Here is a 72,089-nt window from a genome sequence, read left to right on the forward strand (position 1 = left end):
GGTGTATATATATAAAGCATACATTGAGGTGGGCCACGATCAGGTCCCACCAACATCACCAAAATCGAATTGCTTACTGAGTTACTAGGTATGCTCTTATCTCATTGAGTAAACTCTGTTGAGCCTACCTTGAAAGTATATGAACTATCCACGCTGTCCATCTGTTTTTCCCTTTATTTTAAGAGGTTGATTCCAAAATTGAAGCATATCCAACGAACAAGTGGATCATATAACAGGAAACAGTGGGTATAATGATTTCCACTGTTGAAACCTTGCTAAGCCCTACAGTGATGTTTATTTGTCATCCAACCTGTTCATGAGATCATAAAGACATGGATGAACGGTAAACACAAATATAAGCTTGATCCAAAACCTCTATGGCTCCTAAGAAATTTTCAATGGTAGGACGTTCAAATCAACTGTTTCCCGCGGCATGGTCCATTTGAACATTTTATATGGTTTATTTTTGAGCTCAAGCACTAAAATTATCTAGGAAAATGGATGTACGGAGTGGATAAAATAAATAAATCAAGGTGGACACCACTGAGTCTACTCAGTAAACTCACTGTGCAATCCGCTTCCCAACGTCACCGATCCTGGGTCTGGCAGGGAACCGGAATTCCTGCGAAAGCATTTAGCAGGAAGTTCCTGCGCAAGGATGCTGGGTGGGATCCGCCGATATATTTGTCAGAAATCCACTCCGTCCATCTGTTTTGCCAGACCATTTGACATGCGACCAAAACATCAGGAGGATTCAAAATTCAAGTGGGTTGCATGAGAGAAAAAATTGGGGAAAGAAATTCCTACCGTTGAAACCTTTTTGGGCTCCACCTTGATGTTCATATGTCATCCAAACCGCTTATAAGGTTACTCCCGCTTGGATGAAGTTAAAACACAACAAATTTAGGCTGATACAAAACTTTTATGGCCAGTATAATATTCCAACGGTGCTCGCTGAAAATCCACTATTTTCTCTCGTGCGACCCACTTGAGTTTGGAATTCTACTGATTTTTGGTTTCTTGTCATGAAATGAGCTCGCAAAACGGATGGACGGAGTGGATTTTTGTAAATCATAGCGGTGGGTCCCAACCAGCATCCTTGCGCAGGAACTTCTTGCGGAGGATTTCTCAGGAAATCTGCGTCCGTGTGGCGGCTAGGCGTTCCTGAATCAGCTGTGGGAAATGTAACCTTTCTTCTCGATGGAGCAGTATTTTGTAAACTGATCATTATTTTATTAAAGTGCTGTGCTGATGTCAGCACAAATGACCTGTATACGGGGAGGCGGGGTGCGCTGGAAACAGAGGATCCGCACTCCTCACGTCTTCGTATGGATCACGTCCTCCTTACTATCGAATTTTTAAGGAGACAGGAAGGATGAGTAATATGGTACGTGATCCTCGTATGTTGACACGGTACGGCGCTTTTTTATTCTAATAAGATGGACATCTTTTAGGTAATCCAGACCATTGATCTCTTAATAGAACATGTATGGACTATATTTCAATAATTTTGTAAGGTGAAAATATTTAACATCTTTTTTACTATTGGAATAAAATTAGACGGCCAAGATAGATATTAAACAATAGCCACGTACAGCTGAGAAAATCTCAAGGATCTGCTGCTGATCTCAGTCTGGTGGATTTGAAGTAAAGTCCAACAGCTCAATGGTTTAGATTACCGAACCATGGCCCTCATTTGCCAGAATTGAAAACCTGCGTATATTGTGCAAGCACATGGTCTCAGTGTGTCGCAACCAACTGGGTCCCACATGATGAGATTATCCGATTTGAACTGTCCGTATTCTTTCGCTAGCATCCAAAATCTTCTTTTTTTTCATTGTTCTAAATTCATCCACAGATGCTGATGGTCAAAATCAGCATTGAGTTCACAACGTGCGGTTACGATCATCCAATGACTAGGTATGTTAGGCCCAGTGGCGGCGATACGCGCTGTGTACTGAAGATCTTCTATTTATGTAGCCGGATGTGTAGCTTGCATTTTCACACATTTTTCACAGGCTTACTCTTCTGGCTGATGGGGTCCACGGTACAGTAATCAAGACCGTTGGTATGTTGAGTTCGAAGATCGATGGAAACTGCCCAAAAGAACTCCCCAACCGATTGGAAGGTATCATAAAACAGCATCAGAACCTTTTTCAGTAGAATGTGGCCCGTTGTTGTATTTCTCTCCTTAATCGTTTATCTATTGGTTACAAATTGAAAGGTTCAGATTGTCCTATCAAAAGAATAATCCTGAGGCATATCATCTACGGTGGAAAACAACGGACCAATGGTCTGGATTACCGTTCACCCCAAAGCCTGTGTGTACGTAACTCTTGTTTAGAGTGTCCTTGCCTGACGCTCGTGACAACGTACTTAGGATGATGGTATGATTTTAAAATAAATTTCAAAAGTCATGAATACCTCAAATAAGACGAGCCCAATTAGCTACCTTAATGTGACGTATTACCCTCGTATGGCAAAGCTGGCTACTCATCATGATGATCTCATGGCTGATAACTATCGGTAAACTAAAATATAGTAAAGGCTCATTATGCATTGGACCAACGCATTATAATATTATATAAAAGAGACCATTATAGCCAAAATTGCTCAAAGAGTTATGAAGTAACGTAACAACAATAGTAAGTTTGGCCAATTTATATGATTGTTTATACTGACAATTTTCAGAGAATTCTCACCCATGTAGTCGACTAAAGATTCGCAGATGACCCATGGCTAACCGACAACAAATAGCAGGTGCATAGGACGCTGTGAAATATGCGACAATTGTTTTCAGCCCCCAAGCAACTATGAACATGTTAGCAAACGTGAGAAGTGACTACAAAGATCTCTCCCCAACAACTGTTCAAGAAAATTATAAATAAGAGAAAAATAAAAAAACCTTGGGGCCGTTGCTAACCCAACACAACACAACTCTACAAACCAACTATGCTTATCTTAGTTTAATTAATATAATTCGTCTATGCTTCTACAATGGACTGACTTTAACTTAGGCGTAGTGTAACCTAGTCTGTCTACACTCTTATGCTAGATTGACTTTAATTTAAGTGTAATGTAATCTAGTCCTTCCACACTCCTACATTGGACCGCTTTAGCTTACTTGTAATATAATTCTCTTCATCTATGCCTAAGTCGTTGGATCAAGGATGACCTTAGCTTTAAAATCTTAGTATCTATGCCACAGGCACTGGACCAAGGACGACCTTAGCTTTAGAATCTTACTATCTATGCCACAGTCACTGGATCTTTGAGGATTTCTCTTTAATATGTTAAGTGTTTATCTTTGATAATATTCATAAATGCAATTTCTCTTTATTTTGGTTATTCTCATATTGTATTGTTAATTGATCAATCGTTCCTATCATAGTGAGAAAAAGTTCTTCCAACTGAAAGGGGGAAAAAAAAAATTTCATTAAAAGGACGAACACTCTCCTTCGCAAATCGTATGATCTTTTATTATAGGTGGCTGAATAGATGGTTGTAGGTTCTTGGTCTCTCAGTCTATCTTGACACTTGGGGTCAAAGGTGTAGCTTTGGCATGCCCCAACATTGCAAACATGCATCACATGATGAAATTCGAGCCAAACAGACCGATTGTCATACATGAAGTAATATGAGCTTACACATGCCTTATAGGCCCTAAGACGGAAAAGAGGACGCTCCATACACGTGCCATATAATAGCAAATGCATGTAAGAGTCGACCATTCATCCCTCCAACAACAAATATGATCGTGGTTGTTTTTTACTTGACGACTTGGACTGATTCATTGGATCTTGAGTAAGTCACGTCTCACATGAACTAGGCCTATTTGCACCAATGACTTGTAATGGGTCAGATTAAGTTAGAGCGACCTAGTCTTATTTGACTAGGAAAGTGTTGAAAATGTCATTACACTTATAGAATGTCAACAATGGCTTAAAGGTGAATACCATTGTACACTTCTTAAAGATAGTCAAAGCCTCCCGAATGTAAGAAGGACTCTATTATACTACTAATTTAATTAATTCAGGCTCAATCTAGTCTTCCGGTGAACTTGCATTACTAGGAAAAGAAGTAGTACTTTACCTTCACACTCTATGCTCGAAATAAATTGAAAAGAAGGAAAATGGAGATAGGGCTCGTTTGAGAGCTTGTAAATGGAAATAGATTTAGAGGTAAATGAATTGAGAGTAAATGGCTTACACAGTTGTATTTGGATGGGAGTAAATGAAATGCATTTGAAATCAAAATATTCTGTTTGGATGCGAGTAAATAGGAGGAATCGGAATGCATTTGAATTTTTCAATATATTCACATATATGATATCCCAATTGTCTTTAATATCCAAACTTAGTGCACATACGTAATAGTTTAATAGATTGATTGTGATAAGCCTATTGAAATATATATACTTTTAACAAAAAATGAAGAAATTTCGAGCCTTAGCTAGGAGGATCACAAACAAGCAACTTGCCATCATTTTTTAATCGTCCATTTAGATGGCCATCCTTTGGATGGTTTGGATTTTCTTTTAATGTGATTTTAGTGATGTGGCTGGTGTTTGGACTATTTCAAAGAATTATTAACGTGACACTTGTATGGTGTTAGTGCACTCGTTTTTGCACCCGGTTTGTCAATCACGTGAGTCGTTGTGTCATATAGTCAGTTGAGCCTTTAGAAAGTGAAAACCGAAGGCATAAACAAAGCCGGAACATCAAGGAAGTAAGAACAGGTAAATCAAGGTGCCTTGGTGATCCTAAACATTGTCCCAAAACAATCCTCTAACCTCTAGATGATTTAGACTTAATAGGAAAACTCTTTTTTATCATCCCTTAAGCCATAGGAGTCTATACCTTAACATCTTTAGATTGGCTTTAGAGGTTTTCATTGCTGATATTAGGAGTCCAACCTAGATTCAGTAGCATTCGGTCCCACCTAAGATTGTTTCAGTCCAATCGAAACTGACCATTATAGGACTAACAAAACAGGTATATCTGGCCTCATGTTCGGTTGGACTTGGTCCGACCGAAAGTGGCTAAAACAATCCAGCAAGTTTCAGCCTTAATTCGGTCTGACCGAACTTAAATTCAGTGCGACCGAATGGCAGTTTTGGTCTGACTGAATCTGGCTAAAATTGTCCAACAGCTTTTGGTCCTAATTCGATCCGACCGAACTGAATTTTAGTGTGATTGAAGGCCTTCTCAGTGCAATCGAAAAGTAAACGTTAAAGATCCGTTAGAGCACTTTTTCTATATATCTAACATCTAGATCTTTGCAAAGATTATGGATTTTGACATTCTAGAAATCTTAGTGCATCCCAAGCCTAACCAAACATTCTAGACTCTGTCATAATGAGAATCATGCTCTCTTCTTAGTCATTCTTCACTCTAATAAGAATTCAAAACTTCTATTCAAGAAGAACATGATCTCAAGCATTCTCTAGAGTATAGAGACCATGCTTATTAATAAATCTATAGCGTCTACCATACTCTAGAGTGTCCATCCAGGTGAATCTTATAGGATAAACTTCTTCTACTAGTTATGTGAGATTTAACCAACCTCCCTCCACCTTGGTCACCTTAAGGGAGCATCACAAGCAAGGTGATTGATTTGGAGTTGAAGCCTTAGTGAAAAAGCGGCAACATGATCGGGGGAGTATCAGGGAGTTGATTGAAGCACGTGAGAGTGGAGATCAAGCAACCTAAAGAGGTGCTACAAACGAGACTCATCCGACAAGTAAGTTGTTATTTTAGGAGTCCATGTTTAACTCTCTTTTCTTTCATAGGATTAAAGGTAAGAGTTTGTAAACCTAAACTCAAATCAAGTTCTTGTGTAAGATTCTGGCTCTTATGTAAGGCCTAAATTTTCAGGTTCTTGTGTAGGACCTTGGCCTTTGCATAGGGCCTAAAACATCAGGTTCTTATGTAAGACCTCGGCTTGGGAGTAAAGCCTAAATTGTTGGGTTCAGGATTAGGACCCTTGCTCTTATGTAGGGCTTAAAGTTTAAAGTCCTTGTGTAGGGCTGTAAATGTTAGAGGTGAACTTGATTTGAAACATCCGATAGTAAAATTCGATACACTCATGGGTCAAGTGTGTCCCCCGGAAGTGGAGTAGGCAAGTAGCCGAACCACTATGTATAATTGTGCTTGGGATTGTCATTTGCGCCTTTATTTAATTATACTTGTGAGTTTGAATATTTAAATTATATTTGCATGATTAGATAAATGCTTAAGTGTTGATAGGTAGCACATTCCACACACACATATACACTATCTTATTATAGACTAGTTATCTTAGTTGCATATCTCTTGTAGTCTTTGTGATTGGACCCTCTATTGGCTTGGAAGCCTTGAGTTATATTGTCTTACTTAGTTTAATTGTTAATTAGTTTAAGTTAGACAATTATTGTTTTTAATTGGCATAAATTTTAAATTGGTTCTAATCACCCTCTCTAGGATATAGCCTTCATTCTCTAACTCTGCTAAGCTTCTGCACTAAATGCATTGTGGTGAAAACTGTAATTTCATATGGTGGACATGTGCATAGCGACACATTTGTTTGCACGTGTGACTCTCCAAGGGAGCTCAAAAAGGCATTTCACCCCATTTACTTCCAAATCCTCTCCGCAGTGATGATTTCATTTACATGCACATTTACTCCCATTTAATTTCATTTACATACATTTACTTTCATCCAAACACACGTTAAATACCATTTAACTCCATTTACTCCCATGTAAATGGCCCCTAAAGCAGTTCTAGCACTTAATTCCATTGTTTTTTTTATATATAAAAGGATATTAATTGTGCAGGTAATAAAATTGTAATGCCTTGAATTTCGAGGGTCGAGCAAATGCTCGACTCCCGAGATTCCGAGCATCACTTATGCTTTGCGGAAGCTGATTTATTGGTTACTTCTACATTAGGCAATTCAACATATAAGAGATTATATTAAATAGTATATCATACTCTGGAATAAAGCACGATTAAAGCAGAAAATTAAATTGAAACGCAAGTAGTATGATTATTTAAAGTATGGGTCCAGTTGGGTCCAATATACAATTCTAAAATCAACAAAAATATGGAAAGGTGGTGTCTAGCTAAGCCTGATCAATTGACTCTCCTTATCGAGAAGTGCGCAGCTTACATTAGCCCATCAGAAAGCTGGAAGTAAGAGATCTATATCAACGTCTGATTGATATTTTAAAACATCATCCCAGAGTGGGAGTGAGTGATCAACTCAGTGGTTCCATAAAGCATGAGTTACAGATATTATCAAGTCTATCAGCACAAGAATGATAAGACAATGTAAAATAATCACTTCTTAATTATTCTTATTAATGCAAATAATGAGGTTTATGAAATGATGCACGCCATCACCATACAATACTCTCTCAACACATGACTCCAACCACCTGGTTCGCAAATGACAACACTTCCTCAACAAGCGACTCCAACGCCTGTTTTACCACATTCTAAGCTAATGCAATGCAGTGAATGATTATGTTAGCCGAGTGATTAATTATACCTATTCATTTAGCAGTTTAGGGAAGCTAAGATACCTCCCTTTTAGTCATTGGTCTCAATAGAATTACTAGATGCGGGACGACTACAACGGTCCTACGCATGTAATCCCTGATCTGTCTGGGTTCGTTACTCCTAGCTGAATACATACAAAAGACAAGTTATAAAAGTAATGCTCGCGGTCACTACGGGGAGACTCGTCACCCCAGCTTAGACAGTACGGACACGATGTCCCATACTACCATGCCCGGCTCATGAGTCTCGAGGATCGCGATGATAATGGTTAATAGTAGACATTTGCAATTGGTAAGGGAGGTGTCCCAGATTCAAACAGTTGTGACATACATAATAAACATATATAGGGTTAGCCAGTTCTTTGGACAATTTCGGTTGATACGGGCGAATACCAATGTAATCGGCATGGAGTGTGTAAGTGACTCGCATAGTTTAGCTACTGTCGATCGTCCGTGTTCGACCCGGATCAATCGAACGTATCCGGGGTGGCCAACCTAATTTGGTTAACTCATATCCGAGAATTTACCGACTAACCAGACTACTCTTGTAGTCCAACTTCTTAATCTAATTAAGTTAATGAGTACTAAAGATGATTGGATTCACATTCAATCATCAAAATCAATAATATACTCATTCAAGCATTTCATCGAACACGTAGGTGCCACTATACTAGAAATTGCAATCCATTGAACATAAATTGAATTATATGTGTAAGCCCCGTATCCTAGACCGTACCGTTCAGTAGACTTCCGCGGTCTTTCCAGTCGAATTTCGGTAACCTTCGACCCTTAACCGGTATTTGCGCGCCACCCTAATCCACACGCCGTCAACCCAAGTCGACTCAATCCGAGACTTGTACCTTAGCGACTGCGCCGTCGCTGCGATCCGATGCCGCGTCTCGTGCGCCGATCCGATACTCTGGCTAGGAGATGTGAGCTAGCGTTTGGTGCAAGAAAAACGTCGCGCGTGCGAATTACGAGAGAATCTCTATGAGATGTCACCTCAATCAATCAATCAATCCATCCATCCCATCATGTCAAGTACATGTCAAGTACACCATCACCTCTCACCCATCCCCAAGCAACTCCAAAGTCAAAAAGTTCTTACACCACCCATGCTTTTCTTACACCAAGCAACCACAAAAGTCAAAAGAAGCCTTACACACCCATCCCTCTCTCTCCCATCCATCACCCTATCACATCTCTCTCCCTTTACAACCCTCTCTCTCCTTCATTTTCAAGCTCTCTTTCCCAAGCAAGAAAACCTCCATACGTCCAAGCTCTTCCACTCCAAGAGAGCCACAAGTGTGGCCCACCTTTCCTACCCTTTCATCTCCCATCTTAACCGTCCAAACCTCATCTCCTCCGTTGGAATCAAAGATAAGGAGCTAAGAAAGCCAATAGAGTAAGAAGATCGAACGGTGGGTGCTTCTATAGGCTAGTTTTTCTTATTTTCATGATAGGCCAAGTGAGGCATACCGATCGATGGTATGGATTTCACTTTGGATCCTAAGATGTGGCCGATGGCCCACCTTGATTATTAATATCATTCCACGATGGGGCCATTCTCCATGGACCCCATCATGACGTTACTTTCTAGTTTGAAAATGGGTCATCTAGACCGTCTATTTTTAGGGAGAAGGAATCTCCACCGTTGGATTTTTTTTTAATTAATGGGCCCACATATAATGGGACCCACTTGATGTATGATTGATTGCAACGGAGGGCCCATAGTGTTGAGGTCCCTCCATCACACGCGTGTCCCACTCTCTTTTCCTCTCTCTCTCTCCCTCTTTTTTTTTTCTATTTTTTTATGTGATGATGATGTGGTTGTGTGGCCCACCTGGATGGTCCCCCACCACGAGATATGTATTTTATTCAAAACATTTAGAAGTGGGGCCCACCTTATATGTGTTGTACCCATACCCTCCATCATTGTTGAGGGTCAAATATTGCATATCAGACCCATTTATTGCATGGATTTACAAGCATGATATCGTTTAATAGCCTGATTTAATTGTATTTGTGATGCAGAGTATATTTACAAGCATGAACTGAAAAAGGGTGTTTGAACCATGGATTTAACGCTCTGATGATACCCAAGGCAAGGGACGGACTCCAGGGGACGAAGATTGATGGAATTATGCATCAAGGATCCGAGGAAATCAGGCCATTCACATTAAAGAGGCCCGAAATTGGTGAAGAATGCAAGATCACATAGTTCCCGCCATCTGATTGGCTCAAAACTTTATACATGGCCTGAGGGCCATAAATTAGCCGTACATATCAAATTTCAGCCATCGGATCACTATGGAAGTGCCCCAACTGACAAATCAGCCTATAAACCATTGATTCTGGGCCCACCTGATATCTGGAACTGTCTCAACTTTGGTCTCGGCGGTTTAAATAAGATGAGGAAACAAATGGATGGTTTGGATTTTGATAGAACATCACAATGGGCCCCACATATACAACGTGTGTATATGAGGTACACACGTACCCGAGCTGCACCAATCAAGCTAAAGCGGGTCAGCAGCGCTGACCCGCATCTTCTTCCCAAAAACGGAATTTCCGTTTCACGCGGCGAGACGAACGGACGCGGTCCGTTTTTGCGGACGCTAGTGGGCCCCACACATTGCTCTAGTAGGAAATCCAAACCATCCATCGTGTAGAGGGTCATGAGTTCTTCAAACCCATGTTAAACTTTTACACCCATGCATGCACATGTGCGCGATACAAAGGCCACAAACAGGCGGTCCTGCGACGTTCAAAACGATTTTTGGGGTGATTTCTTCTCTGGGCCGCATCAATGGACGTTCAAGACCACCCATTCTTAACCGAAATTTCGTCCTGAATCCAATGGACGGGGTGAATTTTCTAGAAAATACCTCTGTGGGGCCCACCGAACACGTCAGCGCCTCTGCGTACGCCTTACGCGCGTTCGGAAAAACCGGGATTTGCGGACGATAGTGGGCCACGGTCATCGATATTTTTAGTGATCCATACCGTCCATTGTGTTCACAGGGAGGCCAATACCCTAGCCAAGCTTTCAGAATTGTCAGGTAGGTCGATATCACGCCGCAAAGACACTCCAAACGCAAGTCGTTTTGCGTTTTTACTGCGCAGACGAACTCAGTTGCTGCGAAAGCTCTTCTATTCCGACTCCAACACAATCTCTTATGCGAAAAACTTCCCCATGGAGGACGGAAATTGGGTGCCGACGAGGGTGCTATAAAAAAAGAGAGAGAGAAAGTGTAAAAGGGGAGGAAAACGGAGGAAAACGGAGGAAGGCTGGACGTGGGAGCTGTGCTCGGTTTAGGTTGGCTGCTGCACAGTGGCAGCGTGTGGAGGTGGCTTGGGTTTGGGCTGGAATGGGAGTAGAGGCTGGACAAGTCTCGGTTTTGAGGATTGAAGGAGGGGAAGCCTTCACGGGAGAGAAAGTTTGTTTGTTCTCTTTAGTTTTTTTTTGTTTTCTTCTTCTTCTTTTCTTTTCTTTTTGAGATTTAGCCTAATCATAATTATGTTAGGCTAAACCTCTTAGCTAGGGCTAAGAGGTGAAGCTTGTAGTCTGATGGGAGAGACTTTGCTTGTGCCCCATTGTTTAGCCTTACTGACGTTGATTTTTAGTTCAATTAAAAGGAATACTTTCAGTTTTATTTAATGGTTTGTTGTGACTGAAATTACAATAGATCTGCGATGGCTTTGAGTATTTCTTCCTCCTTTTGATGTTTATGACGTCAGGAAGCCCTGTTGTTCACCATCGTCTCCTGGGCATGGTTGGATGATCGTACCCTTCCTAACTCTCATGCATTATGGATTGGTTGGTAATTAGTTTAATCCTGTTGTTTGCTTTGTCTCCTGGGCATGGTTAGATGATGGAATCCATTCTAATTCATATACCTTTCATCTCTTGAAAACCAGATCAAGTAAGTTCAGTTTGAATTCCATAAACCTTGATGCAGACATAAGATCTCCCTGATCTCAACAAGTGGATCCTCTGAATCCCTAGTTTCCTTCCTCTGAATTACTTAAGTTTTAGATAATTAGTCCACAATTATTCTTTAAACTTACATTCGATTTTGATTACATCTTAGGCTAGTTCTATTTCTACCTAGTTTCAGGAAACGTACAGGTATCAGTCTCTGTGGATTCGACCTCGGTCTTACCGAGTTTATTACTACATCACAACCCTGCACTTGGGGAGTGAACAAGTTTTGGCGCCATTGCCGGTTACGTTTTTCTTAAATTAATTAGTTTTAGAATTAGGTTAGGATTAGGATTTTACTAACTTTAGGTTAAAGGTTTTTATTTTATTTTTAAGAAACTATTATTTTATTTTTAGAAACTAACCTGTAAACTGGTAATCCCTTTCTAATTCCTCTACTTTTTCTATTTATTTATTATTATTTTTTTTTTTTTAGGATTTGAGTCTTGAAAATTTTCTATTTTCTAGTATTTTTTTTATTTTTCTTTATTATTTTTTTTATTTTTTTATTTTTTTATTTTTAGGAACTAGTTTATTTTTTAAACTTTCATCTTTTGTTTTTAGAAACTAGGTTAATTATTGCCCTTTTTAGAAATTCTTTCTAATTGTAGAAACTAACTCATCTTTCATTTATTTTATTTTCTAGGCTTCGATTTTCTATTTTAGAAACTTTCTAATTATAGGTCTTCTTTTTAGAAACTAACTTTCTATTGTTTTCTTTTACAGGATCTTAACATAGGAACTTCTCATTTGGTACCTTCTTTCTAACTTCTCCTCATCTTACTTTCTATACTTCTGTAGGATTTTTCTTTCTTCTAGGATTAGACTCAGAGTTAGGGTTCTACCATGGAAGCGTGGGTACATGCATATGCCGAGATGGATAAGAGATATTGGGGAATGCCTGAGGGTTGTGGAATTCAATGTATACCTCAAGATTTTTCTCCATCGAGAGCAGACATTGAGAACCGACTAGAACGTTATGTTCCATCTGTTAATAGGGCCGTATATGATCGTAATTATGGAAACGAGGATTATTATCAACCATCATATTCTCCCATGTATGATCAATATGACTATTACCAGGGGAAACATCAAAATTTGGAAGATGAACCAACTATATGTTATAATGATTATCCTCTTGGATACCCTACCATTGATATCCAACCAGAAACAATCAAGAGGATTTAGCTCAGCATAGCCTGGCCTATCTCACGGAAATGAGAAAATCTTTGGAAGCGCTTAATTCGCGCCTTGATAAGATAGAGGAGGCTCGGTTATCTCAACCACAATTCATTCCAGAAATACAATGCGAGAAAAGTGATCCTAACTTGCTTTGGAAGAACTCTGGAATTACAAATGAGGAGTTGGATTCTATCAATGAGCATATGGTTCAATTTCCTGATGAGTTGATCTCAATGACTGTTCAAAGGAATGGTCAAGATGCGTGTGTATCTTTCAAATACAGTGATGATGACACACTTTCCTCACATGACACACAGGATCTCAATGATGACGAAGAGGTTAGTTTTTTCAAACCTCAACCGAACTTAGGTGTAGAATGTGAGGAAAGCGACCCCATCCCAAGTGTGTACTGCACGGAATTAGACAATGATGCTTATCGGGATGATGATCATGAATATACAGTCCAAAGTCCCCTAGAATCAATCTCAAGTTTGGTTCAGGTCAATGATCAAGATGTACATGAAGTGGTCGGTCATAATGAGTCACTCCCCTCACCTGACATGTCTGATTTTAAGGTGGAGGATGAGCCCCTTACAATCGACCCTTCTAACTCTTGTGAAACATGTTTGGACCACTCCTCTGAATTAAATGATGATGTGATTCGGGAGAAGGATGAGTTGCTCGCTACGACCTTGGAAATTGAAACCACTAAGTTGAGGCCACCATCTGAGCTGTACACGTTTGACAATTCAACACCTCGATTGAGTAGTTTCAATGAACAAAGTAATCACATCGATGCTTCCCCTATTAATTTTCAATCTATCTGTGTAGGGCTGGAGCAAGAGAGCACACCTCCGTTTACCTTTAAAGACAATGGATTCCTTGGGCAAATCATCACAAGCTTTAATGTGGAAAATAAGTCACCCTCAGCTGAATGTCCCAACTCTTTTGATGATTGCTTGGCACACTTTGCAGATTCAAATGATCCCATGATAAGAGACATAGTGAATGCCTTGCAAGACAACATCTCGGTAGTCATCACTAACCAAGAGAACCCTTACTCTGAAGCACCTTCTTCCACAGACCCTGATGTTTACCATTAGGAGAGGAGGAGCTGAAAATTGAACTGAAGTTTGCTACTTTGGAATGTGTTGAGACTACACCACTTCCTGAAAATTTTTCTCAATTTGATCTACCTGTAGTCTCTGATTCACCATGGGATACTAACTTTGCAACTTTTTCTGACACAGGTGAATCATATATATTTTGGATACCTCAAGCGAATCAACAGCAAAACTTTAACGAGGTACATAAGTTTCTATGGAAGGTCATGGTCCAAGGCGTCCAAGCCTATTGCAAAAAGGGCTTTTGGATGATCCTATTGAGGAACTTACTGAGAAACTTATCAAGATACTGGCCGAAAGAGGAACCTTGCGGCTTGACTCAGTAGTTTTTCCTTGCTTTCTTAGGACTAGGATAGTTGCTTTATTTGTCTGGCTGAAGACGGTAAACTTAACGCTCCTGGGAGGCAACCCAGCTCTTCATTTCATTTCGTTTTTATCATTAGTTAGTTCAATGTTTGTGGGTAACATTACTGCAAACTCTCACGAGACTACAACTCGTCCACTAGGGGCAACCTAGGGGTTTAAAGGCTTGTTGCATATGCTAAATGCAATCGAGAGCACCTGCGAAAGTGGTATAGGTAGGATTTTGTCTTTACTTTTGTTGGTTTCTCTCTTGTACTGACCCTCTTTTACGTAAATAGCTATGGAAAGCCTCTTGATTCTTTCAGGTATTATCTTCCTATCACTTCTCATTTACTTATTTTGTCCCATGTGCATTGCATGTTTATTTCTTTTACATTGAGGACAATGTAGATTTTTGGTTGGGGGTGGGAGATTAGGTTTCCTAATCAGTATTTCTTGGTCTTGAGCAAAAGTTGTGAAAATTTTTAAAAAGTTGTGAAAATTTTTAATTTTTCAGGCTTTCTGATGAATTCGAAGTGATTTTGACGGCCATCTAGGGCACTTAGAATTTCAAGATGCGTGATGTTGGTACTTCATGACTCTTGGATTCAGTCATCTATTAAATTTCACAGCTAAGTTTGAATTGTTAATCCATTATTAGAATTTGTAAACATTGATTGAGTCATGAATTCGCAGGACACATCTCACTTGCATATTAAGGTTTCAGTTTGATATTAACGGATTAACTTGGTAATCACTAAACATGAAAGGAACCAACTTGAGAAATTGAATGGATTAGGCGAACAGTCTTTACCATAGGTTTGCTCCCTATAGGTGAGGATTCGATTCCCTATGAATGATATGTGAAAAAGTTGGGTGTACAGTCTTTACCTTAGGTTTGCTCCCTATAGGTGAGGATCTGCTCCCTCTTCTTGGCGTTACTTCTAATGAAAAAAAAAAAAATCAAAAATAAAAGAATAAAAAGATAATGTGTAAGCCAAGTTGGGTTATCGTGAATTCTCTTAGTTGTTACCAATGATATCCTTAAATATCGAGGTAAAACTTAATGTTGACAAGTCGAGATTAGACTATACATCCATGGAATTCAATATTTAGCATTGTTCTAATTAATGGATTAATATTTGAGCTTGATTATGAAGTATCGTGAGTTTGATTCTTTGAGAAAGTAATGCCAACATTCATAAATCTTAGAATTCGAATATCTGAATTGTTTTTCATAAATCTCTCGAGTTTGTAGAAATTGTTCTGTAATTCTCAACTTACTTTTCGCATACTTTGCTCGGGACTAGCAAAATGCTGGTTGGGGGTTATGTTGAGGGTCAAATATTGCATATCAGACCCATTTATTGCATGGATTTACAAGCATGATATCGTTTAATAGCCTGATTTAATTGTATTTGTGATGCAGAGTATATTTACAAGCATGAACTGAAAAAGGGTGTTTAAACCATGGATTTAACGCTTTGATGATACCCAAGGCAAGGGACGGACTCCAGGGGACGAAGATTGATGGAATTATGCATCAAGGATCCGAGGAAATCAGGCCATTCACATTAAAGAGGCCCGAAATTGGTGAAGAATGCAAGATCACATAGTTCCCGCCATCTGATTGGCTCAAAACTTTATACATGGCCTGAGGGCCATAAATTAGCCGTACATATCAAATTTCAGCCATCGGATCACTATGGAAGTGCCCCAACTGACAAATCAGCCTATAAACCATTGATTCTGGGCCCACCTGATATCTGGAACTGTCTCAACTTTGGTCTCGGCGGTTTAAATAAGATGAGGAAACAAATGGATGGTTTGGATTTTGATAGAACATCACAATGGGCCCCACATATACAACGTGTGTATATGAGGTACACACGTACCCGAGCTGCACCAATCAAGCTAAAGCGGGTCAGCAGCGCTGACCCGCATCTTCTTCCCAAAAATGGAATTTCCGTTTCACGCGGCGAGACGAACGGACGCGGTCCGTTTTTGCGGACGCTAGTGGGCCCCACACATTGCTCTAGTAGGAAATCCAAACCATCCATCGTGTAGAGGGTCATGAGTTCTTCAAACCTATGTTAAACTTTTACACCCATGCATGCACATGTGCGCGATACAAAGGCCACAAACAGGCGGTCCTGCGACGTTCAAAACGATTTTTGGGGTGATTTCTTCTCTGGGCCGCATCAATGGACGTTCAAGACCACCCATTCTTAACCGAAATTTCGTCCTGAATCCAATGGACGGGATGGATTTTCTAGAAAATACCTCTGTGGGGCCCACCGAACACGTCAGCGCCTCTGCGTACGCCTTACGCGCGTTCGGGAAAACCGGGATTTGCGGACGATAGTGGGCCACGGTCATCGATATTTTTAGTGATCCATACCGTCCATTGTGTTCACAGGGAGGCCAATACCCTAGCCAAGCTTTCAGAATTGTCAGGTAGGTCGATATCACGCCGCAAAGACACTCCAAACGCAAGTCGTTTTGCGTTTTTACTGCGCAGACGAACTCAGTTGCTGCGAAAGCTCTTCTATTCCGACTCCAACACAATCTCTTATGCGAAAAACTTCCCCATGGAGGACGGAAATTGGGTGCCGACGAGGGTGCTATAAAAAAAGAGAGAGAGAAAGTGTAAAAGGGGAGGAAAACGGAGGAAAACGGAGGAAGGCTGGACGTGGGAGCTGTGCTCGGTTTAGGTTGGCTGCTGCACAGTGGCAGCGTGTGGAGGTGGCTTGGGTTTGGACTGGAATGGGAGTAGAGGCTGGACAAGTCTCGGTTTTGAGGATTGAAGGAGGGGAAGCCTTCACGGGAGAGAAAGTTTGTTTGTTCTCTTTAGTTTTTTTTGTTTTCTTCTTCTTCTTTTCTTTTCTTTTTGAGATTTAGCCTAATCATAATTATGTTAGGCTAAACCTCTTAGCTAGGGCTAAGAGGTGAAGCTTGTAGTCTGATGGGAGAGACTTTGCTTGTGCCCCATTGTTTAGCCTTACTGACGTTGATTTTTAGTTCAATTAAAAGGAATACTTTCAGTTTTATTTAATGGTTTGTTGTGACTGAAATTACAATAGATCTGCGATGGCTTTGAGTATTTCTTCCTCCTTTTGATGTTTATGACGTCAGGAAGCCCTGTTGTTCACCATCGTCTCCTGGGCATGGTTGGATGATCGTACCCTTCCTAACTCTCATGCATTATGGATTGGTTGGTAATTAGTTTAATCCTGTTGTTTGCTTTGTCTCCTGGGCATGATTAGATGATGGAATCCATTCTAATTCATATACCTTTCATCTCTTGAAAACCAGATCAAGTAAGTTCAGTTTGAATTCCATAAACCTTGATGCAGGCATAAGATCTCCCTGATCTCAACAAGTGGATCCTCTGAATCCCTAGTTTCCTTCCTCTGAATTACTTAAGTTTTAGATAATTAGTCCACAATTATTCTTTAAACTTACATTCGATTTTGATTACATCTTAGGCTAGTTCTATTTCTACCTAGTTTCAGGAAACGTACAGGTATCAGTCTCTGTGGATTCGACCTCGGTCTTACCGAGTTTATTACTACATCACAACCCTGCACTTGGGGAGTGAACAATCATTTGGTGGCCCACCTAAGCAGGGCCCACCTTAGTGCATGTGTAACGCCAAGCAGGGACGCTGGACCAAAAGAGAAAAGCAGAAATATTAGCTTGTTTCCAAGCTTATGGGGTGGCCCACTTATATAGGCCCCACCTTGATGTATGTATTCAATCCACGCCGTCCATTCCTTTTCCAACTTCATTTTAGGCGTTGAACCGAAAAACGGAGTTAATCCGAGGTTCTGGCGGGCCATACCATAGCAAATGGTGGTTTTCACAATTAAAATCTTCCCTGATATTTTTATGCACTGAAAAATACTCAATATTGGACTCATATAGCCTGTCTTGAGATATGGAATCCAATGGCTGGGTTCGATTTTCTGGATGTGGACCCCACCTGTGAAAAACCACAAGAAAACCAGAAAAAAAAAATACATATCACTGCAGCCAACACTGCTGTGTCAGAGGCGCAGGCAGCGAGCAGACGGGCGGACAGGCAGTAGCCCACAGGCCCAACCGTGGGCCCCACCATGATGTATATCTGTCATCCAACCCGTTCATTGGGTGGGCCCCTTCCTGAAGTGGGACCCCTCTAAATTTCGGCCACATCCAGCGCTCAGGTGGCCCACATCATAGGAAACAGTGGAATTAAATGTCTACCCTTGAAACCCTTTTCTGGGTCACCGAATTTTCGGACTCAATGTGAAATTTGTTTTTACTCTTTGTCCAGGTCTCTATGACCATATGGACAGATTGGACGGCATACAAACATTGTGGTGGGCCCCACTTGGGACCCACAATGATACATGTGTTTTATTCCCACCACCCAGGGACGGTGGAACCCACTGTGGGGTATGTGTTTTAGACATGCCGTCCACCCATTCCACAGGGATAGGGGGTCCCACTGTTGTTGACATCAGCAGGGTCTGTGGGACCCACCATGATGCATGAGTTGCACCCAATCCATCCAGCCATCTTAGAAGCTCATTTTTATGGCATGAGCTAAGGAATGAGTCAGACCTATAGATCAAGTGGACCCCACTTTGGTATATGTATGGGGCCCATCTTGAGTTATTTGTGGCAGTCCATTGAGACCCCACCTTGATATCTGTATGAGGCTCATCTTGGTTTATTGGTGCGGCCCATTTGATATACATAAGGCCCATGTGATTAGGCCCATTGTGATGTATTTTAAGGCCTATGGGCTATGGCCCATTGCAATGTACATAAGGCCCATTAATGCGGCCCATTTGATGAATGTAAGGTCCATTAATGCAGCCCATTTGACAAATGTAAGGCTCATGTGATACGGCCCATTTGATGTATTGAGGCCCAATGGGGTGCACCTAAGGTCCATTGCAATGGGTGATCTCAACATGGTTTATGTAATGATGTTTACGACGAGCTATGCCTTGGGAGCAATGTTGGTTTAACGTCCACATTGCAAGTATAGTGTTGGTTAAATGTCCGCATTATGACTCTCCCTAGGGCCCATTGTTAGGCCTGTACATGTAATGTGTAAGCCGTCTAGGCCCCTCTTCGTTGCGAACAGAATTCATCGCCATATAACATACTTAGTATAGTCCTATGATTCATTCTCATACGCACCATATGTATGCTTGATATGAGGAGTGATTGATCATAGCATATGCCTTCGGGCAGATTATTTATAGGCTCTCAGATAGGCGGTGCTGCCCTACATGAACACATGATACATGCAGGATTGTCGCATGATTGGATAGTGTGATTCACGTATTTCGCATTGGGTGATATGGTTACTGTATGCCCTAGCGACATCAGGGTTGTAGCCTCCACAGGCATATCGTGGTTGACAGGATTGGATACCGAAAATCTTGTTCTACATGGGGTGCTATAGATATTCCTGAGTGAAAGTCCCTAAACCCTTATGGTACCAAGAGGTTGCTCCAACGTCTAAACCGAGTGAGTGCATGAGCGTCGAGTGTCGATTACCAGATGGTCGCGCTTTCCACTGTGTCGTGGTCGGTTGGACGGGGGTGTGGCCTTACCTGCCCGAGAGGAGGGGGCAAAGCTAGGCTGAGTCTGACCAGCTCGAAGAATGGGTCCGCTATTGATGAGTCGAGCCCGATATTGGCAAGTGGATAGTGAGGTCTCTTTCACTCACCTTATTGCGCGCGATGGGGCGGCAATCTGGTTGGAGTGTACTAGACCCCGATGATATTTCAGAGTTGAGCTGTATTGATATGTGAACTTAGATGAGGATTCGCATGCTTGAGTTGCATTTCGCACCGCATGGCCTTGGTATGGCCGACATCATCCATGCCTCGCATCGCATAGCCTTGGTACGGCTCATGGAATTCATGGATTGATCAGCATATTCCGCATTACTCTGATACTGCATAATTACTACCTTGCGCACACACTTTCACCGCCCTCTAAGCTTTCCATAAGCTTATGCACGACTGTTGCGTGCAGGTGGTGTTGGCTCGGAGCAGCACTGAGGCAGGAGCGCTTAGCAGATCATTTTGGAGTTTTTGTTTATCATCATTGTATTTCCTTTTATGCTCATTGTACTTGTGAAGTTTTTCATTATAGTGGAAATGTGATGGAGTTTTTGGTTGTTGTTTGTGGGTTATGCTTTTGGTTATGCTTATTACGAATCAAACTGATGTTGAAAATCCTCCTCGTAACATCCCAGGATCAGAACTTGGCAAATGGGCACTGGGAGCTAAGAATGGGGTTCTACGGAGGCTGCCGGCGCCGGATTCGATGATTGAGAATTTTGTGAGCCCGGTTTCTGAGTTTGGGGTGTGACAATATGTAAGTTATCATGTACATACTATATTAGCAATCATAAATCATTAACTTGAGCAGTAGCATTGATAAATCGCAATCTAAGCACTTATGGTCTGCACCTTTGCAATAATTCGCCCGATTCAAACACTTCTAGGATTACGAATTTGGAGAAAATGATTCTTATATCAATTTAGAAGCAATTAGGTAAAATTCATGCAATTAAATCTAGAAAAGCCTAAGTTGGGAAGCAGAATTTGTTTCTTACCTCCCAATCACGAGTGAGGTAGATTCGGCGAAGGAAAATGATCGGGGATAGGGTTTTGATTGGAGGAAACTGATGAAGAGAAGTACCCAAACTTCTCCACTCTTACTCTTACTCTTCTTCGCCTCTTCTTTCTCTTTCTCTCCTTTGGCAAAGGTAAATTCGTATAGGGAGTTGGGGTGCCCAAATGAAGGCTTTATATAGTGCTAGAATTGGTAAAAGTGGCCAAGGGCTAGATTTTCATTATACTATCCCTGTGAGAGAGTGTTTCTAACCTCTAGGGCTCATTATGGGGTGTATATGTCGATATAAACCGTAGGATAGTTAGCCCTAATGATGATCTATATATGGATATGATCGGCTCACCATTTGGATGTGTCAATCGAGGGGTATGATCAGAAGTGTGTTCGATGGTCACCGATGGTTGATCGGGGCTACGACTATACGGATATGTGTGAGAAAATATCTTTAGTCAATACCCCGACTTTGGTCATGAATCGATAGTCCGAAAGCTACAACTTTATGAAAGAACAAAGTGGCTAGTTTCAATAAGTTTCAAATTTTCATATAAGGTATTTGCACAACTCAAGTACTCGCCTTGTGAGTCCAAGTTGAGTGATTTGAGACGCGATCTTGACTCAATGTCTCATGATAGACGTCATGCCCACTAAGATGAATGTATTTCTATAGCATCAGGTTTAGTGACTCACTAACGAGTGATTTAGAGCTCGTTTAGATAATCAGGGTATTTCTGTAATGAATTAGGTAATGAGATTTGTTGTGTGAAATGATTAAGGTCTAGATTAGCTAAGTTTATAGTGTAACCTATTCGCAACTAGTGAAAATAACGATTCGATTATAATAACTCTAAACCATCGGTTCTTAGGCTAAAAGGATACTGGGTCAATTTGGTCTGTTAATTAAGATCCGACCCCTAGTTGTCTTGATTTTAGGTGGGTCTTTATTTAGTTGCGGTTGCCTCGATTAGTCAGTGATATGTCAGCCAGATGTGAGCCCCATGTGAGCAAATCATGTGGCTAAGCTCGATGTTTAAGTGATCAGTTGGATTCGTTGGCTTCCTACGGTTGATTAATAAGATTTGTGTAGTTTTTTATTGGTACTAATCGCGTATAGGCTAACATTGAGTGTTAATGGTCAGTAACTGACAATACAAATTAATTATAATGAAAAATTTTAAGGATTTTTGAAAATCTAAAATAACGAAAATCCAGGATGTTACAAAAATCCACTTCAAATGTATTGTAATAAAAGCAGAAAGCTTTTAGGTCAAGAGACCTTTCAACTCTACTATAGCAGATGCAGATCTAGGTACCAAGTGCCAAGATGCGCCTAAGTAGCCCTCCTGCCCACGTGCACGCTCGGTGCTTTGCACCTCTCACCTGATTACGTGAGCTCATAGCTCAATGGAAGACAAGGTGCATTTCAAGTTATGACTATCTGCAAACTTAATTAGTTAGTAGATTGGGAGGTCATGGTTGGTCTATCTAAGCCATTAATCTGATCATTCCCCCTGAATCTCTCAAATTGAAGGATCCTAACCATTGAATCTTTTGGTCTTTTTTGGTCTTTTCTCTATTGAATATGGTTTGTTTGTGCATTTCTTTTTAACCATATATTTTCATGCCAACAATAGAAAGGTTAGGGATTCAACCCATGGCTTAGTGGTAAATAGAGTATGTTTCAACAAAGAGGTCATGGGGTTGAGTGCCCAAATAGAATATGCGTGTGAGTGTAAAAAATTAAAAATTAAAAAGCAAGAGTTAATCAATTGAGAGGATATTCTAGAAACGATTTATTTATGATGGCTTGGATGAACCAACCATGTCCCACATTTACAATCCGAAGTAGAAAGTTCGCTGCAACAACTCCACCTCTTAAAATAGACACACATAAAATATATAGAGTTATAAGACGCATTTAGCAATCCAAACTTCTTATTAGTTTAGATGTGTTGATCATCAAATATTTTTCATTTGAACCATATCCATCACATCTCCACCATTGATTATTTAGCTAATCAAATTAGTATAATGTTTTGGTTTATATAATAAATCTAATTATGAAAATTATTTGATTAGTTTAGTTTGAATTATGAATGTGCATCAACCCTTAACTCCTGTTAGAGTATCTAAGATCTCTTTGATACGAGAATATGGTTGTTTTCTCCAAAGAGCTTTGTTAAGCCCACACATGTGAACAAGGCAATTCATGTACACACCACCACGTGTGATAATGTGACTAGAAGGATGCTTATCCAAGGCGTCCATCAAGTGGGTTTCAACACACGGATGTTCTCCCAAAAAATAGATCTAGCCTATTCATCATGTAGTCTAAGATGTTAGAAACTCAATGACTCAAACCTACTCATTCGATCTCAAGTCAAGCTGTGACGCACCCAAGTTGAGGGTGAATATATCTGATTGGGGGACATCGGGGGTGACCCATCTGGGTGATTAGTGGTGTTAAATCAATGCAGGTATCACCGAGTCGAATTTAACTCGGATGAGTCACATAACCCGTCTGTATCTTAGAACCATGTGAGAGATAGTTGGATCGGTGAGAAAACTTCCACCTAAGTTTTTTTTTTTTTCTAACTATTCATTTGTTTAGTAAACCAAAGCCCACCCAACAAGGGGACCGACCTGATTCTTAGACATTAGCATGTGTGTATATATATGTTGTGCACCTTTGAGGAATGATTGGGATCTCTCATGCAAATGTCATGCTAGGCATATGTTTGTGAGCACATGAGTTGCCTTATACATGCGTACGTATGAATTAGTTAGCAAAGTTCTTAGCGAAAAGCACAAGGATTCACCTCCAAATTACCTCATGTCCTTGTATTTAGTTTTAAACCCTTCCTAAATACTTCAAGAATCCATAGTCTGCTTATATGCATGTGAAAAGCTAATTGTGTGAAAAAAAAAAAAAATTTAAAAATAAAATTCCTCTAGTTACTCTTACAAGGCACGTCAGTACTTTATGTACATCATATCTAGCTTCCCTTTAAATACAGGAGGAGCATGATACATGCACCACATGTGGAGAGAGGAAAGGAGAGAAACAACCAGGAGAGACAAGAAAAAAAAAAAAGGAGAGAGAAATGGAGAGAAAAAGTGAGGCTACATGCATGTGCATATACATGCAGAGAGAGAGAGAGAGAGAGAGAGAGAGAGAGAGAGAGAGAGAGAGAGAGAGAGAGAGAGAGAGAGAGAGAGAGAGAGGTTCGGTGGTGAATGGTCCATACCAACTTTTTCCTATCTTGTGGCCCACTTTAGATTTAGATTTCTATCATTTATGTCTAATGTCCTAACATAAGCTGGCACAATAAATGTACATAGTTATATTAACCATGCATCATGGTGGGCCCCACCAAAGTTGAGTTGCACTTACTCCTAATACATGCCATGAGTGTGGGCCGCATTTAAAAGAAAGGGGTGCGGGCTATTTGCAAGGAGTTTTTAAAATTACATAAAGACTCTCTCTTTCGATAAAAATCTTCTCATTTCTTGTAGTTACCAGGTGAAATTACCCTCACTCTTTGCTTTTTGCAAGTAAAATATAAGCTGTCCAAATACTTTTTGTAAGTAAAATTTAAATCATGCATGGGAGAAATACAAGTCCATTTTTTAAAGTTCCCAAAACACTCGTAGTGTTATTTAAAATGTAGTCCCATGTCTTCAAAATATTCAAAGTTCTCCACCATTGGAAAACCAGTTGGACAGTTAAAGTAGCCTAACGCTACTCACATTATACATGGTACAAGATTATATTCCAACAATAACTCGAGGTTTCGTGTGTTTTTGACTTACATTTATGTATAAAGATTATAAACGATTCTATTGTGCTTTAGGACGTTCGTGGTGAGCATGTAAAACAATGGAGTTCAAAAGAGTAATTTAGACCATTAGATAAATGCCCAAGTGATGTGATGAAGCCATCAACATGGGCAATGGATTAATTCCTTTTAGCCAACTAATTTTATTCACATGTGACCCACCTAATGAAGGGGATGCCTCGCCAGTGATCATGGCACATATAGGCTATCAGATTATTGGTTCCATCTCGCTCTAGGATTCAGATCCTACATGACGAGCAGCCACAACACTTCACTTACCAGCTTTGAAGCTAACGGCGCGCCCCACATTTCTCCTGTTCATGCATACCTCTAAACTTGACACATGGGCCGTGGCCCATGCAACAAACATTCAAGCCATGTATTAGGTGGGCCATATAGTGCAAATCACCGTGCCATTTTTCTAGTGGGACCACATTAGGTGGACTACATGTGCATGAAAATGATTGCTAGGGCCCATGCTCAATATTTAATGCACATGTTGAGGTGATGGAGCAAACACAATCAAACTCACGGATGTTTCGTAATAGGAAAGGTCCTCTCTCTTTCTCTCTCTCTTCCTATTCCTCAAATGCATGAAGCCTCGTTTGAGCAATGTTTTTTCTATGAGGTGTATTGTCTATAAAAGGTGAAATATAATAAGAGAATTGTTCATTTATCTTTTGTGATTCCTCGAAAGAGATTCATTACGTAGTAGACTAGTGAGAAAGAGGCATTAGTTTTGTATTTTCTCAATTTCTCGTGCTTTGGCAGACACAAGCACACTATTGAATCACATAATTTTATTTTATTTTTATCTCTAATCTCTTATTTTTCTCTTTAATTTTTGAATTTTAGCGGGACTCTTTTCATCTATAGTTTTTCTTAGATTCATGTGCGGTGTTTTTTTTTACACAGGGAAGGGTGTGATGAGAAAGATCATTGTCTAACTCAAGTGTACAAAACCCTGAATTCACGAGGAAAAAAAAAAAAGTTCAAAATTTTATTAATCAATAATGCTCAAATGACATCACTTATAAAGGGAGAGAAAAAACCCTAATTAAGAGCCAAAAAAACCCTAATTAAGAGCCCTAATTTGATTAAATTGGGACTTATACGAAATAGTAAATTTTACTAAAATTAGAAATTCATGATCTAATCGTGTCATATGGTTACTGGCAGAAAGCAATTCCTAAGAAGACCACATGTACTAAAACTCTCAAATGAAGGAGATACACCCAACTTGAAATTTACTAAATTTTTTTTATTTTTTTTCTAAAAAATGTGATTTTGGAAGGCAGCATTTTCTCACAAAACGGAGCAATGCAGCCTACTTATGATCGGTTGACCCTGGATAACCCGATCTAGTCAAAATTCATAAGTCAAGTGTCCAGTAATGATACCCGGATCAAAAGTTATGGCTGATTCACTGTTCGCACTTCCAACGACAATTTTTCCCTATTCAAAATGATTTTTTTTCAATTCGGACACGGCCTAGTGCTTGGCTATGTCATGTCCTATGTAGGATTGAGCCCAGGTATGGCAAGCTATGTCTGCTCAGGTTCCAGCTTCTTTTGGTCCGGTTGTGTCAAGGATAGATATGTGGCCACTTCATCAGTTTTTCTACCAAGAAAAAAAAAAAAAAAAACATTTGTGAACTGCATAGTAAGTATACAGCCAGATTAGTGGGCCCATCACGGAAGCCGTTGAGAATGGCCCCCCAGACAGCCCACATGTCCAGTTGGCATGACCTTGCAAGGTGTTTGCTACTTTGCTGAAGATGATCATTATGTACTAAATAATCCATGGACACAAGCGAGTGGCTTCTTTTTTATATCTGGACCCATTAATGAAACGGACCAGACCGGCTTTCCATGTTCTAAGCTGTTCAAGTGGTGGCCCCATCGTGGGATGGGTTGTGCCTTAACATCTCCCCTATCAAATGATCCTGGTCGTTTGATTGGTAACTTGCAAATGTACAATAAGAGCCAATGGTCGATATATAACAAGATCCCAATCATATAGTTAGGCTCATTCAATAGGGAATTCCAAGGTTCTTTCATGGGCCCACCAAAATATGACATGGAGGGCATGGAGCCGGCTAAAATTAAGACTGATCAGCTTAATCCTTATTTCATGAGACCTATGCAAATGGACTGCTTGAAATCTAGGCCGAGTGTCTGGTGTCTGGCCCAGCCCTGGCTCGATCAGCCAGTCAAATCATGAAATGGGGACATGGGTCATATTTCGATGGTCCAAGTTATTCATATAATGAGGTTTGTCAAAGACGAGTACACCAGGCTTAAAATTATTTAATTGAACTTACTTTAAGCCTTTGAACATTTGACTATTTTCCTACAGACCAGCCCTGCTAGCCTAGGGCTGGAGCCACGACCAGGTCCTTTTCAACGTGATTAGGGCCAGGGCCAGCGGCCTGGTCCTGTCCGCCCGGTCCAATCTCTCGTAAGGATTACATGATCCCATATGCTAAGTAATACTTAGGGGTTGTTTGGCACCATAAAGTAAACGGGGGTTTCAAATCCACTGGTAAGGGGGGTTTCAAATCCAAAGGTAAGACCTTAGATTACATCTGAAATCATTCCCATAGTTGCATGTATAACATGTGTGTCATTAGACTGTTAATCTATTAGACACATGGCCCACTAATGATATCCTAAAATAATTATATTATCAATCGCATCACTATAAATACTTTAATATGATGATCAGCACTGTCCAAACGTTGTTCATGTAAATCAATAGTTAAAAATCATTGGTCAGCCGCTCGGACGTGATCTTGTGCTTATGGCCCATTCAAGACTTGGAATTTATCATTTTTTTTGGCAAGTATATATTTCAGCAGGCTTATTACAACCATTGTGTCAAAAATTACACAAGTTCACTAATTAGATATATTAAAGTTGATTTAGTAATTAAATTCAAACCTTTAGCTACTATTGAATTAAAGTTGATACTCAATCTAGGGTGCCGCACACAACACGAGGATTTCGGGGATGGGGTTTCAAAACCACGCTCCCAAACAGGCCCACATGGTTCATTCATCTACACCATCTATTTGATGAGTCTTCTCATCTTGTCATTTCCTAATCCATTCTACCGAGAAGTGAGAAGGTATTGTGCAAAATTCCACCTGTCACTTATATGGTTCTCAACCGATCCAAACCGTTGGTCAAATGGAACCCACCATGGATTGTCCAAGATCAAAATATCACTTTGGACAACCATAACTATTAAACTCGTGGCCAGTAAATAGACGGTTAAAATGGGAAATGCCACAACGGTCCCCACTGGATCAACTGAAAAGAGGCCAAATAGGATGTTTATGATGTTTCAGTCTAGGATATTTTGGATTTACACTGGTTACGATCAGACAACCGCCTAGATCACTGAAACATGGACCCCACTTGTACAAACTGATATCCGATTAATTATCCTGTGGATACTATGCATATCTTCTTGATTGGACCCGATAATGGCCAAGCATGCAAGCCAGATGCCCACAAGATGAGTAGGGGGGACAACCGCTTCATTTTTCTGTCAGGGCATGTCCACAGCGGTTCCCATCTGATGAATGGCTGAGATCTTGCCATGTGTGCCAAGAAGGTCCTATAATATGTTGTACCACAACCATGTCTTGGTGATCGAAACCTTTTCTTTGGTGGGCCCCACCATACATGAAGGGTTACTTCAAAGTAGAGCTGGGCACAGACGACTCGACTCAACTCGTCGGACTCGTTTAGGCCTGACTTGACTCAATCCGAATCAAATGAGTGAGTCAATTTGAACCGAGTAGGCTTTGCCCATTCCGAACTCAAACCGAGTCAAGTTTGAGTTACCTAGTAACTCGATTCAACTCAACCTGAAACTTGATCCAGTCATACTTGACTCGGATTTGAGTGTGTGTGTGTATATATATCCTAATTTCTAAGTATCTCTAACCTTAACCGTTGCACTTGATCCCAATTCCAAGCCGATCACAAACTCTTTCTCTCCCTCCCTCATCCTCCTCCTCTTCCAAGCTTGGCAACCACACACCACCATCCCCCCTCCCCTCATCGTCCTCTTTCTCTCCTCTCCGCTCCTTCCCGCTCTCCTCTTCCAAGCTCAGCAGCCACCCACCACCACCACCATCCTCCCCCCTCGCTTTCGCTAGCTCTCTCCCCAATCCCTCCCTGGCCCCTCATCTCTGATCCGATTCGGTGCCAACTCGACCTAACTTGATACTTTTGACCGAGTCGGACTCAATCCGAATTAGTTCAGGCCAGACCTAGACTCAGATCTAGTTGGGAATAGTGGACTCGGTACCATTTTAGGTTGAGTTTAGGTCAGGCATACTTCGAAACCACACTCAAATCCATAACTCAGCTGGCAGACTAAGTGGAGATACCTCGTTTCAACACTTGAGGTCCCTAGCAGGGGGTGGCTAACATAAAGTGTGTGTACTGACATGGTTGTATATTAACAAACTAACCCAAAAATAATTTTTTTTTTAAAAAGGCCTATTTCAAAACCCGAGTCAGCCCAAACTCGGTCACGACTAGACTCCCACCTCTACTTCAAAGTCATCCGTACAGGAAGACTCCTCCACATCAATGGTGTGAACGTAATGGATGGAACAAGTAGAAATAAATCAATGGTTCACAGTTTTCGGATGATACTACGATAATCCAACGATCAAAAGATTGGGATTTTCCAACCTGAAATTCCTGTGGACCAGGTGGAAGATTTCAAATCAATGGTATGGATTTCCCAACCATGGGGCCCATGCCTCTGGAATCTTCTGCCCGAGCAAACTAGACATTTGCCGATGTGGATGGGGTCATTTGATACTCTGTCAGCATATGAAGCTCGATACTCAGGCACTTAGAAATTGTATACGTGGCACACGCAAACTCAACTAAATCGTCTAAATGGTGGAACCCACTGTCTTAAGTCAACAGCCGTAGAATCAGATTGGTTGAGCAATCAAGAGACGTGTTTGTTGAAATGGGACCACTGGCTGCTCATTTTTAACCGTACAATAAATGTTCGCCAAAACAATAGTAAGATAGTCAAATAAGCATTCCTTGGAGTTTGGTAAGTAATTTCTAATTGGCTGCGCATCATCCATCACACACTCCCAGAGTATCAAAGCTTTTTGCATATTAAAATCGCTGATTACTCGCACGTGTAAACAAGTCACACGTGATCGGACCAGATCGTGCTGTGTAGATTAAATGCATATGAAATCACCCAAATATGACCATGAGGTGGCCTACACGTGTACAAAGAATTCAAACCAGTTGTCACTTTCTCTTAAAAAAGTTCATTTATTTTGTTACAAGTATAGCCCATCTGATGATCATGTGGATGTGGTCTTTTAGATATGGAATTTACCTTGTGGGGATCTCTTAATGAGTGGACTGGATCTTACACACGTATGCCTCTCTTACACGTGTGAGGCCAGTGCATTTACAAAATTTAAATGTAACTCCATCGAATTCACTCATAATTTCTCAAAACAAGACGGGCCATCTGATTCGTTACCATCAAATGGGGGAGCCGATCAGGTGAGGCCCACCTCCGATTAGGTGCGGCCCCGTCCTCACCCAACAGGCCCTGATCGTGGGGCCCACCTTGATGTATATGTGGTATATCTACGCCGTCCATCCGTTTTGCCTGCTCATTTTAGGGTACGAACCCAAAAATGAAGCAGATACATATCTCAAGTGGACCACGCCACAGGAAACAGTGGTCAATGAGCACTCACCATTAAAACAAATATCATCCAAAACTTTTTGTGGCCCACAAGAAGTTTCTAATTGTCAATCACCAAACAGTGGTCCACCTGAGATTTAGATCTACTTCATTTTTGGTCTCATGTCCTAAAATGATCTGGAAAAACAGATGGTCTGGATATACTATAAATACATAAGTTGGGCCCCACATTCACGACCGTACCGGACCGCACCTATTCTGATCCCTTTAAATGGACGGCGAAACAAAAATCCGACCAATGCCCACAACCTAAAAGGGAAAAGCCCATTATTTGGACGGCTACTATTACTCAGCGTGTACTTTTCTTCAAATACCGTGTGCCATCCACAGTAGCAGCAACAGATGGACGGTTAGGATTCACTAAACCAAGACCAGCCCATGACAACCAACCCAGGGCAGGAGCTTTGAGTGGCCACCGTGATGTACTGGTTTTATCCACACCATTCATCCATTTTTCCGCTTCATTGTATAAGATAGAACCAAAATTTAGACAGATCCAGGTCCACAGGAAGCAGTGGTGATAATGATTCTCACCGTTGAGCCCACCGTGATGTTTATTTGCCATCCAACCTATTCATAAAATTACATAGTCCTGGATTAAGAGAAAAAACAAATATCAGCTCCATCTAACACTTCCGTGGCCCCCAAAAAGTTTTCAACGGTAAGAGTTTAATCCCCATTATGTAGTCCACATATTTCTTGGATCTGCCTCATTTTTTGTTTATATCCTAAAATGATATGAAAAAAATGGATGGACGGTGGAGATAAGACCCATACATCACAGTGGCCACTCAAAGCTCCCGCCCGTTCCCAGCTGGAGACGGGCGGTGGTAGGAGTAGGACGCAATCCCCGTCCCAGATTTTCTTACCACTGAGCTGCACCTCAGCCACAAAATCCCAACACCCATATCCCATTCCACGTGGACCCACCCACAGATTACGTGCTTACACGTGGCCCAGTAAAATCAAAGTAAGGCGCCCAACAGCCAATAAGAATCTCCCTTTGGATTCGCCTATCAGCCACATCTCCTCTGCTTATACTCACCCCAACCACCTCCCACTCTCACTAACCTTCCCTCCTTCACAGGCGCGTAATAGCAACAGAGAGAGAAGACAGAGATGGCGTCGAGCGCGTTGCGGAGCTGCGGAGTGGCGTCGGTCGTCCCTTCTCTCCTTTCATCGTCGAAGTCCCAATTCACCAACGCGATCGCTCTCCCGAATTCTTTCTCCAATGCCTCATCTCGGTGGGCCATGTCAGCTGAATGGATGCCAGGCCAGCCACGACCGCCTTATCTCGACGGTTCAGCTCCTGGGTAATGGAAATAACAGTAGGATTTTGCATAATTCAGTATGGGACGATGAACCCATGTTCTGATTTTTGTTTTTCTATTTCTTTCATCTGTCTTCAGTGACTTCGGGTTCGATCCTCTTCGCCTCGGCGAGGTCCCGGAGAACCTGGAGAGATTCAAGGAGTCTGAACTCATTCACTGCCGATGGGCAATGCTTGCTGTTGTAAGTTCCTTCTATCTGTCCATCTATGCATTTTTCGGTGTATGCTTGGCAGCTTGAGCTCGTCTGTTTATTTACAGGCATGAAATTCGGGTCTAAAATTCAGGACCAGGCCCACCCACAAGCCCAAGATTGGATTGAGGATCCAGACGAGTTAGAGACTCGTCCGAGTCGACTCGGACCCAAACGAGTCAGGATGAGTCGCCAGGTCTGAAAACCATGGTTTGAGACCCAGACCTTGGTGGGTTTGGGGTGAAGCCTTCGGGCCTTATGGTCTTGAGTATATGAAGCTGTTGTGGGAATTTCACTATTGGGAATTTGAACAGCGTATTCCATTTGAGAATTTCTAACAAAACAGATGACAGAATCTTAATTTTTCGAGTCCCCTCACTATGATTTACTCGATGCACGTGGTTAGCAGGTGATTAACTATAGTCTCCGGAGACACCCTGTCATTATATTAAAAAAAAAAAAGTTGTAGTTTTTCTTCTACCTGTTTAAAATCAATGGCTGCGATGGAAGACCATTGTTGCATATGAATTACCAAGTGGTAGTCATACCTGTTTGAAATCAAGGGCTAGAAATTATACCAGTTCCCTTTTGGGCCAGCTTTTAAACCTTTCATGAAGAGTTCTATCAGTAGTCACACTCTTTTCTTTTTTTTTCAAGGCAACGATTTTATCAAATACTTGTAAGAAGGTGTATGTGTATGCATGTACGTATCAATCCATGCGTATTAATTTGTCTGAAAGAATGAGAGATGTGTTGATGGTGGTGTACTTTGCAGCCAGGGATCTTGGTGCCAGAGGCATTGGGCTTGGGCAACTGGGTGAAGGCACAAGAGTGGGCTGCAATACCAGGCGGGCAGGCAACCTACCTAGGCAACCCAGTCCCGTGGGGCACCCTCCCAACCATCCTTGTCATCGAATTTATCTCCATTGCCTTTGTGGAGCACCAGCGTAGCATGGAGAAAGACACTGAGAAGAAGAAGTACCCAGGCGGGGCCTTCGACCCCTTGGGATACTCCAAGGATCCCGAAAAGTTCAAGGAATACAAGATCAAGGAGATCAAAAATGGTTTTTACTCTCTACTTGATCCTTATCAGAATACTGTAAATCTCACAAGCTCAGTTTGCTCACCCAATTAATGTTTGGTTGTTTGTTTTTTTTTTTTTTTTTCAGGCCGGCTTGCCTTGTTGGCCTTTGTGGGATTCTGCGTCCAGCAATCGGCTTATCCCGGAACGGGCCCACTGGAAAATCTGGCGACCCACTTGGCCGATCCGTGGCACAACAACATCGGCGATGTTCTGATCCCAAGATCCATTTCGCCTTGATGAGTATCTGAATTTTAGCCAAATGCCACTGTAAACTCCATGTATTCATCCGTATGAAGTAAGAATTGCATCTCTCAGCTGTGTAAGTTTGTATCAGATCTCCTAAATCCCTCTTTCCCCAAATACAAAGCAGCATGGAAAACTTCCTTACATTTCTCATAATGGTAAAGCCGTAAAATTTTCCTGTTCTCACTTACAAAAGTCCAAGTAGGATTGAGAGCGTAGCAAGCATCCATCGATGTTGAACATGAGGAAATGTGGCAAAAGATACATCTGTTAAAAAAAAAAAATAGAAGTTTCAATTGAATCAACTATCAATTTTTCAAAAACTGACAGTGAAAAGCATGTTCTTAAGTTATAAACTTCCATAAACTTCTAAAATAGAAGTTTCAATCAAATCAACTATGAATTTTTCTAAAACTGACAGTCCAAGTATGATTCCACACCTTTCTCATGAGTTGCGGCTAGACTATGGGAGACTCTTCAAAAGTTTTTGTGATTTGTAGAAGCTCAATTGGAATGAATTGAAATAATTCAACAAAAACATAAAGGAAGTGACAATGGAAGTGGGTTCATTTTAATTCATGAAGATGACCAAGCCACTAATTGAAATTCAATGCATTTCAAATTGGAGTTTAAATAATCTGAGCTGCTAGTAGGTGTCCCCTCATTATGCTTAGTACTTGCATTGTTTCCACTTCATTGAATCCATTATTTCAATTCAAATCAATTGAGCATCCAAAGGAAGTCTTAAATCAATTGAGCATCTAAAAGCCCAGTCCAATTTTTGGAAATCTGACACAGAGAAACCCACTAAGATTTTCTATCTTTAATCCAACTTCACATTATATTTGAATAACTGATTCTGTGTTTTCAATGATAAAAATCATGGTTGTTTTATTTTGTAATTTCATATCTTTAGTACTGGATGTTCTCAATGCCACCACATTCATCATTCTAAAAGAAAGAAGGGAAACACCTGCATACCTGGAACTGTATTTAGTGTGGATGGAGTGGCTTGAACCTTTTTGACATTGAGTTCTTGTATGGTTTGAGAAATGGAAGCTGATACCCCAAGGTATGCCCTTGTGAGCTGTTTCACTACAGATAATCCCTGAGTGCTGCACAAAAATCACATCATTTAAATGTATAATACCTAAGCCACAAGTCACTTAGAGAAGAAAATGCTCCTTGCAATTTTTTGCTGCATAATGAAATGTTAGCTTTACTAAAGAAAAAGAAGAAGAAGAAATAGATTAAAAGAAAAGACAAAGAACCCTACTAATGTTCAAAGAGACTATTCCAAAGACGTAACGAATCATAAATAAGAATCTATAGCATGGACGGTTCCAATCATGAACCTTATTTTCCATGCAGACCATAATTTTATGTTTATATCATGTATGACAGTCATATCTCATTTGGATACCATAAAGTCAGGTTTGGATTGATTCAGTTGCTTGAGGCCTCAAACCAAGCCAAAGCCAACCAGGTTTGAGTTGAAGATTTTCAAGTCAAGCCCAACCCAACCTCACCCAAACTTTGCGTTGGACCAATCAAGTTAGGGTTTACCCAACCCAAGTTGCATCCCTATCTATAGCAGGGCCTACGTTTTGGATGGTCCAGATTGGCGTCCATGTGCAGTCTTGAGCCTAGAGTTACCATCTCAATGAAATTCATTCAACCCAACAATCATTGATTTGGTATCATTACTTGTGATTTTTCTTTCAGAAGATCAAAGGTGATGGTGTTTTTTGGTCGACAAACTGGATCAGATCCACTACACGGTGTGACTTTGTACACACATTCGATTAAGCTATGTGCTTGATTCCCATCAAAGATGCTTTCGACTGTAGTTGTTTACCTCTGATAGTTTGTACATGCCAAAGAAATAGCATTCTATGTATGGAAATGTTTAAATGAGCAACTTGGCAGTTTCTGAATATGGATTAGCTTACTGAGGTGCAGGACCCTGTGCATGTGGGCCCATGGTTCGATGATCTGGACTGCTGATCTGATTGGCCCACCATGTATGAGGGATGGCTCAATAACCTCCCATGTTGGAATATCCTAATGTTTGATCTTTCTCCTACAAATAGACAGTTGAGACATAAAAAATAACAATACAGCACTTATCCATAGTACAAATATACTGAAGATGGAAGCGTTAAGATCTCTTCCAACCGGGAGAAATTGGGGCATCCATCATCAAAGTTGAGGCCCTCCAGATCGATGATTTAGACTCCTGATCACAAACCTAGGCCCACATGCATGCGATCATGTCCCCCAGCAAACCCCACAGTTGCTGAGGCCTAGCACCCTACAACTTCTCTTAAATCAATGCATCTTGGATTATCAGAACACTATTCCAAGAGAAACCACCTGCTCTTTCCGCACTAATATAAAAATTGGGCAGAATGCAAGACAATTTTTTTCTAAAACTATATGCTCTTTCTGTACTAACGCAAAGCCAAAGTGAAAACGGAAAATCCTTACTCAACATAGACTGAAGAATTACCTTGAACTAAGTACGTGACTGTTGGCATTTTTCCCAGTGTAAAGAGCACTGGCCCAGGTTGCATTGAGCAATGTCTGCAGCACTACGGACAGCTTTCTACTTGAGATAGAATTGCGTGCCATTATTACATTTGCAGGAACAGTTCCCAATCTGATAACAAAGAAACAATACTCTCAGATAGCAATATAGAAAATTCTGAAAGCCATAGAAGAGGGCTAGGTGCAGTTGCCTGTCTAGCAAAATCCCATCAATTCATGTGATGGTGGGTCAATCCCCCATGTGTCAGGTGTTGGCCATACATGGGATATGATTAATAATCACGACTGACCAGGTTTTTTTTTTTTTCCTTCAGTCATGTGACTGCACTTAGAAGTCATTTATCTACAAGGTCGAGATTTATCTAGAGCTCAATTAAAATGAAAATGAAGAAACTAAAGAAATAATTATACAAAAGACCTGTTTAAAGACTTACATTCTTAGTAGTTTGCTATTTGTTGAGTTAGGAAGTTTCTTCGAAAGAATGGGCGTTGGATAAGTTAGCAGCTGTTGTGTCAGTCCCTGTCCATGCTCCATGGACATCGAAAGTGTAACTTTAGTATGTTTATTCCTTACTATGGTTCATCATTTAAATTAGCTAGTGTTTGGATGTAATGCCGAATAGTGGTTAGCAGGACTTCCAAGCCTACAAAGTGCAATTTGCATTTGTGTTGGCATAGTAAGCAGGACTTCCAAGCCTACAAAGTGCAATTTGCATTTGTGTTGGCATAGTAAACAGAATCCGCATAACCAGGTTTCCATTTTTCTGCTTGTTCTTGTGGAAGTTGCAAATAAGGTATGTACAGGAAGGTCCCAAAATTACCTCACTTGTGTTTTCATGCTAATGGGTCCTGTTGGCATTGGGAGTGAGGAAGTTCCAAATGTACTCCTTTGAGTCATCAGTTCCTTCTTGCAACTCTGTATACTTCTTAGTTCAACAAAGAGCATCATTCACACCCATCCATTAATTGCAACCCAAACTCTCTTCATACTCTAAAACTTCTCTTGATAAAATGAACTTGCAACAAGAAAAAAAAAAAAAACACTAAAATAATGTAAATGATGTGAATCATCGATATGTGGATGAACTCTTAGAAGAAGTATATTTTCAGACTCCAGGTAGGTAATTGCTTTCAACTAGTTTCTTTTAATTCCAAAATTTATCTTTTAAAGCTGAGCTTTTAAAAAATTTGATGTCTTTGAAATGACCAGATGTACGGACTGGGCATTTGCAGGGGTCTAATAAATCAGGGACTTCGCCAATTTTGGCTCTATTCACTTTTACATAGTATAAGATTGTAGAGAATTCTAGAGAATGGTAGAAGCATGTAGAGTAGTGTGGAGATATCTAGAAGTTCTTAGAGTTCTCTAGTAGATTTCTGTAGAAAGGGTTGTGTAGAATAATCTATAGAAGTTCTAGAGTGTTCTTGGCCATTGGATGATCTCCATACAGCTTTGTCATAGCCATTCGTGTAAACTAGCTAGAGGTTCCTGACCCTATAGGAGGGTGCCTCATCTGTAACCAACCTTAGAAACCTCAGTAGTTGTAAGCTCTTGAGTTCTCTAGTGCAACACAAGTCACCTCTCCTACAACTCTATTTGGATGGTAGGCTGACCCATTTACATAAGGGTTGCAACACAATAATGTCTCTGTGCGGTTACTATCTGAGAGTTTATTTGGGCAGAACACATCCATATGCCACCAAAAGCGGGAACACCCAACGTATGCTAACTACTGAGTTCGACCACAGCTAAATTTAATTAACTTGCTGAAATAATACCATAGAAATATTAAGCTAGTTTAAAAGACTTGAAAGTTTCTAGCATCCAGTAATCAGAACTTACATGCAGGACCCAGGATAACCGTTGATTTCTCTGCAACCCCCTTGTGGACATAGATACCTTCAAAACGATAAGCAAAAAATTATAAAAGAATGAAAAATCATTATTGATTTTCTTTCTTGTGTTAGAAACTGACAATAGAAAAGGAAAAACCCAAACAGATTTCAAATTATATAGGAAATGGATCCGAACACCTACATGAATTCTTTTATCGCTTTTATCGACCATGTCTTATTATATGGGCCTTCCATAGAGTAAAGCAATGGAGTGTCTTCCTTGACGAATGCAATATCTCCCAACTCTTCAACCAGGCACCGGAACGCCCCCGAATGACCATAGTACAAAGTTGAGGAACACGAACCATTCTCATTTCCACACCCACCACATTCCCCCATTCCTTCAAATTCTGATGGAGCACAGACTGCCGAGAAGAAATCAGAAACAATCTCATAGTCTTTCGATTGATTGGACTCAGCAAACTGTTTGAGATGGTTGACAGGATAATTCCATCCCGTTGCTGTTGAGTAACCTCCATGGCAAGACCTGCGTCCCTTGAAATCCTTCAAGCTGATTTCTCCATTCTCTTCACAAGCTTTCCGGTTGACAACAGCGACAGAGTTATAGTTCTCAGCATGGTTGCAGTAAACCTCATTTGCAATTGCTTTCATGGAGTAATTCAAAAACGCAATGTATGCTAGTCCTGCATCCAAGTTTATTAAATCTGCTTCCCCATTCTTTATTGAATTCAAACATGCTTCAGTTGTTTGCTGCTGAACACTACACGGAGAGTGCAAGAAAGGAAAAAGGGAAAGAAATCAAGATCTCTTTCACATGTTTGTGTGTTCAACTGAATCCATTCACAATAATTCAATTCAGTAAAGATTAAATGACCATAGTGTGGCTAACCCTTCTCCATAGTTAATGACCGACTAGCCAGCAAATGAAATTATTAGCATTTCGAGAACTGCAATTGACTAGCGATGGCACAGAACCATAAATATTTTACAGATAATCATGACAAAAGAAAAGCTTGATTATGCCAAAGGTAAAAAACAGAGAAAAGTGTTGTAACTGCCTGCAAGTGCATGAGTTCATATACAAGTTCACATGGAATCTTTTGGTCCAAACATGATCAGTCCAACAAGATGAAGAAATTTGAGCACATCAGAGTACTGAAATTACACAGAGTATGAGCCGCTACAACAGCCATTTATAGGTCCCTTCTAGCCCGTTTTCATGTGACTTCCACATAAATTTAAAATGACGACTGGGTCCTCAGTACAAGCTACTGAAATGGTCATTTTTAGATCTGTTCTAACCCATTATCAAGCAAAACTTGCCTAAATTCTAAAATCAGAACTGGGTTATTAGTGACGGAAAAATGGGATTTGGGGCCTAAAATCACACAGTGCAGAGAAGAATGCATTTATCAATACACAACTACACAGCAGGACTCATTTGTTACCAGAAAACAAAATAATGAACCAACCCATTTTAGAGAGGTAAGCTCGAATACTTCCTGAAGTATTGCAATACGTTACTTCTTATCTTCCAATGATCCAAACCATTCATATGATGAGTGTCACCTTGTATGGTGGAAAATAAATGAGTAAAAGGTCTCGATTGGATTATTTCAACCCTTTGATAATTTGACTCTTTTGTTTTGAATATGAATGATCACCATAACCATTGTAAACCGTTGTATAATCAAATGGTTGAAATATTCAATCCAAGAGCCTTTTCTTGGGCATCCCCATCAAATAAACTGTTCGGGCCATTGAAAGAAAAAAAAAACCCAAATCCAACAGCTAGAAACCCAACTCATCTTATTGCAATACATTGGGATGCATTCAAGCAAACCTCTCTCAAATATGGCGAGATCGATTATTCAGAATAGGATTGTACAGAATTGTCCCACCGAGAAAAGTGATCAACTGCCAGGTAAAATTACGAAGAACAGTGAGAATATTATCAATGAATTGTCACTGTACTACAGCCACCCAAGTGAATTCAAGCAGTGAAATTCACATCTCCAACAATGAGAGTATCTGATTTCAACACACTGTCAAGACTCGAGTCAAAGGAAATAATCACCAGAGCCTCAGACTCAAGGGAATTGAAGTCACCCATATCAGAACTCCGCATCGGTCATGAAAAGAGAGAGAGAGAGAGAGAGAGAGAGAGAGAGAGAGAGAGAGAGAGAGCAAATACAGCAGACAGTGAAGCAATAGAGTCAACACGCCGAGTCAGGATCTGACTCTAAGAGCTACTTTCTACCAAGAGTAGTCCAATTTTCTTCATCCCCATTCAACCCATCTTGGCGTGTTGAATCTGAATTGTTCACCAATCATTTTCAAACAATTCCAACAAGTACAACAAAAACAACACGGGCCCAGGTGACTCACTGAGTCGACTCGCCGAGTCAAGCAACCTTACCATTTCCAAACATAACCGGCGGTCGGCTTGAGAAGGCTGATGTAATTCTGGCAATCCACGAACTCGTCCCTCACCACACACCATCTAACAGTCTCTGAATCCTCTTCCAGTGGTGGTTGTGGAGGTGGAGCCGTCTGAGGAGTTTTGCCTGTGGCTTCTCCTTCTACTCCTTCCGGCGCTGAAGCGGGCGATCTCTGGACTTCCGGAAGTGGGTTTTCCTCCCAGTGTGGTGATGGTGCGGCGGAGCGGGACAAGACCGGAGCTGGAGAAGAAAACAGAGCAGGAGCGGAAACCGGCACGACATCTGCTCCTGTAACGGGTGCAGGAGCTGGCCCAAGATCTGTAAAACAGAAAAACTATAGATATTGGAAGTAGGAAATTGAATAGTGTTGAGAAAATCCATATGGGTTTTTAAAATTCTACTGCACGGATTTGGATTACACGTACCTTGGATCGTGGAATGGAAGAGAGAGATGAATGAGAGGAGGAAGAGGAGAGAGAAAGCCGTTACGATCTGCATCTGGGAAAATGTGAGAGAAATGAAAGGAAGACGAGTTTTCACTTCTCTCTCGGACTGGAAACCTCTACAAAACCTGTTTTACGCTATGCTTGAAGCACCCAATCTCTATGGGGCCCATCATGTTAAATATGTAAGATCTACTCCGTTTATCAGGTTCCATTCTACGTTACAGGAATGATTTTAAAGAAAATCATATTTATCAAAATCTCAGGTGGGCCACACTACAGGAAACAGTGGGGATGAAATGCCAACCTTGCCTGTGGGGACACCATGTTATGGATATTTCATCAAACCCGTTAATCAGGTTTAAAACATCAGGATGAAGTGACTACATAAAAATTAGAAAGGTTAAAAACTCAAACCAGCCACACCGCTTAAACTTACAGGTTTTAGGAGAAATTTTACATTGTTCCCATTGGTGTAGTTTATGGGAATATTTATTTCTCTGATATTTTTTATTTGAATTTTAAATAATGTTTTTCACCTGATGGACGGAGTCGATTTACATATATAATATTGTGGGACCCACAGATCTTGTGTGTCTTACGCGCTGCGTAAAGCAACTGTTGTAAATGATTCCAGTGCCTCTCTCCTTCTCTCCCTGCGTCCGTTAGAGGGAGAAGTATAGCTTTCAAATGAAATGAACTATATGATGCGTGGCGATCATTTTTGGATAATATACACGTGTTCTCGATTCTAATAGTTGGGGTCTATTTTTAATTAATCCAGACCGTTGGATTGTCTTACGTATATGATATTTGATGGATAGTTAGATCAGTGGTCTTGATTACTGAGCAATGGCAACCACTCGACAGAAATGAAAACCCGAGTATGCTGTGCAACGACTCGGGTGGAGGACCTGTCATTCTCAAATGATTATTATGAGTAGGGTATTTTTAAAGTTTCAGTGGATACTGTCTCAGGTACCATGAGATGATCGCATCTTGGTTCGTCGCAAATGAATTTTCCATCTGATGGGATCTACGATGATCGGAGACGGTAGAGAAGTCCGACTGGCAAATCCTGGATTTTCGATATCAAACCTTGAGATCAACGGTGAAAAGTGAAAGGCAAAAGCCATCCCATTAAAGCTATTTTAAATCACGCCATCCCTACAATAGGATAGGTCTCGATTTCATGAAATGCATATGAGGAATGGAAGTGGATTGAGTCTTCTGTAGGCCCTATCGTAATGTATGGGTTTTATCAACGCCTTTCATCCATTTTTCCAGATCATTTTAGGATATGATCCCAAAACTGAGGTAGAACCAAGACTCAAGTGGACCACACAGTGGGAATTGAACACCGACCGTTAAAAACTTCTTGGGGACCACAGATATTTTGGATCAAGCTGACATATGTGTTTTCCCTTCATTCAAGTTGGTATGACCTTATTAACAAGTTGGATGGCAAATAGACATGACGGTGGACCCTAGGAAGGTTTCAACGGTGGGCATCGCTATCACTATCGCCGTTACTTCCTGTGGTGTGGTAAACTTGAGCGTTAGATCTGCCTCATTTTTTGTTTTACATCCTAAAGAGATCTGGAAAAATGGATGGACGGCCTGGATAAAACAAAAAAAAAAAATCACATTGGGCTCCACAGAGTCCCTGCCTGGACTGAATCAATCCAGGCGGGGTTGGACGCAACCCGCATCCACAAGTAATGCTTCGTGCGTAACTCAGCGTAAGGCTATCGATGGACCATCCGAGGCCCATTACCCAAATCCATCAGGCCCATTAGGCTGCATTCATCGTGAATCACTGCCCCTTGGACTTACGTTAAATTCCATTTGAAGCCCGTCCGAGATAAAGCCCAGATGGAGGCCCATTTGGGAGTTATATGGCCCAGATTCCATAGACGGGTCTGGTCGTAATTCAGGCCGTCCTTGTCAAGGGCAGAATGAAGACAAGGGTGAGATGGGATGAACCAATACGGGCTCATCGCAACGAACCAAAGCGTTCTCAACAAAAGGAAGAGGTATATGATAGCAAAGGTGCTCCTTCCCGAGTGCGACTTGGCTGCTACCCCTGAACCAGCGATGTGGGTACGACCCTAACCTTAGGGTCCACGTAAAGGTATTCATTATATATCCACTCCGTCCATCGATTTTTTCATCTTATTTAAGTGCATGGTCCCAAAAATGAAAGAGATTTAACTTTAAGATGGATCACACCACAGGAAAGCGTGTTTATTGACCATTAAAAACATTTTGTGAGCCATAAACATTTTGGATCAATCTTATATTTATTTTTTTTCCTTTCGTTCAGATTTTTTTGACTTTATCAACAGGTTGGATGGTCAAAAATAATTACGTTGGACCGTAGGAAGTTTTTAATGATGGCAATTCAATGACCACTGTTTCATCTGGTGTGGTCTACCTGAAATTTTTTTTATTTTTAATTTTTGGTAATATGCATTAAAATAATCTTTAAAAACTAATGTACGGTGTGGATAAACAATTAATACATTGAGGTGGGCCCTACGGTCAGGGTCGCACCCAAGAGGCTAAACATGCACACCCTCCTTATTGATAGATAGACCCTATCTTTATTAATTTTGGCACGCAGAAGTAGAAGAAAAGGGTGCATCTATCAACCAAGGCAGGTGTAGATGTCAACGAGGAGTTGTAAAAAAAAATATTTCCTTCAGCACACGCCGAGGTGCCGTTTGTCCCCATTGACCAGATCTTGGTTTTAGAGAAGCATTGATAACTCATTCACTTAGATGTTGTACACGTGTCGCACGGTTAATTCAAATCAAACCGTTCACATCCGAGGATCCGCTTTAGATGGGTTAGAAACTGAAAATGTCAGTGAAAAGATGCAGTAACTGGCGGATTGGGATTGACGGTTCACACTAAAAATAAAGAACAGCACTGGTTCAATCAGTTTTTTAAAATTTTCGAATTAATTTTATTTTGGGGTTACCCCTATTTATAGTGGGCCACTTTTCGTATGGTTGAATTTTATTTAATTGAATTTCACATGTACAATTTCTGTGTGAATGTGTATGAAACTACCATAATCTCCAGAGTATCAAAAGGCTAACTATATCCAGACTCGGATTTCCTGCATTCGCAGGAAGTTCCTACACTGGGAGCCTATGTGGGGTCCACCGTGATTTTTTCAAGAAATCCACCCCATTCATCCATTTTTTGAGATCATTTTAGGTGATTACACAAAAATATCAGGATCGATACTCAAGTGGGCCGAAAACATGAGGATTGAACGTCCACAGTTGAAATATTCGTGGGGCCACAGAAGTTTTGAATCAGGTAATATTTGATTTTTCAGTTCATCAGGAATGATGTTATGAACGGTATTGATGGGATGTAAACATCACTGTAGACCCCAGGGAGGTTTCAACGGTAGGAATTTACCTACCCACCTTTTCCTTTCGTGCGGCTCACTTGAGCCTTGGATCCTTCTAAAATTTGATCTCATGTCCTAAAATGATCTCAAAAAACGGATGGACGGGGTGGATTTCTTAAAAACATCACTGTGAGCCCCACGTAGGTTTCCAGTGCAGGAACTTCCTGCGGAAGGCTTTTGTAGGAAATCTGCGTACGCCCTATCCTAAGGCGCAGGTAGACTCGCATCCTGTCGCTTAAAGCTGTTCCACTTCTTCGAGTGCCTGAAAACAACGGTGGTTGTCATCCAGATCTGATTCTAGATCCTACGGCTCCTAGCTGGTGCCTCCCATTTCAACGGCTTGGATACCGCGAATGGAGATCTCAGCAGATCAGATGGCCGTTTGGCTGCCTGAACGAGTATGGATCCTAGAAGGCCAGATATGGTGGGATGGCAACCTGATGCCATCCATATTTTTCGTAGACGTATGTCCCACCTGATGAGCGGACCATTCCAGGGCATATTCGAGGTGGTCCCTGGCTGATGTAAACGGCTGGAATCCCGCACAGGTGTGCCACATTGTCACGTTTTACCCGACTCTTCAATCTACTTCCACTTCTCCAGGCAATTATTACACGCGTGCAATGGCTGAGCCGTGCTGGGAGTGGGCCCTTTTATAAGATGGGCCTGAATTTAGGCCCATACCAGCCCACAACAGTTAAAATATTCCTCATCCTAGAGGGATCGAAAGTGGGCTCCACGTTATGGACAACCTTGGTCCCATGGATTGGACGATCTACATCAAAGGTGGCTCTACACGATGGACCGCATACATCGAAGATGGGGCTCACACAATGGACAGCCCACATCAAAGGTTGGCTCCACATAATTGTGGTGGACATTGAAGGTGGGCCCTACATGATGGACAATGGTCGGCTCTAATAAAGAATGGCCCACATCAAAGTTGGACATTGCATGATTCACTTTAAAGTTGGGCCTTGCATGATGGATGGTCTACATCGAAAGTGGGACCGCATGATGGACAATCCATATTAAATGTTTGATATGATGGACCGCCTACATCCAAGGTGGGCCTGGCATGATGGATAGATCACACCAAAGGTATGTCCTACGCAATGCTCCACATGATGAACGGGTGGCCTTGAAGATAGGGCTAATACAGACTCAACACAATGAATATTAAAAGTTGGCTCCACATGATGGAAGGTGGATATTAAAAGTGAACCCCACGTGATGTGGCACCACATCAAAAGGTGGGTCCGAATTATGGAAAATCCATATCCACGTGATGTTGAAAATGTAATTTATATAAGCTACAGTTTTGGTTTACCAAACATACACACGTGGAATGAGCAGAAATTAAGTTCAGCTGAGCAGATCGATGCATAAGAGTTTGGCCCTTTTTTCTTCTTTTTTTTAGATAAGCGAAAATCTTTTAAAGGTGGGCACTACGTGGACAATCAACATTAGAGGTGGGCCCCACATGATGGGTGACCCACATCAAAGTGGATCCCACGTAATAGACAGTCGATCTCCTAATGATGAATGACCCACGCCTAAGGTGGGCCCCGTATATTGGATGACCCGCTTTAAAGTTGAGACTTTCATGTTGGACTGTCCACATTAGTGGACCCCATACAATGGATAATCCACATTTAATGTCTGATATGATGGACGGTCCACATTAAAAGTAGGCCTTATATGATGGATAGACCACATCGATGGTGGGCCTTGCAAGGTGGATGGTCCAAATTAAAGGTAGGCTCCACCCAATGGAAGGTTCACATTCAAGATAAGGCCAAGGTAGGCCTATCATCATGAATGGTCCACCTTGGTTTTCCTAAGCACTCAATCATCACCTGGATGATTTTCCTCAAAAGGATAAGGACCAAATTCTTCACTTAATAAGGAATGTCGAAAGTGCTGGATATGTAAGTAGCGGTGTTTGTTAACGCCGAAGGAAAACTCTCCATCATCTTATGCATCTTTTTCAGTGAATGAGGTCTAACTTAATCGTGAATTTAGAAGGTGCTCAGAAAAGCTTTTAAAAAAATAAAAAAATAAAAAAATAAAAAATCTTATTGCCCGGATTTTCTTGTTTACGTGATAAACAACCTAACTTTTAACGTATGATACTATTTTGGGCCCACCATGATTTATGTGTTACATCCACACTGTCCGTCAATTTTTTTATATCGTTATAAAGCATGATCGCAAAAATATATGCACATCAAAAGTTCAAGTCAACCACACCATAGAAAGTAGTGGGAATGGAACAACTACCATTAAAAGCTTTTTGAGGTCCACCGTGAAGTTATTTGCCATCTAACATCTTCGTAAGATCACACAAACCTGAATGAGGGGAAAAAACAAAAATCAGCTTGATCAGAGCCTTCTGTGGCCCCAAGAAGGTTTTAATGGTATACCCAATTTCCATTGTTCCTTGTAGTGTGGCCCACTTAAGCCTTATATCGGCCTTGGTTTTATCTTATTTTCTAAAATGATATAAAAAAAATGGATGAACAGTGTGGATAAAACATATATATCATAGTAGGCCTCACAAAGCCCTTGAATGTCCGTATCTAGGTAATCTTTTCTAGGGTGGTACGACAATCTTGCCAAATTTGGGGACACTGAGAATCAGTGTCGAGCCTTTGAGCTCATTTTAGGACTTGATACCAAAATTGACCAGGATACAAGACTCGAGTGGGCCGCATTAAAGGAAAAGGTGGGTAGGAAGATCCCTACCGTTGAAACCTCCCTAGGGTCGACAGTGATGTGACAATGATGTTTTCATGCCATCAATACCGTTCATAACGTCATTCCTACGAATATGAACTAAAACCACAAATACTAGCCCGATTCAAAACTTCTATGGCCCCAAGAATATTTCAACCATAGATGTTCAATCCTCACGTTTTCAACCCATTTGAGTATTGGATCCAGCTAATTTTTAGCCCCATACGCTAAAATGATTTTATAAAATGGATAGACAGGGTGGAATTCTAACAAAAATCATGTTAGGCCCCACTTAGGTTTCTAGCGTCAGAACTTACTGCTAAAGTCTTTGGCAGGAAATCCACGTTCGGACCTGGGTGAGCGGATTAGGTGCGACCCGGGAACCACCGAGGTGGGTGGGACCCTTGACTGTGGGGTCCACCATGATGTTTTTGCAAAACTCACCCCATTCATAGTTTTGTGAGCTCATTTTAGACTATGATACAAAAAATGAAGTGGATCCAAAACTCAAGTGGGCCACACAGGAGGAAATAGTAGAGATTCAATGACCACCGTTGAAACATTAGTATGGCCACAAAAGTTTTGCATCAGCTCAAGTATTTTATTTTTTTCACCTCATCCCAATGTTCATGACGTTATAAATGATTTGGATGGCATATAAGCATCAATGTAGAGCCAAGGAAGGTTTCAACGGTAGACATTTCTTTTTCCAATTTTCCCTCTCATGTGGTCCACTTGAGTTTTGGATTCACCTCATATTTGGTCACATGTCCTAAAATGAGCTCGCAAAATGGATGGACGGGTGGATTTCTCACTAACATCATAGTGGGCCCCACCTAACATATCAACAGGTTGGATGGCAAATAAACATTCCCATGGAATCCATGAAGTTTTAATGGTAGGGATTCAATCATGATTGTTTCATATGGGTAAATATGTGAAATTAACATATTTCAAATATTTCAGACGTTAGTTAACAAACTAGTTATTCTAGATTCATTATTAGTTTTCCGACTTCATATTTAAACTTTAGATTCATATTTCACATTCAGAATTCGGATATCATATTTAACAAACATGCCCTTAATATTATTAATGATAGTTAATGTCTTTTTTCACCTTATTTCTTAGAGATAGTCAACCATCTTTTCTTTTAATGTCCATATACTTTATGAGTCTTGGAAAGGATTCATTTCAAGCTTTCTATTTTTATATTCCATTTCTCACCATTACTCATGTTATTAGACACTTGGTAGACTGCTCCATTAACCCAGTCACTAATTTCTTGAGTAGACTTTGTTTCCTAGCTTTTGATTGGCACATCTAGAGGGAGAGGAATAATTGCATTTTTAAATAGTTCCTTCCTCCTCAAAGATATCACCCTGAAACAAATCTTTGAAGTGTTTAGAACCTGTGTTCTATTTCTTTTCAGGCCGACAATTGCCATGATCGCTCCAACCCATATTTTGGCTACCTGAAAATTTTCGACCTCCTTTCACTATGACCCCAAGCAGTTTTTGACACTTATAACTCCAAAGCAAAGGCATAACCATTCTTGGATGCTCTCATATACTAAAATTAACAACATTAAGCTTGGCCTTCTTTACTCCTCTTTCTTTTTTCTTTTTTCTTTTTTTTAAAGAATTGTATGGGATGTCATGTCCAATGTGGAAAATTAAGAGCTAGGTAATAAGAGTCTCTATATTATTCCTTTTGGGCTTACGAGATTAATTTATTTTGTTTCAGGTTTCACAATTAAACTGTATAGTGAGCTTTGCTATAAAGCAATTTGGAACTTGAAAAATTCCTTCTGGCAAATGAGGCTTGTGTTAAGCAGCATGCCAACAACGTAATGAGCCTAGATCCAATCTCAGGCCTCACCCACAAATGATAAACATGAAGAAATATAAACTAGAAATAGATCAAAGCATTCAAAACAAACCACAAGACAAGATATATGTAGAAAAACCCCAAACTAAGTTAAAAAACCACGAATGCAAACTTTCACTATGAAGAACGAAGATTACAAAGCAATATACTAACCTCTCCCTTGGAAGCACATAGAAAACCCTTTGCCCACACCTTAAAATAATTTTTCTTTGTTTTTTTCTTTCTATAAAAAATCCTAGGAACCCCTGTTTATAGTTTTAGAAACTCTCATTTCCGCATCCCAGTTGCGAAAGGACTTACGACACGAAATCCATGTAAAATCGCGAAACGAATCTGTGTAACCTCGACTGGTCGTACAGTCTGCACGACCGGTCGAGAGGACCCCACGACCGGTCGTGAATGGGCCACGATCAGTCGAACACCTCGGGATAAAAAACAGTGCTCGCTGGACTTTGAGTCGAGCCGGACCCTACGACCGGTCGAGCATGGCTCACGACCGGTCGAGGACGGTCCCAGATGTGGCTCCACATCTTAACAATCTCCCACTTGGAGACACATCGCCTTAAACCTTCGTCTTCTTCATCCGGAGTGCATCACCTCCCTGTCTTTAAGCCTGAAGACCAATCAAAGCTGAACAGAACTTCAGCTTCTTCCGTGTGACCGCCTTGGTCAGCATATCCGCAGGATTCTCACTTGTATGAATCTTCTCCAGAGCAATCGATCCATCTTCCAGTAACGAAGGAATGAAGTGATATCTGATGGCAATATGCTTGGTCCTTGAATGAAAGGCTGAATTCTTAGCCAAGTGCATTGCACTCTGACTGTCACTGTATATCTTGCAATCTGCTTGCTTCTTACCCAACTCTTTCATGAAACATTGCATCCACACCATCTCCTTACACGTTTCTGTAGCCGCAACATATTCTGCTTCTATCGTACTGATAGATATTATTTTCTGTAACTGAGAGACTCAACTGACTGCAGCACTACCTAGAGTAAAGACATAACCTGTAGTGCTTTTTCTGCTGTCGATGTCTCCTGCCAAATCTGAATCCACATAGCCTTGTAGCTTAATTTATGATCCACCATAGCACAACCCTACATCCTTAGTACCTACCAGATATCTAAGAATCCACTTCACAGCTTCCCAATGTTCCTTCCCGGGGTTATTCATGAACCTGCTAACAACTCCCACTGCTTGAGCAATGTCTGGCCTCGTGCTCACCATAGCATACATGAGACTCCTAATAGCTGACGCGTATGGGACTTTAGCCATGTAGTCTCATTCCTCCTGCGTCTTTGCACCTTGCTCCTTAGATAGCTTGAAGTGGTTGGCTAATGGAGTGCTAATGTAACGCCCTGAAATTCGGGGGTCGAGCATTACTCAGCTCCCGAGTTTCAAAACATCACTTATGCAACATATGCAATGATGGATGTATGTTGTCTGTATGAGTGCATAAAACATGGAGTAGATTAAGCCAAACTGCAAACATAATCCAGGGATAAATGAAAGACGCAAGCGGAAGACTTAAAGAAATATATATGTATATGTATGTAAGTCCCTGAGATATGTATGCTCTACCAGGTCATAATTACAAGTGTTTGTTTTCAAAATATAAGTATCAAAATGAAATCATCTATTACAAAGAAAACCCAGAATCCCCGTAGATCAGGACACGGCTCACATGAACCCGCCTGAGAACTGCATAAAAGAAAACGCATCCTCGTCATCCTCGTACTCCTGCTCTGCCTCGGGGGTCACATCATCATCTGCATCTAAGACAAAGTCTGGTTGGTGTTGAAACACTGTCCCAGAATGTGGGAGTGAGTGATCAACTCAGTGGAACTATACAATAAGAGTTAACATGTTATCAAATCAATCAAGCAGTAATGATAAGGCAATACAATCAAACACGTCCTAATTACTCTTGTTAATGCAAGGATGTATGTAGAAATGATGCATGCTCTCGCCTGCACTCCCTCAGCGTCTTCATCTTACGGTACGCATGACAACCTCCCGCAGTGCCCACGACGCCAAAGCACATACAATGCGGTGCATGAACATGATTACCAAGTTGTTATTAGTCCTTTTCATACAGCAAGATTGGGAAGCTAAGGTAGCTTCCTTATATCAATTTTCCAAACAGTCATCAATTCTAGGGTCGTCAGTCCTAGACAATCTCATACGATCATATGTTTTTAGGTCGCTGCAAAGGGCTCGTCACCAATCAATGCATGCCTATCATACCTTAGTTACTACGCTAAGGCTCGTCGCCTCAATGCAGTATCAAGGTATGCTCGAGGTCACTACAAAGGGCTCGTCACCAATCAATGTAGGCCGACAGCACGAATATAGTGTCTCATACCACCATAATCGGCTCACGAGTCTGGTATGCTCACTGGTCACTACGGGGAGGCTCATCACCCCAGTGTAGGTCGACAACTCGACCACGGTGTCCCATACCACCATGCCCGGCTCATGAGTCTTAGCGGATCAAGGTACAATGGTTAACGGGATTGCATTGGTAAGTTTGGTACCCTAGATTCAAACAATAGCGTCTATACATGGTGCACATCCACCGGGACAATCGGATTACTTGACGAGCTCGACTAGCACGAACGCACGTTGAGTTGAACGACATAGAGTACGCAAACACTCCGTGTGGCAAAACCACTGCCGTCAACCCTAATACGACTCGGGTTCGTCAAACATGTCCTACGTGGCGAAAACAACCTCGGCCACGAACTCAAGGTTTGTTACCGATTCCCTGAATTATTTCATAGCCCCAAACACATTCAAGTATAATAGATATTCATACCAGCAATTCAGAACAGTAATGGATCAACAATTCCTATCATATAGTATGTGAACATTTGATGAATATCAACTTAACATGGATTTACACATAAGTAGTGCCTGAATTTAAACAATAAAGAATGTAAATTGCATGTAGGAAATCATACACATCGATAAGATAGTTGAGAATCTCTTCTCAACGCCCGTAAATAGGGTAATATATTACACACTAGATCATTCAGACATTTCTACAAACACTTAGACCACATATTCCAACATACATGACGTATGTCGGTGACAACACACATTTGGACAATTCCTTTCGCCAAGGAGTTGACACACATACAACTAGCACGAATACATGACAATTAATCATGGCAAACACATGTTCGTATTTCATTCGTATACGATACTTTCTACATATACAAGGAATACACAAATCTCAATATAGCTCATATATATCAGGAACGCAATATAAACGTCGCATTTGGCATGTGAAATTGCACCCACAACAATAATAAACCATTATCCGACATTGAAAGCCTTGAAAACCATAACCTATACGAATATAGTCCACACATTAAACCAGGAAGTGCGCAACAGATCAGATTCAGACGATAAGTCTTTGTCAACGGCGACTAGATAACCTAAGGCATGAATAAAAGAGCTACATCAATACTTTGACTATTCTAAGCTCCAAAACAGGTTAGGATTTGATTGACTTACCCAAGAATGAACTTAGAATCGCCGGAATAACGATTCAGAAGTGATGGTTTAGGGACGCAGAATAACAGGGAAGAATCTCAAGATGATTCACCAACTTCTCTCTCACTTTCTCTCTCTTTTCCTCTCTCTCTCTCTTAGCTAGGGTTTAGAAAATTCGTATGAAATTTGAGAGTAAGGGTTTAAGGTCTTTATATAGGCCTAAAATTGATGAAAATAGCCCCATGGCCAAGGTATACTTAAGTTATAACCAAATCGAGTCTATTTTGATCCAGCGGAGCGCTTCTGGTGGTCCCTTTTCCAAGTGCGGCCGGATTTAAGCTCACTGACTATAGATCTAGGTCAGGTTGAGTTTTTGTACCGATCGGATTTACAGATCGCTCATGGCGGACCAATCTCAATTTAACGGTCACCGAAACTCGATTAGGTCCACCGGCACTATGACATGCCTGGGCCATCTTCCCTGATCCGAGGGTAAATTTGGGTCAGAATCCAACAGTCAGATTGCTTAAAATCGTCGCGCAAGCGACACGACTCAGATTTCATAATTTCATATTTAATTTCTCACCTTTCTCACACTCTTTACTCCGGACTCAAGCAAATCGATTCAGGACATCATCTGGACTTCATTTTTGAGGTGATTGTCAAGCCCAACAAGGTGATCATAATTGTTTAAGATCATTGCTATCGGACTTCCGACGCGCGGTCCAGGTTTAATACAAAGTTTCCAAGTACTCCCGAGAGCAACTGGATTTAACGTTGAATCCTAGATTTCAGGGTAACATAGCGCTAACGATTCTACAGGTTTTGAGTCTTGCAGATCAAATTTAAAGTGATTGGTGCTAATTTCACAAGTAATCAAGTTTAACGCTAATTAACCCACATTAACTTCTAAAGAATTTGAGGTAGTACTCGGGTCTTGCACGAAATTTTTCGGGTCATTACAGCTAACCGGCTTAGCACCTCCCACATTGAATCGATCAAGTACCTTGGTTATGTACTCTGCTTGTGACAAAACCAGTTTCTTGTTTTTCCCGTCACGCTTTATCCTCATGTCTAGGATTTGTTTTGCAGCTCATAAATCCTTTATGGCAAATTCTCTAGACAGTTGTCTTTTGAGATCTGAGATGTCCTTTATGCTTGAACCGGTCACAAGCATATCATCAACGTACAGAAGAAGGATGATGTATGACGTATCAAACTTCTTCAAATAGCAATAATGGTCTGCATGACATCTCCTATAACTGTTTTTCGACATGAAACTGTTGAATTTCTTGTACCACTACCTCGAGGCCTGCTTCAGGCCATATAGACTCTTCTTCAATCTGCACACTTTGTTCTCATTTCCTGGTGCCACGTATCCTGTCGGCTGATGCATATATATCTCTTCTTCAAGGTCCCCATGAAGAAAGACTGTCTTAACATTTAGCTGCTCTAGATGTAAGTTCTCTGTAGCCACTATACTCAAGACCATACAAATCGTAGACATTTTCACCACAGGTGAAAATATTTCAGTGAAATCAATACCTGCCTTTTATTGAAACTCTTTCACAACCAGTCTAGCCTTGTACCGTTTCAAAACATCGTGCTCCTCCTTCAATCTGTAAACCCATTTGTTATGAAGAACTTTCTTACCCATTGATAGGGTGACTAGCTCCCATGTACGATTGGACTCAAGAGAGTCCATCTCCTCATCCATGGCCTGCTCTCACTTAACCCGTGTATCTGTCTTTAATGCCTCTTCAAAACATTCTGGTTCACCATTATCTGTCAGCAGTAGATAATGTAAGGAAGGTGAGTATCAGACCGTGGGTCTCCTCTCCCGAGTAGACCTCCTCACAATCGGTGTATACGGCTCTGCCTCATATTGCTCCTGTGCATGATCATCTTGTGGCACTGTAACACCCGTGTCCTGTAACTCTTCCATCTCTATGAATTCTTTCTCCTCGGCCTTATTTTCCTACATATTGTCCTTATGCATCACTTTTTCATTGAAGACTACGTCCTTGCTTCTGATGATTTTCTTATTTTTGTATCCCAAAACCTGTAGCCAAAATCATGCTGCTCGTAGCCTATAAACGTACACCTCTTTGACTTCGCATCCAGCTTGTTTCTGTGCTCTGCATCAATGTGAACATATGTAGTGCAACCGAACACTTTGAGATGTGCAAGGTTCACTTCTTTCCCAATCCATGTTTCTTCTGGTAGCCCACCATCCAATGGTGCTGAGGAACTTCTATTGATGAGATATGCGGCAGTATTCACAGCATCTGCCCAAAAGGTCTTGGGCAACCCTGCATGTAGCCTCATGCTCCTGGCGCACTCAAGGATGGTCCTGTTAATGCGCTCAGCCACACCATTTTATTGTGGTGTCCCTAGAATCGTTTTCTAATGTTTGATTCCATATGCTGCACAATACTCCTCAAATCTCTTATCACAGTACTCTCCCCCATTTTCAAATCTGAGACATTTTACTGTTCTACCTGTCTCATTTTCTACTATAACTTTCTACTTCTTAAATACGTCAAATATATCAGATTTGTGCTTTAAGAAATAGACCCACAATTTTCTACTAGCATCATCAATAAAGGAAACAAAATAACGTGAGCCACTAAGAGATGATACCTGTGCTGGTCCTCACACATCAGTATGTACAAGCTCCAACAGATGCGTCTTTGGAGTGCGTCCCATCTTCTTGAAACTTACCCTCTTCTGCTTGCCATATACGCAGTCCTCACAGAATTTCAAGTCAATAGACTTCAGCCCTGGTAGCTTCCCTTTTGACAATAGCACTTTCATCCCTTTCTCACTCATATGTCCGAACCTCTGATGCCATAACTGCCTATTCACTCCAGTTGATGCGACTGAGAGTGAACAATACGATCCTAAAGTCACGTATAAAGTACATTCTTTTTTCCCTCGAGATATCACCAACGCACCTTTTGTGATCTTCCAGGAATCACTAGTGAATGTCGCCATATAACCGGTATCGGCCAATTGCCCCACTGAGATCAAGTTACGTTTCAAATTCGGTACATGTCTGACATCCTTCAATTTCAAAACTGTTCCGTCTTTCTGATTGACATGAACGTCTCCCTTTCCAACAATATTACATGGCTCATCATCACCCACGTAGACTCTCCCAAAGTCAACTGATACATAATCACGCAGAACTTCCTTACATGAAATGACATGAAACGAAGCACCTGAGTCTATAACCCAAGGCTCATTCCTTGCATCAAGAGACAAGATTAAGACTTCTGTGTCACTCTCCTCAGATAGATTCACTAAATCCTTCCCGCCTTAAGAGCTTCCTTCTTGTTTCTTAAGCGTCTTGCAATCACGTTTCATGTGCCCCTTTTTGCCGCAATGCCAACACCCGTCTTTATCTTTTGGTCCCTTGGACTTCTTCCTCGACTTAAAACGCCCGTGTTTATTGCCTCCTTTGTTTAGCGATCTTTCTCTTTGTTCAACATTTACAGCATTCCCTGAATCCCCTGAAACTCTTGATGCCTTTCTTCTAGATTCTTCGCTGAGAATTAGAGTGGCCACATCATCAAATTTCAACTTTGTCGACCCTGAAGAATTGCTCACAGCAATCACCAAACCATCCCATCTGTCTGGTAAATTGGATAAGATCAATAATGCCCTTACCTCATCCTCAAAAACAATGCCAACGGATTCCAACTGGCTCGTGACTGTATTGAACTCATTTAGATGTTCAGTCATTCTCCCACCATCTGACATCTTCATGTTGAATAACTGTTTCATAAGATGAACCTTGTTGGATGCTGAGGGTTTTTCATACATGGTGGCTAGGGCTTCCATTAATTCTTTTGTCGTTTTTACCTTAGATATATTGAAGGTGACGCTCTTAGACAAAGAGAGTTGAATCGTTCCTAAAGCCTTCCTATCCAGTAAAAACTATTCATCATCTGTCATCTTTTCTGGTTTCTTCTCTTTTCCTCCTAGAGAAATATAGAGGTCCTTCTGATACAGATAATCTTCCATCTACATCTTCCAGAAGGTAAAGTTTGAACTATCAAACTTCTCAATTCTAGTTTCTCCTTCTTCTGCCATCGCTCCCAATAGAATAAACCAATAGCTCTGATACCAGTTGTTGAGCAGCACGCCAACAACGCAGTGAGCCTTGATCCAATCTCAAGCCTCACCCACAAACGATAAACAGAAAGAAATATAAACTAGAAATATATCAAAGCATTCAAAACAAACCACAAGACAAGATATACGTGGAAAAATCCCAAACTAGGGTAAAAAAACCACGGATGCAAACTTCCACTATGAAGAACGAAGATTACAAAGTAATATACTAACCTCTCCCTTGGAAGCACATAGAAAATCCTTTGCCCACACCTTAGAATAATTTTTCTTTACTTTTTTCTCTTTATAAAAAACCCTAGGAACCCCTGTTTATAGTTTTGAAAACTCCCCTTTCCGCATCCCAGTTGCGAAAGGACTTGCGACACGAAATCCGTGCAAAATCGTGGAACGAATCTGCATAACCTCGACTGGTCGTGCAGCCTGCACGACCGGTCGAGAGGACCCCATGACCAGTCATGAATGGGCCACGATCGGTCGAACACCTCGGGATAAAAAACAGTGCTCGCTGGACTTTGAGTCGAGCCGGTCCACGACCGGTCGAGCCAGACCCTACGACCAGTCGAGCATAGCTCACGACCGGTCGATGACGGTCCCAGATGTGGCTCCACATCTTAACAGCTTGTTGATTGAAATTTAAGGTCCATTATCTGTGAGTATAGTGGACATGTTATGGTCATCAATCGGTATAAAAAAATTTGTATCTTATGCCTTGTTGTTGTTCCCTTCAGTAGCTCCCTTGGCATAATCTCTGTGTATGAGCTTGCCTCTTGTCTCACTTTTGATGGTTCTATTAGTTCATTTTTTCTCATTCCTTGGCCCAACTAGTAGACTTTTTTCTTGATGAGGGTGTGGATTTTCTCTTCTTTTTTTTCCTTAGCTCGGGATGTGGGTATCTCTCTGTAGACACTGGAAATCGGCGCCCACGCTAATTTGTATGTATGTTTTTTTAGTGGTGGGGGTGATTAAGCTGATTTGTGGATGTTGGAGTCGCCACTAGCCAATTAATCTTAGAATCCCACGGTCAACTAGAACCCACGGAATACGTAAGGTTGGAGAAATTCGAAGACTCTCCTACCTTAGATTGACTCCTGGTTTGCGGTCCAGGATTCTAGGTAAGGGACCTCGGTTACAAAGAGGGAAGGTGTAAGGCACCCTCTCCGCTCGTGCGAACATACGGTCTCTACTCTGTGTAGTAAAACAATCTCAAGGGATGGATGATGTGGTCGAGACAGGATTAAGCACACATATGGATTTCTGATGCAGTAAGATCCGAGATTTCGGCAAGCGACAGAGCATACGTCTAACGGCGTATCTAGAAGGCGAATGTGATGATACTTATGCAAAGAAGTAGGAAGACTGGACTAGATCACTAGTAATTTTTGATGTGACAGGATCCAATGTATGGCAAGTCACAGATCATACGCTCACTAAAGATTTAGAAAAGCAGGGGGGTTGAGAAGGGAATAAATGTCATGATGAATGCTTGGATATGGGTGAATGGATCTTTGGCTTGGACTTGAGTTGGCTAAGACATGAGTTGCACCATGACCAATTTGGGCTAAATTTAGGGTTGAGGAGTTTAGGAGGAGGCTAAGAGATGGCTAGAAAAATCTGACTTTGGGAGCTTGAGCTCTCTCTCTCACCCTCACTCTCACTCTCTTCTTCTCACTCTCTTTCTCTCTCTCACTTGGAAAGTGGAAGTTGTTGTTGTTATATTGTTAAAATGTGAAGAGGAGAGGGCTATTTATAGCCTTCTCCAATGGTTTTATGGTAAATGTGGGGTTTAGGAGGGGTAAAAGCTGATGTGGTAAGTTGTGAGTGGTTGAGGGGAGAGAAACGCCATGTGACGCGCTTCTATTGGCTATTGGGATTGGTAAAACAGTAAATAAGGTCGGATAAAGAGGTAATTTCTGAAGAAAGTTGACTTTCGGACGCTGGGACAGCTGTCCCCAGAAGATCACATGCAGGCCGCGAGCGGCGGCACTCCAAGTACCGGACGGGCTCGGGCTGGGCTCAGGCGTGTGGGTTTGTTTGGTGCACTGGTTCATCCGATAGTCCCCTTTTTAGACTTTTGGAGTTCAGATAGGTGGGTTTGGAGCTTAGGTAATGGGCTCGAGTTGGGATTTAGGGTGTAGGTGGGGGCTGTATGTGGATTGAATGGTTTGGATTAGGGTTTTAGGTTACGGATTGGGGGTTTGAGGTTTGGGTCAGGTTTTAGGGTGCAGATACGGTCATGATTCTTGAATTGTCTTAGCCTCCTCAAGTTGTTAGCCTGGGTGGGGTGTCTACAGATGCCCCTCTTTGGCCGAGGTTGCGAGCAACCGAGTGCCAAAGCGAGTGGACACCCCACCTTTCTGGTCAGAAAGGATAGTGATTCGAATCTGTCGTCTGCCATTGTATCATTGTCAGTTGATTGTTATGAAAAAGATGACTTGCACATATCATGAGAGTGGAGGAAAACGTTGTGATTATCCCCTGCGCATTTGTCGTGACTTTACGAGTCACCAATCACAACCCTTTCACCTCAAATTGTTGATAACATTGGAGAGTAAGTCTGAAAAGTAAGGGCCTCTGCACATTTGTCCCGGCTTTACGAGGATTCTCATACTGTCGGGTCTGTCGTTTCCTTTGCTATGCAATCACCCTAGTAATAGTCGGTCTGTTTGATCGTCAAAGTGGTTAGTTGCCCTACGCGTTGGTGCGGCCTTACGGGGAACTCACTACGCCGACTTGGACTTGATCAAATTTTTCGATCATCCTGGACTAAGTATGTGCAGGTAATCCTTTGCCATACAGTTTGCTGATTCTGATACTTTAGTTACAATGGATTGTTATAACTTTGAGTTTGATTATTCTTTTCAGAGATAGATCCGTTCACTTCTACTAGCATTCGTACAACTGTCCAGATATAAAGATAGGGCCAATTGTACATGTATCATGTAAGACCCGTATTCTTGCCCGTACTGTTCCGTAAATTTTCATGGTCCTCCCAGTCGAATTTCAACGACCCGCAGGTAGCATTTGCGCACGCTCTTGAGTCACATCCTATAAACCCGAACTGACTCAAGCTGAGACCTATGTCATTGCGACCGCGCTGTTGCTGCGGTTCCAACGACGCGTCTCGTGCGTCAATGCGACGCTCAGATTATGAGATCCGGCCCGTGCATTATCTCAGCCTTTGATCGCTTGATCGCGGGACCTACCTATCCCTTTGGTTGTACTTTCCTAGAAACATAATTGCTATGATGTCACCCTAGGGGTGACATCACCCTACCCTACCTTAGCCATAACTCATAAATAACCACCCATTCCCTTCTCCCCATAAGTCAACTCATTAATTACCTATAAACCATCACCTCTCTCTCTCCCTCCCTCTTTCTTCCTCACTCTCCATTGCAAAAGCCATGGACGTCCAACCATCCCAAAAAAAATCCAACCACCATCTACCTTAGATCCCCACCAATCCAACCTCTAGATTGTCATCTTCACCGTTGAAAGAGCTTCATAGAAGCATTGGAGTATATGGGAAGAAGAAAAAGAGTAAAGTGGGTGCTCCTCTCTCTCTCTCTCTCTCTCTCTCTCTCTCTCTCTCTCTCCCTTTTTCCTTTTTTCCCTGGTTTAATGGCCCACCATGGAGGTATATTTAACATCCTCACTGTCCACAAATGGGACTGCCTTGATGGAGCGTCCAAGGCCCCCCTTGCTACAGTTTTAGGCAAGCTCGGAGGGTGGGGAAAACACCAATATTGGCTTGATCTCCAGCTGTGTGGACCCCACATGAACCCACTATGATGTAAATGTTTTATCTACATCGTCCACCCCTCTCCCTGCTCGCCCGGACCATGGGATAGACAGCCCATTTCCAGCTGACCTGCTGCTGTCCAGCAGCAGGCGTTGATGGAGAGGGAATCACAAATATCATCTTGATTCAAAATTGGTGGACTGGTGGGCCACACTGATGTGGACCCACCTTGGCATGTATATTTCATCCATGTCATCCGTACATCAGATGTGGACCCACATTGATGCATTTATTAAATCTGCCCCGTCCAGCAAATTTGGACGGTGGCCACACCATGATGTTTGGGTTTTATCATCACCATCTATCTGACGATGGAGTGGACCCCATCTATGTGGTCTGTATTAAATCTAGACCGTCCAGACACTGGGTCGGGATGGTGGCAAAACCCCTGGCCAGCTTCTTCAAACGCTGGTAGTTTCACACGTGTGGACCCTTGATGTACGCGTGATACCCTGACCGTCCATGGGACGATGACCCCAGCACCTAAGCTGCACGTGTTGTGGCCCCATCACGTAGTATGTGGTATATCCTATATTGTACGTCCATTGGCAAGCTCTGGTGGGACCCCACCCGTATGCATTGCATCCACACCGTCTGCATTATCCTCACCGTCCAATCACTGGACGGTGGAAGAGGATTGGTTAGAGTACCTTCACTAGCTACATAGCTGCTATATATGTGACGTCAGCAAGCTCTGGTGGGACCCACATGAGGTATGGGTCCATTTAACCGTCCATTTATCTGGACCGTCCATCTATGTGGACCACACTAGCTATATGGCTGCTATTGGACGTCAGCAGGTCCGTGGGACCCCTGACCCACATGTATTTTATTCACACTGTCCAGAGTCTCTGGATGGTGGAAATCCCACATCGATGTATGCTTTGGATCCACATAGTACATGTATGGGTATCCACCATTAGATAAGTGTTTGTACCCTCACTGTCCAAGGAAAGGATGGTGGAAAGTAGATTGGCTAGTGTACTTCACACCAGCAGAATAGCTGGTGAGTTGACGTCAGCAATTTCTGTGGGGCCCACCTTGATTTTTGTGTCTATGCCGTCCACCTTCATTTGCTGCATGGGCCACCCCCATGATGTATGTATCAGATCCACACTGTTCCTCCATTTCTCTTGAAAATTTTAAGGCGTGAGACCAAAAAGGAGGATCCCGATCTCCGCTAGGCCACACCACGGAAAGCAGTGGAGATATTGATGTTCACCGTTGAAACTTTTTCAAGGCCCATCTTGATGTTTATTTTCCATCTAATCTGTTCATGAGGTCACGCAAACTTGCATGTAGGGAAATACAAATGTCAGCTTGATCCCTGACTCCTATGGGCCCCACTATCATGAATCAGTGGAGATTGAACGGCCGAAAATGAGTGGGGTCCACCTTGATAATCATGTTTTATCTATGCCATCCATCTCCAGCTAGTGGAGCCTACATGAGATATGCGTTGTATGTATTTGAGGCCCAGGTGCGGGGTATTTAAGGCCCATTTGGCAAAGCCTGATGTGATGAAATGAGGCCCATGTGCAGGGCCCACCTGTTATGTATATTAGGCCCATGTGCAGGGCCCACCTGTTATGTATATTAGGCCCATGTGTAGGGACCACCTATTGCGTATTTGAGACCCATGGATTGTGGCCCATTGTGATGTATCCGAGGCCCATTATGATGTATTTGAGGTCCGTGAGCGAGGCTCAATGTGATGTATATGAAGATCATGTGATGCGGCCCATTGTAATGTATTTGTGATCCATAGGTGTGGTCCCTTGTGATATATTTGTGACCTGTGTATAGGGCCCATTGTGATGTAATTATAGCCCTCGTATGAGGCCCAATGCGATTTATATTAGGCCTTTGTGTGAGGCCATGGGCCCTCTATATGTTTGGCCCTATGTAGGCCATTCCTTGGGAGCAATGTTGGTTAGATATCGACATTAATAGGCAATAATGGTTGAATGTCTACATTGTAACCTTCCCTTAGGCCTTGTTAGGCTCATTCTCAACTTTCCCTTAGTGGGTTAACCTAAATAAGTAGGCCACATTCACCGTAGACGGATGGCTCCGTGCTATCAGATTCGATATAACCACGACCGAGTGCCGATCTTTATACTATGGTTAATCGGCTGATCATTTATGGACCCCGCTTTGTTTATCTGTTGATTATCAGTGCGATCGACGTGACCGATTTGCATATTCTGATTATCGATCGATTCCGATTGTCGATTCCGATTGTCGATTCCGATCGACGTGACCGACTTACCGATTCTGATTATCGATCAATTTCAATTGTCACGACCGATTGCCGATTTCGATCAACGTGACCGATTTATCGATTCTGATTATCGATCGATTCCGATAATCGAGGCCAATTCTGATTGTCGAGGCCGATTCTGATTTGTCAAGGCTAAGTATCGAGGCCAATTTTGATTGGTTGAGGCCGATTGTATAGGTCAATTCTGATTTGTCAAGGCTGAGTATCGAGGCCAATTTTGATTGGTTGAGGCCGATTGTATAGGTCAATTCTGATTTGTCAAGACTTAGTATCGAGGCCAATTTTAATTGGTCGAGGCCGATTGTATAGGCCGATTCCGATTTGTCAAGGTTGAGTATCGAGGCCGATTTTGATTGGTTGAGGCCAATTGTATAGGCCGATTCCGATTTGTCAAGGCTGAGTATCGAGGCCGATTTTAATTGGTCGAAGCCGATTCCGATTGTCGAGGCTGAGTATCGAGGCCGATTCTGATTTGTCGAGGCCGATTGTATAGGCCGATTCCAATTGTCGAGACCGAGTGTCGATTCTGATTGTTGAAGCCGATTTTGATTGCTGAGGCTGATTGTCGAGGCCTATGTCATGAGGCCCATTGTGATGCATTTGAGGGTCAGGCGATGGAGCCCATTGTGACATATGTTAGACCCATATGAGAGGCCCATTGTGATGTGTATTAAGCTCTTGAGTGAGGTGCATGGTGTTGTATATCAGACCCTTGGTGAGGCCATGGGTCCACTATATGTGAGGCTCTATGTGGGCTACTCCTTGGGGGTAATGTTGATTAAATGTCCACATGGTCGAGGTCGATTATCGATGCTGGATGTGGATACCGGTTATGAGTATGTGGCGGCATAGCATCATGATACATGCCCATACGCATCATCTGCATGTTTGTTATGAGAGGTGGTTGATCATTGCATATGTCATTCAGCATGTTGTTATGAGACTCCCTGATAGGTGGTGGTTATCTCACATGAGCACGCGGTATGTGTAGGACTGATGCTTGACTGGATTGTATGACTCATGCATCTCGCATTATGATTACTGTATGCCCTAGCGACATCAGGGTCGTAGCCTCCACAGGCATATCGTGGATGGCCAAATAGGACACCGAAAATGTTTTGGTTCTAGCATACGGGCGCCATAGATGTCCCTGGGTGAAAATCCCTAAACCTCCGTGGCCAGGAGACGCCCCAACGTCGAGACCGAGTGGATACATGAGCGCCCGAGTGCTGAATACCAGGAGGCCGCGTCTCCCACTGTGTCGTGGTCGGTTGGGAGGGGGTGTGGCCTTACTCGCCGGTGGAAGGGGGTGTGGCCTGAGTTTGACCAGCTCGTGAATGGGTCCGCTATCGACGTCTCGGGTAGGTATTGGCGGACTATTGGCAAGGCGGATAGTGAAGTTTCTTATGCTCACTTGGGTTGTGCCGGGAGAGCGGCAGTGCCATTTGGAGTGTACTAAACCCCGGTGATGATCCTAGAGATGAACTGTACTGATATGTGAATTTAGTGAGTAGGAGTTGCATACTCATTCATGCATTCATTCATTCACTATCCACTCGGGTTGGTGGTGCGCAACTATTTGTTACGAGTGCTTTCGCAATGGCCAGGATTTCGGTTGGGGCGCGCGACTAACTTGAGATCAGGAGTTTACCATATTGAGTTTAACTATCCAAATTTAGGTATGGGACTGGTTTGGATAGAAGTCCCTTGTGATGGACCCCATAGCCTGCGATACTACGTACCATCATCCCGACTTCACACTCCAGTATGGTCATTCCATCCGCACCGCATATTGCAGAACATTCATGGCATATGGCATTTTAGGCTATTGAGTCTCTGCATTTATATAGTTTAGGTATGGCTGACGCTATTCCTGTTACTCATCAGGAATGTATAATGTATTGCAACCTCTACGTCTGATATTTGGCTATCTATGATACCTCACGTGTATAGTTGTTCTACATTGCATATTTTGACATTGATTGACTCATGGACTTGTCCGTATTTTCGCTTACTCTGTTATCGTATGTTTGTGATCATGTCGATATTCTGTTTACTATGACAATTCATGCTCTTGTCAATATTTCTGCTTATTTCGACATTTTACAATTTATGGATTACCAGTACTTTCGATATTGTGTGATTTATGACATTGAATCCTCGACATGTAATATTTGACTCGCTTTGACTCCTCATTTGCATAGTTGATTTATGATGTGTACCCTGATATTGTTTGATCCATGGACTTGTCAGTACTTCCACTTAATTTGATTACTCTGATATGGAATACTTGACACTTACCTTGTGCACACACTTACACCACCCTCTAAGCTTTCTATAAGCTTATGCACAATAGATGGTGCAGGAGATGTTAGGTTACAGCATTGTTGAGCTTGGAGCGTGCAGCGGTCTTCTGGAGCTTGATTTTCGATTTATGTATTTTTCTTTCAGCATTGTACTCAAATGATTATATTAGTGGATATGTGATGATGATGTTGCCTTTGTGATTTGGGTATGCTTGTGGTTATGCTTATTACAAATTAAACGTATATTGTATAAAAAAAAAAATCCTCCTTATAAGATCTCAGGATCGGAATCTGGCGTATGAACGCTAGGAGCCGAGAATGGGGCACTATGGAGGCTGTCGGCACCAGATTCGGCAATCGGGATTCCTGTGAATCCGATTTTCGGGTTTGGGGCGTGACATATCATGTATGGATTCGATCATCCTCCGGGGAAACCGGGAGAGATCGAATCTTATTTAGTTGTTTACACTAACCGCAACTGGAGAATATGGAAGATTCCTCAGTGTACTGCGCGCCACATGCATTTTTTGAAAACTTGTTTGAAAACTAGTCTCTTTGGAACTAGACTCCTTGGAGATTTTATTTGAAATATTTTTTGGATTTTGAAAAATATCCGTTCGATCTCGCTGGTGGGTGTTGTCGTTCGGTTTTTATTTGCGCACGTTAAGTAAACAATCGCGTCGCCTCCACTAATGAGTTAGCGGGGTTAACGGTTTTTATTTGAAGATATTTTGGGATTTTTTTGAAACATCTGTCCGATCTTACGAGAGGGTATCATTGTCCAGCTTTTATTGTACGGTCTGGATCGAATAGCCAGATGCCCTCCACTAATGAATTAATGGGACAATTGGGGAACATGGGCCTGATTTGGACATGTGGGCCTAGGACCATAAGCCTTGAAATCAGGCTTGTGAAGTGGGCCTTGCTTTGGATATGTGGGCCTAGGTAATGGTCTTGAAAACATGAGCCTTGAATCATGGCCCTTTGGACAATGGGCTTGGTGGGTTTTTGACATGTGAGCCTTGTGGCCTTTTAAATGTGGGCCTCTGGGGCTTTGAACTTGTGGGCCTTGTGAGCTTTGAAATGTGGGCTTTTGGGGCTTTGAACTTGTGGGCCTTGTGGGCTTTGAAATGTTGGCCTCTAGGGCTTTGAACTATGGGCCTCCGGTGCTTTGAAATATGGGCCTCTAGGGGTTTGACTTTGACTTTATGGATCCCAACTTTGTTGGTTACTTGTCCTGTATATTTATGAATGCTTTTGTTTTTTTGGGTTTTGTTTTTTTTTTTAAGAAAGGAAAGCGATGCATAGAAAGACTTTTTTGAAAGGAATGAAAATTTTTGTTTGTGCTAAATTTGTCGGTATTTGCTTGTGTTTAGATTTGTACTTTGGATGATTGGGATCAGAATATTGAACTCAGCCCATGTCGAATCTGGTATTCTGAGTTGTTTACCAGGGATCTCTGTTCCCTGAGAGTAGCGCATGTTAGGATCATGCTCCTTGGATTTGAGTAGAGTTTGACAGAATTCTGATCCAGGACTTATCTCTTCCTTGTGCTTCTTCACTTTACTCATTGCCTTGGCTTCTTCTGTACCTGCACTTTTTATTTTTATTTTTTTCTAGCCGTTTTTGCCCGTAGCGCCCTTTTGGGTTTTCACTACGGCTGACTTTCCCGTCATTTTTGCCTGTGGCACCTTTTCGGATTTTCACCACGTCCCGGGTTTTTGCTCTTACCTACCCCTTGGCAGCTGTGCTCTTTTTACCCTTGGTGCCTTTTCAGGTTTTCACCAAGTCCGTTACTTGCCCGTTGTTTTTACTCGAGGCGCCCTTTCGGATTTTCACCTCGCTCGTTTTCCTTAGGCACGTTACTTTTCTTTTGATTTATCTTTTCAAGTAACATAAGCGAGGGCTAGATTCCATTCATTGCCGACCGACTGGTGAGCTACCTGACTTTATCTTCAATCACGATCGTGAAGCTGCTGACATTGGGGTAAACAATCCTAAGGGGAAAACGGGCTGGTGAATTGTGTTCTTATTCATTGGGTTTGACCTTTTTTTTTCCTTTTTTTTTAGACCGTGCACTTTATTCGTATGTTTTTTTTTCTCTTTATCTTTTTTTTAACCCTTTATTTTTTTTAGAACACTTATTGGAGGGAAGGAATGATAATGGAATGCACCTCAGGATGCTAACCTCTTGTTGTTTGACTTCAGCTTTACGATTGTGGTTGTTGACATAGTCAGGTAGGCTTACCCATGATAGATGTTCACGTTGTCAGTGTTGATGGGCTCTAAAAGATCTTTGTCCCTAATGATGATGAGACGAAGGGCATCTCCCGAAAGAACTTTGCGAACGATCAACGGATCATCCTAGGATGGCTTGGACTTGCCCCCTAGATTTAATAGGCGCAATGGTAAGATATGCATTATTACCATGTTACTAACATTTCTTTCAGACTTGCTTGTCGTTGGTCCTAGCGATCGCCGTACGCTTTATGTCTGCAGGATGTAGTTGGTTGTATCGAGATTACCACCAATCATTTTCCTTGATTTCTTTTTTTCATTCGTACCGATGATGTAGGATGTTATAGACGCCTGCTTTTGTCTGCCACGAGAATGTACTCCTCACCATTGGATGCCTTTGGGGTCATTCTTTCGATGATGTCCATACCCCATAATGAAGAGGGGTTAGGGTGTTGCCAGGTTATAAAGACTCGAAGCATGCACATGGATCCGTTATGCGAGCTTCGAATACTTGGAGCACTTTCTAACATACTCCAATAGCTTATCTCTATCATTCATCAGTAGGACTCCATCATGGACTTCAGACATAATCTTGACAGCTTTACTTGATGGGCTTGACTTTAGGCTTTATAGTAGATGGTGTATGACTAGCTCTTCATTCGATCTAGGTAAGGCTTCATAGTAGAACGCGAGGTTGGATAGCCTTGGCCTTAAGAATTCTGTCATCCTCTACTTATACTCAAGAAGAAAGGATTTCTTGATGCGTACTTTTCTAGGGAGCTCAAGGGATCCCAAGTTCACAATTTCAAAATCGTTCATAACGACATTGGCCTTTGTTTCGAACTTTCTGAGGGAATCCTCTAGCTTGAGAGTTGGATCATCATTTTCCACATACCGGGCTTCATCCAAATCCATGAGTTTGAGGTCTAACTTTAGATCAAAATCATATGAGTCGACTTTAAACTTTATAATAGACGCATTTGCCACATTATTTCTTATGAGTTATAAAAGATTTTATATTGTTTTTGTGTTTTGAGAAATTTCTGATTTTTTGAATTTTGATAAGTATCTGAATTTTTGGCATTTTGAAAATATCTAATGTTTTTGGCTTTTAAAATTTTTTAATTTTTTGAGAAAGACGGCGATGTGAACCAGAAATTACCTGATTCGGCTCAAGGAGCCAAACACTATTTTCTTTTATTGTGCCATCTTGAGGATCGTGAACCAACTATTGCCCTGCACTCCCTCCCCTTAGGAGGCAGGGCCAGACGGATCAGTAGGTGGGCCCTCATTATCGCGCCTAAATGTCGTGATGAGTTTGAGATTAGGCTCTGAGTCGGTGTTGGATGTCACTTTTCTCAGCTCATTCCCGATGCATTGTGAGCCTTTGGATTCTTTCAGCTCAGATAGGATCCAGACTATGATCCAGTCAGCCAGGGGCAATTCTTGCCCCTTGTGTGAGTCATTTTCAAATAACTCAGTTAGGTTCATTCTACTCATTTGATCCTTCACGGTGGATCTCGGCCTGTTAACTGGATAGATGATCCCTTCTCTAATAGATTTGATTGATGTGCGGATGAAGGGATCATCCTCCTTTTGTCGAGTTTGCTCTCCTCCGATACATTTGTGCTTTGCTATCTTACCCGTAGGAGGTAGATATTCTAGTCCTGTCATACTTGCATTTTCTTGATTTCGAGCTGATAATAAAAATGTTGGTGCTCGACTGAAGGGAAGATATAGTTTGATCCGATGGGACATGCAAGAGGCATGCAATTCACAGTCTCGAACTCGAGACTATGGTATGGGATATCCTCATCAGAGCATTAATTGTATGTCTATGATCAGGATATCTAGCTCTTGAAAGTTGACTACTTCAACCAGAAAGATTTGTTCAGGATCATCCAGAACGGTCAGTGCCTTGTCTTTGAAAATGTACGTGGCTTTTTGGTGAAGAATTGACGAGAGAACCTTGACTCTATTGATCTAAGACCGATCAAGGAGGAGATGAAATGAAGTTGTGATGTTAAAGACCTGAAAGTGATGGTTGATGCTTTGGGGCTAATTAAGATCTTGACATTAATCTCTTCCTCGACCTTTCTCCTAGAGGAGGGAACCACTCGTCTTAGACTCTTCTCTTAAAGGATCGAAGACTGAGTAGAGCTAGACAAATCCTTTTGAGTACCAGAATGTCCTTCCTGGAAAGTTAGCGCATGATTGAAGTTGGGCCCTGATTTTGCTAGGGCATGCAGTATGTTGATCTGGGAATGAGCTTTTTCTTAGATCATGAGGGTTGGAGTAGGGGCCGGATAGGCAGGTGGTGCCCCTTGTGAGACAAAGGATGTATGGACTGGATTGATCGGTGGTGGCTCCTGTAAACTTAGGGGCATGGAGATGGAACTAGATGGAGATGCCCCTTGCATATTTAAGAGTGAAGAGATTGGACTGGCAGGGTGTGCCCCTTGTAGACCTGGGGGCATGAAGACTGAACTAGCTGGAGATGCCCCTTGCATATTTAAGAGTGAAGAGGTTAGACTGGCAGGGTGTGCCCCTTGTAGACTTGGGGGCATGGAGACTGGACAGGCTGGAGATGCCCCTTGCATATTTAAGAGCAAAGAGATTGGACTGGTAGGGTGTGCCCCTTATAAACTTGGGGGTATTGTTTTTGGGCTGGCAGTGATTGAGTGAATGCATTGGACTAGATTGACCGAGGGTAGTTCTCCTTGACTGATATTGTTAGTAGGGGTTCCTGATGAGCTGGGGCATACTTGATACAGTGGCAGAGAATTCTGGAGGATGTTGGCTTGAGCCGTAGTGTTATCCTGCGGGGTGATCGCAATCTTCTGGCTTTCGATTAAATCCTGCACCACTTGTTTCAAGGCGAAACAGTGGTCGGTTAGAAGGACAAGAGACTGATGATATGCGCAACACTTGTTTTCATTGTAGCTTGCGGGTGGGGGATTTGGCAGAAGTCGAGGTTGGAGTGGTGTCATAAGTTGCTTTTACTCCAACATTGTCATGATCTGACTGTATGTTTGTACCAAAGGAGTGAATTTTCTGCGCAACATTACTTGTTTGTATAAGTTTTGCACATTTTTCTTAGGTTGTTGCTGTTGTTGTTGCCATTGTTTCTCTTGAGGGACGAATTGAGCGCCTTAGGTAGAGGTGAGAAGATTGTTTTCTTCTGTTGGATGGAAGTCAAACACTTCTGTTACCATTCTCGTATCCAGTAGATCTTACTTCCACTATCTATTGTACTGGGGAGGCCTGATGAGGCCACCAAGGGGAGATTGTCTTAGCCCTTATTCCGGCTTCGACTTCTTCCCCAGCACGGATGAGTTGGGTAAAGTTGGTATATGGATACGAGATGAGGTATCCAGAGATACTCGGGTTTGCCGAGTGGATGATCATGTAGATTTGCTCCTCATCATCAATGGGTGTTTTCATTTTAGCAGCCATGGCCCGCCACCGTTCAACGTAAGTTGATAATGACTCATCATTCATTTGCCTTAGGGCAGCAAGATCCGCCCTTTTGAGCGCTACATTAAGATTATACACGAAACGATCAATGAAAGCTTGGAAAAGTTGTTCCCAAGTTTTAATTCGATGGTAGTCTAATGACGTGTACCAATCTAACGCATCGCCTTTTAAGGATTTTTGAAACAAACGGATCAACGCTCCGTTATTACCTACCAGAGTATTAAGCTCTCCACAAAATGCTCTTAAGTGGTCCATGGGACACCCTGTACCATTATATTTGTTGAATTTTGGTACCTCGAAATCTTGAGGTAGCATTGCATTAGAGAAGGGACAAAGATCCCTGAACTTGGTGGATGGGAGATCCACCCCCTGCTGCTTCCGTAGCTTCCTCTGCATATCTTACAATTGCTCTTGGAGCTCTTCAATTTAGGAGGGACCGGTCGAGAGGGATTTTGCCCCTTAGAATTGATTGGATCTCCTATTAGGAGGAAGATATGCGGGAGGGTTGCTCCCGTTTGTATGTTGGGCTGATTCTACAGGAAGAGGGAGAACAGGATTTACTGGAGGAATGAGGGAGAAAGCAAAAGGAGTTTGTGGGATTAAGCTACTTTGTACACTAGGCTGTGTTGCCTGCATGTTTGTTATGATGCCTGGTACCAGGCGAAGCAATAGCTCTTGTAATGCCTTGAAATTTTGAGACATCTTACTCAAGGCTGTAGTAACTAGCATATCTATTAGAGCTGCCGAAGGTGCCAGTGTCGGTACCGGTGCCGATGCTGATGCTCCAGGAGATGTCAGAGCTGTCGGCTCTTTTCATTAGTAGTTATAACTGCATGGGATTGAGTAGTCGTGGCTAGGATTGATGCCCAAACAAGTGTAAGCTAAAGATTATTGTTTTTTAGTTAGTTAGTTTGTTTGTCTTATGACTGTTATGTATTATTTTATTTTTTTGAACGCAATGATGAATGTCTCTTGATATTGGAATACCACACACTTTCAAGTCGGGTCTCAGCTAGAGCGCTCTAACATATCCCCAGTGGAGTCGCCATTCTGTAGACACTAGAAATCGACGCCCACGCTGATTTGTATGTATGTTTTTTAGTGGTGGGGATGATTAAGCTGATTTGTGGATGTTGGAGTCGCTATTAGCCAATTAATCTTAGAATCCGGCGGTCGGCTAAAACCCACAGAATACATAAGCTTGGAGAAATTCGAAGACTCTTCTACTTTAGATTGACTCCTGGTCTGCGATCCGGGATTTTGGGTAAGGGACCTCAGTTACAAAGAGGGAAGGTGTTAGGCACCCTCTCAGCCCATACAAACGTACGGTCTCTACTCTGTGTGGTAAAATAATCTCAAGGGATAGATGATGTGGTCGAGACAGGACTAGGCACACACATGGATTTCTAATTGGCAAGTAAGAGATTTCGGCAAGCCACAAAGCATACTTCCAACGGCATATCTAGAAGGCGAATATGATGATGCTTATGCAAAGAAGTAAGAAGACTGGACTAAATCTTTAGGAATTTCTGATGTAACAGGATCCGATATACGGCAAGTTAAAGAGCATACGTTCACTAAAGATCTATAAAAGAGGGGGGGTTGAGAAGGGAATAAATGTCATGATGAATGCTTGGATATGGGTGAATAGATATTTGACTTAGACTTAAGTTGGCTAGGACATGAGTTGCACCAAGACCAATTCGG

General features: G+C 41.7%; 3 protein-coding genes across 3 annotated transcripts; 1 reads left to right on the forward strand and 2 right to left on the reverse strand.

Annotated features, from left to right (window-relative positions):
- The first annotated feature begins 31,499 nt into the window (after positions 1-31,499).
- Positions 31,500-33,350, forward strand: LOC131240320 (chlorophyll a-b binding protein 6, chloroplastic). Its single transcript, XM_058238448.1, has 4 exons — positions 31,500-31,748; positions 31,845-31,947; positions 32,732-33,020; positions 33,126-33,350. Exons 1-4 carry the CDS (start codon positions 31,555-31,557, stop codon positions 33,275-33,277), a joined length of 738 nt encoding a protein of 245 aa, XP_058094431.1. The 5' UTR covers positions 31,500-31,554; the 3' UTR covers positions 33,278-33,350.
- On the reverse strand, positions 33,092-40,709 carry LOC131240319 (uncharacterized). Its single transcript, XM_058238447.1, has 7 exons — positions 40,557-40,709; positions 40,110-40,449; positions 37,872-38,450; positions 37,677-37,733; positions 35,796-35,945; positions 34,265-34,398; positions 33,092-33,550 (listed from the first exon to the last, which is right to left on the reverse strand). Exons 1-7 carry the CDS (start codon positions 40,627-40,629, stop codon positions 33,471-33,473), a joined length of 1,413 nt encoding a protein of 470 aa, XP_058094430.1. The 5' UTR covers positions 40,630-40,709; the 3' UTR covers positions 33,092-33,470.
- Positions 40,710-70,151: 29,442 nt separating this feature from the next.
- LOC131238984 (uncharacterized) lies at positions 70,152-70,778 on the reverse strand. The gene has a single exon (XM_058236554.1). The coding sequence runs from the start codon at positions 70,776-70,778 to the stop codon at positions 70,152-70,154; it is 627 nt and encodes a 208-aa protein (XP_058092537.1).
- Positions 70,779-72,089: the final 1,311 nt, after the last annotated feature.

Source organism: Magnolia sinica, chromosome 3 (assembly GCF_029962835.1).
Source record: "Magnolia sinica isolate HGM2019 chromosome 3, MsV1, whole genome shotgun sequence".
NCBI classification, from domain to species: Eukaryota; Viridiplantae; Streptophyta; class Magnoliopsida; order Magnoliales; family Magnoliaceae; genus Magnolia; species Magnolia sinica.

What these genes read in the sequence shown, in the direction of transcription:
- LOC131240320 (XM_058238448.1), top strand. Translation starts at nt 31,555, where the DNA reads ATGGCGTCGAGCGCGTTGCGGAGCTGCGGAGTGGCGTCGGTCGTCCCT. An exon ending in GATGGGCAATGCTTGCTGTT is followed by an intron (nt 31,948 to 32,731) that starts GTAAGTTCCTTC and finishes TGTACTTTGCAG; the next exon opens with CCAGGGATCTTGGTGCCAGA. An exon ending in GATCAAGGAGATCAAAAATG is followed by an intron (nt 33,021 to 33,125) that starts GTTTTTACTCTC and finishes TTTTTTTTTCAG; the next exon opens with GCCGGCTTGCCTTGTTGGCC.
- LOC131238984 (XM_058236554.1), bottom strand. Translation starts at nt 70,778, where the DNA reads ATGCAGAGGAAGCTACGGAAGCAGCAGGGGGTGGATCTCCCATCCACC.
- LOC131240319 (XM_058238447.1), bottom strand. Translation starts at nt 40,629, where the DNA reads ATGCAGATCGTAACGGCTTTCTCTCTCCTCTTCCTCCTCTCATTCATC. An exon ending in GCCGGTTATGTTTGGAAATG is followed by an intron (nt 38,451 to 40,109) that starts GTAAGGTTGCTT and finishes CTCTCCGTGTAG; the next exon opens with TGTTCAGCAGCAAACAACTG. An exon ending in AAAGCGATAAAAGAATTCAT is followed by an intron (nt 37,734 to 37,871) that starts GTAGGTGTTCGG and finishes ATCGTTTTGAAG; the next exon opens with GTATCTATGTCCACAAGGGG.